The sequence below is a fragment of the Argiope bruennichi genome, chromosome X1 (assembly GCF_947563725.1).
Source record: "Argiope bruennichi chromosome X1, qqArgBrue1.1, whole genome shotgun sequence".
Taxonomy (NCBI): domain Eukaryota; kingdom Metazoa; phylum Arthropoda; class Arachnida; order Araneae; family Araneidae; genus Argiope; species Argiope bruennichi.
Genome location: NC_079162.1, coordinates 79,808,110 through 79,869,057, shown reverse-complemented (window position 1 = coordinate 79,869,057; position 60,948 = coordinate 79,808,110). Strand labels below are relative to the sequence as shown.

At 30.3% G+C, this 60,948-nt stretch overlaps 2 protein-coding genes and 1 long non-coding RNA gene across 7 annotated transcripts; 2 read left to right on the top strand and 1 right to left on the bottom strand.

Moving 5' to 3' along the window:
- Nucleotides 1–552: 552 nt before the first annotated feature.
- On the top strand, nucleotides 553–3,260 carry LOC129958894 (rRNA 2'-O-methyltransferase fibrillarin-like). Its single transcript, XM_056071618.1, has 2 exons — nucleotides 553–684; nucleotides 2,267–3,260. The coding sequence occupies exons 1-2, from the start codon at nucleotides 633–635 to the stop codon at nucleotides 3,226–3,228; spliced, it is 1,014 nt and encodes a 337-aa protein (XP_055927593.1). The 5' UTR covers nucleotides 553–632; the 3' UTR covers nucleotides 3,229–3,260.
- Nucleotides 3,261–11,591: 8,331 nt separating this feature from the next.
- On the bottom strand, nucleotides 11,592–40,020 carry LOC129958138 (uncharacterized). Of its 5 annotated transcripts, none has more exons than XR_008783161.1 (7): nucleotides 39,756–40,020; nucleotides 33,603–33,727; nucleotides 33,000–33,428; nucleotides 31,305–31,468; nucleotides 30,286–30,374; nucleotides 16,860–16,989; nucleotides 11,592–11,825 (listed from the first exon to the last, which is right to left on the bottom strand). It is a non-coding gene; the product is annotated as an uncharacterized LOC129958138 (long non-coding RNA). The 5 variants fall into 5 exon arrangements; XR_008783160.1 differs by lacking the exon at nucleotides 31,305–31,468 and adding an exon at nucleotides 25,123–25,291 and having other exon boundaries at nucleotides 39,756–40,018; XR_008783159.1 differs by lacking the exon at nucleotides 31,305–31,468 and having other exon boundaries at nucleotides 39,756–40,012.
- Nucleotides 40,021–46,010: 5,990 nt separating this feature from the next.
- LOC129959296 (uncharacterized) lies at nucleotides 46,011–47,804 on the top strand. The gene has a single exon (XM_056072115.1). The coding sequence runs from the start codon at nucleotides 46,011–46,013 to the stop codon at nucleotides 47,802–47,804; it is 1,794 nt and encodes a 597-aa protein (XP_055928090.1).
- Nucleotides 47,805–60,948: the final 13,144 nt, after the last annotated feature.

Below are 60,948 nucleotides of genomic sequence, written 5' to 3'. Positions count from 1 at the left end.
AAAGTCACAAATACCAGTGATCAATATTTTTCAAAGAGGGGTGTGATTCAAATCCTTGATACGATCTTACTGGTGATATTTCGATTACAGGTTTGCATATATTCCGTTTACTGCTGGCGCCATCTATTGGTAGAATATAGAACTAAAGTAAACAATTTAAGGAAATTGCATATATATTTAATTCAAATTTTTCAGAAAATGGTTTACACCAATAAAGAAATTAAATAAACAGTTTTGAAAAAAAATCAAATTCAAGAAGTAAGCTGAAATAGAGAAATTAATTCAATTACACGTTACTAAAATTAGTAAAATAAGTATTAATTACAATTAAAAAATTATATATTTAATATTAAGTAATAATTTTTAATTAATAATATGATTAAAATAACAGATATTTGGAACAAATATTTAAAAATAACAATAGCAAAATTATTTGTTATTCAAAAAATCGTGGATTATGCATAAGCTTTGTAATGTTAGACTTAAGACTTCTACCTTTTTTGGTGTACGATATTGGCAACGCTCTGATTTCCCGCGATTTTTCAGTTTGTTCTATTTTCACTTGGTTTTTACTGCATTTCATACAAGTGTGAAAATATTGAAATATACTATATATAAACCAGTTTTTATAAATGGGACCTCCTGGTTTTTTTCCGCGAGGGAGTAGAGGCGGTGGATTCCATCGTAAGAGATCGATTTTTGTATTGAATGCATTTGTGATTATTATTTTCTTGTACATTTGTTTGTTGCGCGCTTTTCGATAAAAATATATTTCTATTAAAATTCATTATATTAAAGTAAAAGCTGATGTTAAATTATTTACTGTGGAAAAATCTTTATAAAAATGAATTGAAGAAAATTTTACCCCTAAAATATTTCCAAAAGGATCCATATTACTTCGTACATTTGAGATTAAATTTATTAACTACTTTAATAAAGTAAAATGCTTTAGTTAAAATATACTTAGTTTGTTATCTTGGGTACTTAGTTAAATTTGTGTATTTTCGTTGTTGCTGTTATTTTAATGTGAGAATAGTGCATATTCTGTAATAATACCATCCTATGGGAAGATAATTTAAATATCCTCAATTAATGAAAGATTATAGTAATTTAATAGCTGTTACAAAAAGTAATTTTGGTCAATATAGTTGTGTCAAAATTCTTTGTAGCACATTTTATTAGTAACATAAAATTTCTTTAAAGTTTGATAACATAGTCAAGTAATGACAAATTCTATTTTTTTTTTTTTTAAGTTGGTACATTTAAAAGAAAAGTAATTTTTGGCAACTTTGATGCACTTAAGTTAGTCTAAACACAAATGTAAATAGACCAATTCAATTTTTATAACATAAAATAAAACCAAAAAAAAAAAAAACCCTTAGGGATAACTAAAATATCTTCTTCCCTGAGATGAATTTAGTTGGTCTTTTTTATATGGGTATGAAAACATTCTGTACTAAATATCTTAAGAGATGTAATGTCTATCCTGTCAAAAAACACAATTCTCAAGATTGAGCCTAAATTAAAAGTATTAATTCTAATTACATCATAAATTATCAAATGTAATTCTTTTATTTCCTTTATAAGAATCTAGATTTAGTAAAACTCAGAAATTCCAACTTCTATTGTATACATAGTTGGATTTGCATTTTATATTTTATTAAAAATATTGCAAAAGCATTTGTTTTAATACTTATATAATTGAGTGTTGAGTTATTTAGGGTTGCATGCAATTTATAAGCTGTAAGTTTAATATTCTTGTCTGAAATTTTGAGTGTTACATTATTTAGCTAATTTTGTGTTCTTATTATTTAAAATTTTACATTATTTTTGTCTTCTGATTACTTATAGTTTGTCAAAAAGTGATCCACATATGGGTGAATAGTTTTATCTATTTTCTGGACAAAATATCTAAAGAGATGTCATGCTAGTCGTCACTAAAATTTGATTATATTTGCCAATGATATCCAATTAATATGCAAGTATCAAAACAATAATTATATTACAGAATATATATTTAATAACAGCTGTCATATTGCATTACTTAAATTTTAATTAATTGTTTTCTATTTCTTTCAAGTTTTCTATTTCTTCACGGTTGAAAATGTTAATTTTTTCTCTGTGATGCTGAAGTATAGAAATTTATAGAGATGTTATGCAATTATGTTTAATTATCATGGAAATGTGGAGTAATCAATTTAATATTACATTTGCATAATTATCTTGGGTATTATTGTAAATATGTATAAAAATCAATGTTTTTTAGGCAGAGGTGGTGATCATGGGGGCTTCAGAAGCGGCCATGGAGGATTTGGTAGGGGAGGCAGAGGAGGAGGTAGTGACCATGGAAGATTCAGAGGAAGCTATGGAGGTGGAGGATTTGGCAGGGGAGGTAGAGGAGGAGATAGTGACCATGGAGGATTCAGAGGTAGATATGGAGGTGGAGGATTTGGCAGAGGAGGACGTGGTCGGGGTGGCGGAGGCAGAGGTGGTAAGAAAACTAATGTTGAACCTCATAGGCATGAAGGTGTCTTCATTGCTCGAGGAAGGCAAGATACTTTACTTACCCTGAATTTAGTTCCTGGTGATTCAGTATATAATGAGAAAAGAGTTAAAGTTGAAGAAAATGGAGAAAAAATTGAATATAGGGCTTGGAATCCTTTCCGTTCAAAATTGGCTGCTGCCATCATGGCAGGCATTGGGAATATTCACATGAAAAGAGGTTCTCAAGTTTTGTACCTTGGTGCAGCATCTGGTACCTCTGTATCTCATGTGTCTGATATTGTTGGGCCTGAGGGCATTGTTTATGCTGTAGAGTTCTCACATCGATCAGGAAGAGATCTTTTAACTGTTGCTCAGAAGAGGACCAACATTGTACCCATAATTGAAGATGCCAGATTGCCATATAAATACAGAATGATTGTTCGCATGGTTGATGTAATTTTCTCTGATGTTGCCCAACCTGATCAAGCAAGAATCCTTGCCCTAAATGCTCAATCATATCTGAAAAATGAAGGTCATTATATTATTTCCATAAAAGCCAATTGCATCGATTCCACAGCAAATCCTGAAGCTGTAGTTGCAAATGAAATCGAAAAACTTCGCAATGATAAGTTAAAACCATTGGAATCAATATCTTTAGAACCTTATGAAAGAGATCATACTGTTGTTATTGGTATTTTTATGCCACACAGCAAAGATGATAGTGCTATGGAAACAGTTAAATAATTCTGAATGCTATTTTAATGTTTGTCATTTTTTTAACAATGAAATTAAAATTATTTTAAAATGTTTATTTATTTCTTATGCATTAAGTATACTGTTAAAAAAAGTAAGTAAGCAGTTAATTAAAAACAATTATTAATTATTATTTAATTAAAAAATATTTTTCTTGCATTCTTCATTTGATTCAATGTTTGCACTTTTTAGGGTCCTTGGAAATTTTGATTTTCCCTTCAAACTAAGTATTAACAAAATAAAATTAAAACATTTTTTTAAAAATCTTATTTGGTATAAATTGAAGTTATTGGTATAAATTTGGTATAAGTAGAAAAGTCTTTGCGCATAAAACTAAATTCTCCAGTTTGAAAACTAAATTCTCCAATTTTTATTTTTTGTCATTACAAATGTTTTAAATGAAAATTTAAGAAAAATATTTGCTCTCTCACATCTTTTCCAGATATGAATAAAGGAAATTTTTTAACTAGAATATAATTTCCATGATGTCAAAAATATTTAACTGGGTCCAAACATTTGAGCTTACAGATTCTTATTTTAATATTATTTCATATTATTTAAAGGACTGCTTTGGTTTAGAAGTCATCAAATTTTTGAAAAATTGTCAAATAATTTTTCAGAAAATTAATTTAAAACATGTCATTATTTTCTCCAGACATGAGAGAGAATGCTCTGAGGTTTTTTCCATACCGATCAGAATTTTAAGCGATTATTGCTGAATAGATGAAATTATGCTTATTGTACATCATTAGGTATCATAACTTGAAGATTACTGAATATTGTATATTGATATTTTTATGTTTTTTCATTAATGTATACATGCTTTTATTTGACGAGGAAAAACCTTGCCTATAATATAGAAACCGTTGTTTTGATTTTATGATTAATTTTATATTTTCAAAACTTATATGCATCAGATATATTTGCTTAGCTTTTAGTAAAAAAAGGGGGGGGGGATAAGATTAACTCTTATTTAATTATTTTTATCACTAGTGATACTTAAAAACAGAATAGAATTTGTGAAGTTTGGAAAGGTAATCAATCTATAGTAATGCTTGTCTAAAGTTAAAAATAATAATAATAATAAACATTAAATGCTGAATAAGATTTTGTAATATGTTTTTGTTTGAAAGTTATCTAAGGATATTTTTTTGATTTTTTAAACTGGCTATAAACTTTTAAGGAATTTCATAATCAAAGTGGTCTGATTTTTAATTCTACTTGCTAATATGAATTTGGCATATTTTATAGAACTGAACTAAATATGAAATTGCATTGAACTAAGCATTATTAAATCATAGAAATATATTTTGTACAATCCTTTGATTAACTTTCCTGATTGGAATACTTGCCTGTGCTTTTTTTATCAGTAAAAAGTTGAACTATGGCATCCCCCCGTGCATGTAAGTTTTCAAACATCTGTAGCAAAGTTTTTGTTTTTGTGATGAATATTTTCCTCTTTAAATCTGCTGTTTTATTCTAAGTATATTTACTCTAACTTATTGGAGCTTTTTAAATATATTCTGTGAAGTAAATTAAACATTTGTTTTCATAAATTCCTCTAACCTATGTTGGTTAAATTAATTTGGATTCTATGATGTATGAGCTATTTTTTCATTATTGTGACATCAAACTAGTGAAAAAAAAGTTTCTTTATTATTGTGACTAATAAAATTTGAAACTGCTATAATGTTTTAAAATAATATGTTATGAATTATAATTAATTCTGAAATAATGTAATCAGAAAATATTAAGTAACAAAAGTACATAATCAATCTATGGAATAATATTTGAGAGAATAAAGATGCTGAAACATTTTGAGGCAAATAAATAAGCAACACATATAATCAGTCTCAAGTCCTAAATAAAAACAAATTAAAGTAATTTATTTATAAATGTTCGAAAAGATGTTTCAAAAATGCCATTATATATTTTCAGAAAAACTGAATTTATTGTGATCTGAAAACATTTTTATACAATGTTGATAATATTCACAAATTGATTCAAGACATGCTGCATTGCAAGACAATATGTTTATTAACTTAAAGAAACTGAATTTTTGTCCTCTACTTTTACTTAAGACCATGTTACAAAATTTATTTTGGAATAAATTATTTGAATTGTAATTAAATTTTGTTGCTGTTCTGAAAAAAAATATTAGCCTTACCAATTACTATCTCATATGAAGAAAGATTTTTCTCAAAACTTAAAGAATTGTTAAAAATCTAACATTTTTCTATAATGGCATACCTTTTTAAACATTTATTTATTGGATCCCAAGTCATTTAAAAATTAAAAGTCATGATGATAATATCAATACATTTTCTTTGAAACATCTAAGGGAATTAAATAAAAAAAATCTCTTATTGCAAAGTTATTTTAGTAATTTGCATAATAAAATGTATTTTTTGATTATTTGATTTATTAATGAATATTTGTATGATTAAAAAATGACTTTGATTTGACTGAAATTGATAAATAATTATTTATATATTCTTTTCTTTCTTTCTTTCTTTTTTTTTTTTTGTAACGTAAAATGTAGGCAGAATTTAATAAAGTAATATTTTGTACTAAGAAATTTGTTTTAAAAATTTGCTAGTCAACTTTGCAACTGACCCCACTTTTATTCAAGACAACCCATTTGAGATTATTAGATTTTCTTCAATTTATCAACTTAATTTTCTTCTATATAAAACCTACTATATATAATCACAAAGAATATGACTTTACATTTTTTAAAAACTGTCACCTTAAATAAGTACTTCAGAAAATCTTATTTACCTATCGCTCTCAGAAAAATATCTTAAAGTACAAGAGTCTTTTGATAATTTTACAATTTTTATAGTATTTTTTAACATTATGTATATATTACAATTAATGTATAAAAGCTGGCATTCTATAAAATATCTAGGTATTTTATAAAACGCTGAGAACTGGTCATCAATGTATGAAGTGATGAAACATTTCCTGGCATTCTATAAAATGTTAAATCAGTAAAATATGAAATACAGTTTCAATGCAAGAAAAAGAGCTTGTTTAAAAAAAAAAATCATGAATGAGATTACATTTACTAGTAGATTAAATTAACATGATGACATGCTTAATAAAAAGATTTACATTTCTGCTACCTGTTAAGAAATCAGTATTGCCCATGCTTATGTAAAATTTGTGAAAAATTTTATACTTTTTGTGTATATATATTTTGTGCTCTTTGCTTCAAAATTAAATAATAGTCTTATACATTTTTTTCATACTTTTCCTAAATAGCATTTTCTCTACTATAAAATGCCTAAGGAAGTCACATAATAATTTTCATATTAAAGACATCAAATTAAGGCATATAAACTTTGTCTAAAAATGCTTGGCATTCTATAAAATGTTAGTGTACCATACATTGCTGGTAATGTATAAAAGATTTTGAAGATTGTTGATCAGAAATCTAATATCATCCATGTTTGTGAATCTGATGAACCTGAAATCTGCCATATGGAGAGGAAGGATAAAATCATATTGGTGTAATGTTGAGATTTTGAAGAGCATGAGACACTTACTTATTACATAGTCACTTCTAATGTGTGAAGCATGTACAAAAATAGTCCTTGAGTAATTTTTAAAAAATTGCTCAAAATAATTGTGTATCTAGGATGTTGAAATCAATATTTTTTATATAAAAAATTTAATCTTTTTTTATTTTTTAATAATTTGCTCAACACATATTTAGTTTCTTATTTTAGATTGTACATGCAAAATATACTAAAATAATTGTACTTGAAAATTTTTCTTACACAATCTAACCCTTTGCATTTGGAAAAGTAATTCGATGCATAATTATTCACCTAATACAAAGACTTGTTTATTGCTCCGAAAAGTAAATATATAAATTGTTTTAGGCATAATTATTCACCTAATACAAAGACTTGTTTATTGCTCCGAAAAGTAAATATATAAAATTGTTTTAAGTTGAATTATCCCGTTTAATTAATTTGCATTTTCTTATTATTCTGCAGGTATTTTTAACAATCAAAATTAAATAAATAAAACAGCAAAATGATGCACCGTCTTGAATGGTGAGTGAGAGTCGCCATTCGAGTGCAGAAGGTTAAAATAATATGATACATTTTCTGAAGCACACAACTGTGATATAAAAGCGTTTTGTTAAGAGTATTTTATTCACTTCTGCTATCTAATTTAAATGAATTTTGAAAAAGTTAAGGAATTATAAAGTTTAAAGTACACAAAAACAATTCTAAATAATCCAGATCTTCAAAAGTCTGTAAATGTCAAAAATTTACGTGTATCTTTTGACATGTAAAAATTCCAGTATCAGACTGTAATATTCTTCCTAGAATTTTTTTTTCTTCAAAATTTAAATTTATTCCCACAATTATCACTTTTTATAAGCATTCGACAGCAACATCTTTCTGTTCTTAAAAGATTCCTCAATAAAAAGAAAATAATAATAATAAAAAAAATATTAAAAAAGCCTGTTGACATGTATTAGGATTTTATGTAGAGTAGAACCTCAATTATCTGAACTGATTTGAATCATAATCGAAAATTCGATTTTCCAAGTTTTCGATTAAGACTATTCGTTTCAATAAGAATTAACAAGATAGTTCGGATAAATTAAAAGAATAAGTTAGTGAATACTATCACATTAAGTGAGTAAATCTTTTTTAGAATATGAAAAGGGAAGATAATATACATGGCTCATTAGAAAGGTTATTGAAAGATCTATCCCTAACGAGAAATGCTAAAAGATTAAGGTGACCATTCGTACTGATTTTACCAGTACAGTACTGGTTTTCAGGGCATAAGTCCGGCGAAAGAAGGGCATAAGTCCTGGTTAGTCATTAAACAAAGCCAGTACACGAAAAGTACTGGTTTTAGATTAGAAAAAATTAAAACAAAAAAAGTAATAAAATAAAAATAATAAAATTAGAACTGGCAACCCTGATAATTCCATGTGATATCGTCAGGTGTCGCATGAGCAGGATCGCCACGACGTCATACAAGCCAGTGGTGGTCTGATGTACTAACTACTGTGATGTACCTACCTTATTATTATCATGGCGGCAAAACGACGAAAGTGCGTATTTAATGATGATTTAAAATTAAAATATACATTTATTAAAGAAAGTAATAATATTGATCCTAGTGAAGTATATTGTGAAAAATGTAGAAGTACGTTTTCTATTGCAAATGGTGGAAAAAGCGACTTGGAAAACCACATAAAAACAGTTAAACACAAACGAGCAGTGTCAGCAGCAATTACAAGTTCGAGTATGACATCATATTTTAAGAAAAAAGAATTTGAAACTGCCGAGAAGAAAATAGCTGCAGCTGAAGGTTTGTGGGCATATCATACAGTTATGCATAATCAATCTTTTCGATCAATGGACTGCACCTGTAAACTTATTAAGGCATATTTCGATGCTAAATTCACATGCTTTAGGACCAAATGCGAAGCTATAATCACCGATGTACTTGTCCCTTATGCAAATCAAATATTGGATGAAGATTTGAGAAACGTAAGTTTTATATCAGTGTATTCAGACGCTTCAAATCACAAAGAAATTAAACTTATTCCTTTACTTGTCAGATATTTTTCATACAAGAATGGAATACAGGTAAAAATTATTGAAGTAAAAGATTTGCCAGGAGAAACGTCTGACATAGTTACCGAATATATTGTATAGCTCTTAAAAAAACATAATTTAGAAAGAAAGATATTAGGGTTTTGTGCCGACAACACCAACACTAACTTTGGAGGCATGCGAAGAGCCGGGAAAAATATTTTTACCAAGCTAAAAGCTACTTTGGACGGACGGGAACTTGTGGGAATTGGTTGCTCAGCGCATATTTTAAACAATTCTATACAAACCGCGGCGGACTGCCTTCCAATTGATATACAAACTTTAATTACCAAGATTTACTCTTACTTTTACATTTATACTGTGCGCGTCAGTGAATTAAAAGAATTTTGTAGACATAGAATATAAAAAACTTTTGGGTTACAGTGCTACGCGGTGGTTACTGTTATGACCAGCTATTGAGCGCGTGTTGGAAATATTTCCTGCATTAAAATCGTATTTTGCGTCTAATGAAAAAACTCCGACAATTATTAAAAATTATTTTGAGAATCCTGAAACCGAATCTTGGCTTTTCTTTCTCCATAATGTGTCGTCAATGTTTCATAACACGGTTTTAAAGATAGAAGGACAGGATATTTCTATGATGGAAACAAATATCATTTATAAGGACCTTAAAACCAAAATTGCTAGCAAGTGTGTTTCTGCCCCTGCAAGTTCGACAAAATTTAAAAAGGCTATAAGAAGACGGCTTAGTTAAATCGAATATTTTCAAAGAAAAAGTGGTGGAATTTTACAGCACATGTTTTCAGTATCTGGAAGAATGGGAAGGCCATTTTGAGGGAATCGAGAAGTTTAATTGGATTACATTAAACATAAAACCTACGCATCAAATGGTTCAAGTATGCAGTGACTGTTTAATTCAACATTATCCTGAAATAAATTTAATTGAAGATGAGCTCTTTGATGAAATCTATTTCATTCAGCGCTACACCACAGATGAGAAACTTGGGCATTGGAATTAAAATTGTGTTTCGGTATCAGATAGGTAGATTGAAATTTTTAAAGCCTTTAAAGAAAATGATGTGTCCAATAATATTGGCAAATTGGTAGAGTATTGCCTCTGTATGCCAGGAACTAATGCACCGACCGAACGGGTTTTTTCTTTATTAAACAACATCTGGACTAGTGAGAAAACCCAATTGAAAGTGGAAACTTTGAAATCCTCGTTGATTGTCAAAAATAATTTAAATGCAACCTGTATGAAATTCTATGAAAATATACAGGAAAACAAAACTTTGTTAAAAGCAATTCACTCCTCAGAAAAATATAAAAAACAAACTAAATTAAATAACTATTTATGTTTTATTATGTTATTATATTAGGTATGGCTTATCATGTTATGTTATGTTTATTATGTTTTATTTTTATATTGTAAAATCTTATTTTAGTTTTCACATTTCTTGTGTTTAAATAAACGCAACATTTTTTGATATCTAAAAGTTTTTTATTTACTTAGGTATACAGGTTGGCCATTGGGTGAATTTTTGATAAAAATTTATCAAATTTGGGCATGGCTGGTCAAAATTCATGTTGTCCTGGTTTCAGGTTAAAAAAAATGGTCACCTTATAAAAGATCAATCATTGATAAGACGATCTAATTTTCATTCTTTCCTTTGGAGTTCTTCAATGATTAAGAATATTTGCAAAAGAATATTTTCCATACCTCAAAAATACAAAACTTTCTGACAGTGTCGTTTTCATGAAAATAAAAATATGCCCACATCATTGTTAAAATGTTTCAGAATAAAACTGTTTTCCCACCCCTGTAAATAAATTTTGAGATTATATAACGTCATCTCTTGATAACGACCTTTTGCAATCTCTTGGATCATGACTGATATCCCTTTCTGAAAAATTTGTTCGATTTAAGCTAAAAATCTAAAAAGATTTTCTAGTACTGGCTAAATTAACACAGATTTCCATGATAGAGACCCTGGTTATAACTGTAATACTATATAAAAAAAAGACAAAGATTGGAGGCTGTTGGATCAACAACTAACTTTTTTAAAGGAACCTTTAGGCTTACTTTGATGAAAATTAAGAATATTTTTTATCTGTAGTTTTCTGCTTGATTACATTAGAATACAACTTTTTGCATGGCCTAACTTACAAAAAAATCCACCCCCTCTTCAGTTTTATAATTTTTTCAGTACTTTGCTTTTCAACAGCCTGCCTTTAACTTCTAATTAAAATCAAGTCAATGGAATCAACTGAAAAATGTTATACTAATGGGAATGATGTAATAAAGAAAATTGACTGCATTTATATTTTAACTCCATGAAAATAACACCTTTTTGGATTTGAGGAAGAACGATAATCATTCCTGTCAAAATAACAAATGCTCACTAAAAAGTATATAAACAGAATTGTGAGATTTTAAGAAAAAAAATTCTAGTCAAAAACAAGTTTAATTGAATAATTAACTTGTAGGTACAGATATCACATTAGCATTTTTGCAAATTTCAATAACTAAATAAAGATAACATAATACAACTATGTTATCTTTATTTAGATCTTATTTAGATGTGATCTTTATTTAGAATTTTATATCTCTTATGTATCTTATGTTGAATAACAAATGAAACACATGAAAAAGTTCATAAACAGATTTATTTTAATTTTTTTTTTTACATAAAACATTAAACACAAAAAAGTATTTAAATTGTTTTAAATATAAAAACACATAGTGATACATTATCTGATACAATATTATTCTGAAACCTTATTAATACAAACAAACAAAATATTTGTAACCTTTTATGAAAATGGTTCAGGGAAAAAAAAGTATGTTTTATTTTCAGAAGCATTGGCATTTTATTCTACTAAAAATTTACATATATTTTTAATATTTTCAAGCCACTTTACAAAAGTCTTTGTTAAAGTAAAAATGAATAATTATCTGGCAAGTCATTGATTCAAACATTTCTCCAGTATCTGTAAAGGAAGGGGAAAAAAAAGGTTAAAAAATTTTAAAGATAAAATTATTGCAAGATATTGATAAATTGAAAATAAATAAGAAAAGGGGATGTCAGATCATTTTAAATTATATTCCTCCTACATAGCAACTGCAAGAAAGGTGTGAAATGTATTTCACTGAAACGCATAATATTACTTAATTTACTAGTGGTGCAAATTCTAACGTCACTGACACCTAATGTTTAAATGGATCGAAAAATAATTAAAAAAATTTCAGATTACATGAAGAATTATCAATTACAGTGCTTTTCTATACTGCTAACCATCTTTGGCAATCAGTTGGTTTTCCAAGATTAAAAGTTTAGTTTTCAATTAAATATTTTTATGTAACTTCTTTATATTTTATGTAATATTACCTCACACTTTATATATAGAATAAGTGAGAAAGTTCTTTAAAGCCTTTTAAATTCAAAACGGCGTTTCGTATAGGCAAGGAAATAACATGTATCTACAGTAAAGTGATTATGTTGAAACAGGTAATAGTACCCCTAGTAACAAAATAAGGAAGTTACAAAAAATATCTAAAAAATACCAGCCAAAACGTTCAGCTAGAAAAAAATACCCTATACAATAAGAAAAATGCAAAAAAAAAAGTTTTATAGAATTATCTGTAAAATTGGCAGAAATATTTGCGATTGAAATTATGATGTTTCTGCGACTTGAAAAAGGGTCAGTTCTCACATAGAAAAATTTATTCGCTGATATTTTCATGCAGTTCTCGAGTCTAGTAATTACAAAGTGGAATTTAACGAAGGAAGTAAGCAATAATAAAAATTAAAGAAATTTGATAAACGCCATTGAACAGGATGGGATTCTGAGGACCTGAACTCGAAACTTTCGTACGACTATCAAAATACCTGTCACATCGCAGATAATTAGGAATGTGCATGCCGGCCCACCACACTCCCCATGTTTTTGTTTAGCTATGTAATGTTCCCCCCCCCCCACCTTTTTTTAATATGTGCCGTTTCTTTTTGTCCCCTGTGCCACATTAAAGAAAGCACATTTGCTTTCGATGTTGTTGTTGTTTTATATTTCTATGCTAAGTTTATCAGGTAGGTATAGTAGGTGATTTTTTGACACAGTGCTCAATGTTAAGACATTCTGCATCAAACTTAAGGTTCACTGAATTGCAAAAGAAACTACTGCAAAAGGCAATTCCTACAAAGCAGAAAGACTTTTAAAAAAAAATCTGCCTCTGGAATATAAAAAAAAAATATCTTCAAATAAAATAAAGGTTGACGAAAGATCAAATTTCAATTGAGTGAACGAAGTCAATGAGAAATCTTGAGAAAATCAAAAAGTTTAGCATGATTCTTTTCACCCACACAGTCTTTAAGATTTGAAACAGACGAAAAGAAAAATGTTAAACGATGAGAATTAAAATTATGACCTTCAGTTAAAATATGGACGAAATAAATAATCACAAGATAATAATTACATATGGGAATTCGCTCTCCAAATAGCATATATCTATGCATGTAACGAGTATGACCGCTACGGAAATTGGTAAACTTCACGTCCAAATTACGGTGTTTTAAATTGACCAATAATTATGGTGCGTTTAATCGAGTACAGTTCCTTATTATGCATATTCCAAATTTCCTGCCATTTTTTTGTAACTATGTTGCTTAATGAACTTGAAAATATACGTTGAAGGAATGGCTGATGACCTTAAAGCACTTGCGGCTGACTCATTTCCATGGAACACAGGAATAGCTTTATATCAAACTTTTTCTATTCCAACGTCAGCAATTGTTTACTGATATTTGACAAAATGTGATTAGAGCTATCAAAATGTTTCAGTTGTCGTAAAACGCTCATATCATCTGTGTGTACGCAAAATATGTGACGAGGATTTAAAGAAATCCTTTGAAGAGCGTAATAGATCGTAGTCATTTCAACAATGTACATTTAACAAAGAGCTGGAAGAGTATGGCCGAGTTATTGATACTCCAAAGTCGATATGACTGGCTGCTTTCAAAACATCTGTGAATATCGTGTGACAGTTAGCATACTCATCTGTGGGGCAAAGCAGCTATTGAAGCCCTTTAGGATCAAAGTCATTTTTATTAAGACCAATTAAAAGGGGTTAATAAAATCCATAGAAACTGTTTTCCAAGCCGGATGTCGAAAAGGATTGATAGAAAAAGTTGTTAAATTATCTAGGTGCGAGTCAAAGAGAAGAGATTTTTTACGCTCAGAAAAGTGTTTAACTGAGGAGGATGAGCAACATAAAAACGAGTTAAAAACCGAGTTCTTGATATACTCGGAATAGTGAAGACTGATCGTTATTCCAAGAAGTGTTATCGAGGACGTTTATAATGTTAAATAATTTTTCACATTTTTTTCTCAAATGTAGTACATGAGAACGGGAAGTAAGAGCTCAGGAGCGACCTCAGAAGCAAGAGGTGTAAGCTGGTTGCGAATATAAATTTCATGACCATGATGAATAGCCCGTTTTCGACAAAAATGTATACAAAACCAATTGCTCGGTGAAATAGCAAAGCCATTCTGGTCACACTAAGTGACAAGTATGTTAACAGCGATTTGAAATTGTTTTTCGATCAAACTAATCTTTAACATGAAATTTGTAAGACATCGACATATAAAGTACCCTTAACTGAAGGTTGAGATTTAGAGAAAATGCCAGAAATGTAAACAATAAAAATGTTTACCAGGATAAAATGTTAAAATTATGTATCTTCTTTCATTGCTGTATAGCTACAAAGTTTTAATCAGGTATTTTGATAGTTGCATGAAGATTGCGAGTTCGGCTCCATAGATTCAGATTTATTTTATTATTATTTTTATTTATTTCTTCGTTGCTTAAATTCTACCTCACCGTTAATTGACTCGGGAAAACTTTATGAAAATACCGGAGAGTACATTTTTTACTTTTAGGGCGAACTCTATTTCAAGTCAAAGAAAGTTCATAATTTTAATCGCAAATATCTCTGCCAATTTTACAGATAACTCCATAAAACTTTTGCCTGTGTTTTCATTATGGCATAGCTTTAAGTTTCCTAACCGATTTTTTGGCTAACATCTTTAATTTTTTTAGTTACTTTTTGGAACTTCCTTATTTCATCGCTAAGGACATCGTAACCTGTCTTACTAAATTCAGCATAACCACTTTACTATAGGTACATGTTCCTATCTTGGCTATACGAAATGCCGTTTCGAATTTAAAAGGCTTAAATACTTTACTGATCACTCTGTATATCATGAATAATATTACGATAATAAATGAATCTACCATGTGTGAGATTTTTACAGTAAGCTAAAGAATGATAAGATACACAATTATATCAATAGAAACCATAAGTATAATTTTAAAAATTAAAATTAATTATTATGCTGTGGTATAATCAACTAAGTAAAGGCGACACAATAATTGGACGTACTTGACATAGGTGGGATATTAATCTTTTTTTTTTTAATAAATAATACAGCATTTCAAAAAGCTTACAAAACTGTAGAATTGAAAATAATGTAGAAGTAAACTTAATAAATCAAGTTAAGCCATATAATACAGTAATTTTCATGATCAATTAAAAATTTTAGATTAAATTTTATTGCTCTTGGCACTTTTTCTTAATGCCTGAAAGATATTACGCATATAAATAATTTTAAACATTATTAAGCTTGTACCAATTTAAAATTGTTTCAATATTTAAATTTATTTCAGTGCTATCATTTCTTTTTTTTTTCCTGTGTAATATCATGCATGGCTTTAAACTTATTCTTGTATTTGGTGCAGCAAAGTCATGTCTATCGTTAACACGTTAACACAGGCTCTAGAGACCTCCAGTCCTTTTGGTGGACTTGAAATGTAATAAATTACAAATTCTACTATTTATAAGATTAAATTATTGCAAAAAAAAAAAAAAAAAAAAAATTGAACTAGGAAAAGCAAACATCTTAAAATTGAAGTTTTTATGATGAAATAGGAATGTGTTCCCCTTCTCCCCCCCCCCGCGCAAGTAATTGGGAAATAAAGAGCCTGTGCAGTTACCACTTTTTCTTTTCCACACAGTAATTGAATAGGACAGGAAAGTAAAATGATTTGTCTAGTTATAAGAAAAGAGAAATTTTGTCAAAAGGGCGAGGAGAAAGAAATCTTTATCATCTAGTGCAGGAGGCGGTAAAATTTTCTCATAAAGAGCCATTTTTAAAAATATGTTTATTAAAGCATTACTCGCAAAACTGAAAGTCAGATTTTGAATTACAAGATATGCAATTTTAAAATTTCAGTCTAAATGCAGTTTTTTTTTTCTATTGCATTATCTAAAGGTACTGCAATAAATTCCCCTGAAATTTTATTATTTATTCTCCAAGTTATAAAATCATAATTACAATCATAAAGTATAGCTATTAAGGTAAAAAGTATATAATTTTAGAATGATTAAAATTAGATTTAAAATTGCAATACTTACTACATAAAGCATAAGAATTTTTTGAGAAAGTTATGTGAAAATGATGTTACTTTTATTTTCATATTAGACAGCAGAATTACACTGTTCATCCAATTTTTTAGATGATCGGTTTCAAAAGTACTTGTTCCTCAAACTATGCCAATCTAAAGATTGACAACAACTCAAATGCGTGAGTTTTTAATTTAGAAAATATAAACTATACATTAAATGAGCAAAGATGGTCAACTTCTCTAGCAGTCATACCTTACCAAAAAGCAAAGCTACAACAAATTTTAAATAAAATTCAGTTGCAACCTCTCCTCTTTCAATAAACCTCTCCTCTTAAATAATATTTGAATAAAAGAAAATGAGTTTTATATTTTACAAAAATCTGTTATAGCCATATAATGATGACAATCATTAAAAGAATGAACAAACCCACAAATTTCTGTTCAAAAATATTATAATTATACCTAGCAAAATGCTGTAAACATTAATCAATATCAAAAATTATGCTAGATTTTTTTTCGCATATACAAGAGTAAATTATATTCCAAGAATCAAATTTTCATACCAAAGTTTAAGAACATTAAACTTCCTATTTGGCATTTTTTCAACATTTTCTCTCTCTCACTGCAGTTTTTCAGCTTTTTGCATCAAAACATTCATGGATAAGAATATTAAATCCGACTGTTCAGCCTTACCTATAAAAGAGAAAGAAAACTGAAACACAAAAATAGAGAAAAAAATTTTTAAAAAAGAATTCATAAAATAAAATTTGAAGTTTTAAATAACTTTTAAATGAACCATGAAATTATTGATAAACTGTATTATTCAACACATGCTTAACTAATTTATTAATTATCTAATATATACATACACTAATAAGACCAAATTAAACTAATTTTAATTTGCTACTGCAAATAAAGATCTACCAATTGCCATATAATTCTTAAAATTCTCCCATTTTTATTCAGGACGTTGAAGATCATAAATATTATGCATAAGATGAATAGCTTATTTTTGAATTTCCTTTTTGGTAGAAATAAAAAAATAATTAAGATAAAAGAACAACTGAAAAATATTAGTAGTATTTTTATTATTCAAGTAACAATTTTCATACATTTAAAATTACATAATATAATATATATAATCAGAGCCGGCCTTTATAAAGGGGCTTGGAGGCAAAAAACCATTTGGGGTCCTAAATGTTTGGTAAAACAACCCCCCCCCCCCAAAAAAAAAAATACACACACGAACATATATTACTATTGTATGCTTATTTAATGCGTGATTTTGTTTTTGCTATTAATTACTTCAGAAAAATTACAATTTTTATTTCAGTACTTAACATAGTAAGTGCATTTAAGCGTTTTATATTTAGCTTAACCGAAGACATTTCTTTGTTGATTTTAATTTGCTGGAAGAGCGCTCAGCACTTGTTATAGTAATTGGTAACGTAAAGAGAAGTTTTAAAACAGTTAACACATTTAGAAATAATTTATTATAATTATTATTTAGTGAGTATTATAGTATGTCTTGTACATTATTTACATCTCTTTCATTCAAAATCTAATCCCTTAGCAAATCAATTTCTTGGGTTAGGTTTTCCTTTACATCGTTGTTATAAAACGTTACAAAGCATTTGGGACATTTTTCTAATTTCTGTTTCCCTCAAGTTTTTTTAAATCAGTGATTGATTTGAAATACTTTTAAATCTATTTTCTACCTGTACAATAACAGTATTAATAACAGTGTTAAAAAATAACATCCAAATTCCTTTATCGGAATTTCCATAACTTCATCTTCTGCTACTTCGGAATATAAACTTTTTCTTTTTCGAGTTCGTTTTTCAAGACAAGGTTCTGAAATATTCAAATTACGAATTATAAATTAAATAAATCTATGACAATTGGTTTTGCTTGAAATAGTTTATAGATAGTGTTATTTTGGACAATATTACATGTTTATTAAACATAAGATAAATGGCATTTCTTGTGTTGAATCCAATAGGTTTATAGCTTCCTATACCGCTGTATCATCATTATTTACATCAATAAATTCATTCAAAGCACTATAAATTTGTTCAAACTGTGTGTACACTGCTTTAATAGAATATATTTTGGCTCCCCAACGAATGTCGCACAATGGTTTAAGGGAAATTTTTAAATATTTTTGTAAAATTTCCCACAATTTTGTAGATACAGAAAATAAGAGATATAAACATTGCAATATAAAAAAAAGCAACATATTCTGCTAAAAGCGGCATCACAAATTAATCAACTAAAAGGATGTGATAGGCAAGGCATACAAATTGCTTGAGGGTTTAGAGCAATTTTTCTAGATTGTATACATTTATATTTCCCTTCCATGCTGCTACCATAGCCGTGTGCCTGTCCTAAAATTCATTTTTCTAAAATCAAATTATCTTCTTTTCAATACAGTCTTTGCTACTCTTAAATCGGTTATTTCAATAAACCCTATAAATAACTCATTTATAGTTCATCTTTTCTCGTCAAAATTTGCATACTTAATAATGGCTGAACATTGATTCTTATGGGAAATGTCTGGGTACTATAGTGCTATCATATCGTCTTTAATTTCGTTAATGACTTCATTTCCTAACGCAGAAATGATTTTTTCCAGTGATCTTTGTGCTAAATCATGTATAATTTTATTTTTCGAATTCTTTATTCTGTTTATATGATCTATTAGCACAGAGTCGTATTTACTCAAAATTCGATTAAACTTAAAAAAATTTCCATTATTAGATATTCCTATTATTTCATGAAATGGAAGATTATCACATGCTAAAAATAGAATTACATCAATAATTTTTTGAAATGGTAATTTAAGTCATTCCATTTCCTTATTTATAGTAACTTGATTAGTTTCATCAATAGTCGAACATAAATTTAGTCGCTTTAATAATTCTTTCCAAGCAATAAACGAATTAAAGTAACAAATAGAACTTTCATGATCACGAATTACAGTTAGCAACTTTTTCCACTTATTCTACCCGCCTATAAATCGTGTAGATTGTTCATTTCCTCTTCTTTGGGAAAATAGTATACAACAAAAACAAAATATGAAATCTTGCATTTTTGAATAAATTAACCAGTTGCGAAGTTGGGTTTTATCATTTGGCATTTTTTTAAAAGCAATATGTAGTGGAAAAGGTCTACCTTCACCTTTCTTAGCAAAAACTCCTTTGTGTTGTACAGGTCCGGTTTTAACATAAAAGATTCTAAACTTAGCGGCTATAATATTTGGTCATAAACCAGGATCACTTGTCTTCACTTGACAATATCTATTATTGTTATTTTCAATTTCTATCATATTTGTATAAACATACAGTTGTTCAACAAATTTTAGTTTACACATTTTTATTGTAAAATTGTGTAATTTGTTCAGTTGGAGCTTGAATTATAGTTTCTGAAGTCGAAGAAACTTCATTGCCAAAATTACTTCAGACAAGAAGACAGACCTACTCATAATTTCTTAAAATGTAGCCTTTTTTTTTGGGGGGGGGGTCATTTACGGGAATATTTCTTTCTAAGTGATTAGATCTAATAATATTAAGCATTTTATAGCATGGATTTTCAAAATACTACATGCAACTTAATTTATTCGGCGAAGTATGATCATACATCTACTTAACCTATGTTGCATACTTGTAATAAACTATAATATATATATTAACTTCATACATTTACAAAACCGTAGATTTTACCATTTAAATTTCTTTCCAACCCGCTATTATTGTTCAGAACATTATTTTACTTCTTGATCATGTTGGGGCCCCTTCAATGTCGGAGCCTCGGTGCATAGCATCCGCTGCACCTGCCAGAAGGCCGGCCCTGTATATAATACAGTGAGTGAACTCCAAAAAATATTCGCCATATAAAAAATAAAAATTACTTTATGGTCTTTTCTTATCTGAACATAAGGAAGAATAAGCAAGTATTATTGTTAAAAGATTACCGATATTAAATAAAATATGTCACAATATAATGTCTATTTACACTGAAGATATTAAAAAAGTCGTCTCTTCATTTTTCTTACATCCTTTTTTCAATGATTTAAATGGCTACAGAATTATTCATATTTCAATTAACCTTTTTCTTATACGCAGGTACAATTATTATATATGAAGATATCAATTCTTCACGAATAGGCATTATTTCAGTTTCTTGTCCTTGAAAAGAGGGAAGCACTTTTATAATTCCCAATCAAAATTTTCCTATTTTAAGAGTTACCTCTTATCTTCTTTTATTAATGTTTGCTTTTTATTTGAGATTTTATATATAATACATGCATCGATATATTTTCTTGATTTGAAAAGTCTTCATTACTGAAATTCTAATATAAAAATGACTTAAAACTTGCACTGAATTGTTTTCTTAAGATACAGAGGAACTTGGTTGATTTGAATTTCTTTTCCAGTTCCTTAATTTCCTATTTACATAAAGTTAAAATATGTACACTTTAAAATATTTTGGTTAGTTCAAAATCAAAACAAAATTGTGTGTGTGTGTGTGTGTGAAATGTTTTCACTGGATTCAAATGATTTTTGCATTTTTAAAAAGTTCTGAATTCAAAAGTTAGTTAGTATTGTTTATTTTAAGATTTTACTGAGGAATTATTGAATTTAAACTGTTGCTTACTCTTTATTTACTGTAGAAACTTATTTAATTTGTAAAAGTTTTTTTTTAAAATTATGATATTTTTAACATTATTATTTATGAAGTATCATTTATTAAATTCTAAAATATTAAAAATAAATCTTTACTGTCATTTTTAAATTTCTCTATGTTCATTTTTAAATAATTTTTTTAAAGCTTAGGGTTTTAAATAAATCGAATTTTTATTATGATCTCAACAGTTTCAAATCAATCAAGTTCTACTGCAAAAGTAAAATAATCTGCATGTTTATTTCCTTCTTCTCTTTGAGAATTGTTAATTAGAACAGAGAATTTCAGGAAACTTAAATCTAGCAAGGATTAATTTCTAATGAATCTATAATTTTATACTCACTGCTTCAACTATATACAGAATATTTTCTAATATGAACTGCGTGAGAAAATGATCTTTTGTTTGCTTTATACTGTCTAAACAATAAATTCATTCGTAATTCTAAAAAATCAACAAAGTTTTTAAATAACCCTTTTTATTTCTATGTTTTTAAAGTAGTCATATAATTATTATAGAAAAGATAATACAAAATTAATTTTCGCATGAAAAAGAAGCTAATGATTAACTTTGTTTAAGATTATTGTGGTTGAAGAATTGCGTAATTCTATTTTAAGGATGTTTAGGAGTTTATGAAGTAACTTTAAATGAAATAAAATTTGAAGAGAAAAAGACATCTTACTCAATATTTTGTATGCATGCAGAAAAATTGAATTATCTCTCAAATGTTCACTTTTCTTTGGAATTTGCTTTTCCATCTCTTTCATATTGACACTGATATAAAAAGCAACTTTATAATCAAACATCAAAACTACAAATCACACTAATATTATATATATAATTTTGCACAATAAGAAATTTAAAATGCAATGCAAAATGCTCTGAACAATAATTGAAGTTCTGATTATCATTGTATTCTCCTTGACTGCAAGGAAAAAGAAAAAAAATGCTGAAGTACTGGTGTATTTCAAGCTGATCAATGAATTTAAATCAAAACATAAATATTTTTGTATTTCATTCACGACAGTAAAATTTAAAGTAAACACTTGAAAAAATTCTTTGAAGCAAAAATCTTTTTTAAAAATGTGCACAATAAAATAAAACAACAGAATATTTCTGAATAACAATCTAATATTCTCAAAATTCTAACACTTTTCTGCAAAAGGTTAAACTAAATTAAATTTTGAGTTTAGATCCTTTACAAAAAAAAATTTCAATAGAAAATGGGTGACGTAGACAATTATTATAATAAAGGAAAACAAAATCAACAATAACGTGAATATTTTGCAGTAACTACAGTAAGAAACCTTCATTGTCAAATTAACAAAATCATATGATATTATTGTTAAATTCTTACCAGTAATTATTTCATACACCAAAGACACTGTGTTTAAACAATTTATTTCAATGATTAGCACATCTGGATTACTGATTTGTTGTTAAAGATTTGAAAAAAGACAGTGATCCTGTCCCAAGAATGTATAAAAATTATGCTTCTTCACTAAAACTAAAGTAATTAAGTTCTTCAACTAAAAGTAAAAATGGATTAAATGCAAATAGTTAATTTTTAACTCTGATTGTTTACTTCATTGGTTTCATTCATAGGCACCTTTCTTAGAATAGAATTGATCTAAACGAATTTTTTTATTAAATCAATCAAGCTGTTATTTGTATTCATTTTTTAGTTTCTAGGAAAATTTCAAATTAGATCTTGCCATATTGTGAATATGTAACACAAAAATTTGTACTTCAGAATAAAGAATTTGGAGTAAATGAATCATTCACTTTCCATATAATAATGCAGTTAGGAATTGCAATACCGGTATACTGGGATACCGAATACCGGTATTTTGAGCCATTTGTACAATTTTGTAATACCGGTATTCACAAGTTTAAGTACCGTGTTTTCGGTATTTACTAGAAATTTTTAAAATTGTCTCCATTACATATTCAGGGATCGCCAACATAGCAAAATAGTATACGTTTTTTGTCTCCCTAACGGACGAAATTTATTAGCTAATTAATGGCTTAAATCTTTATTTTTGAAACATGAATTATATATGAAAGAAGATATTGTATCCATCATGACTGACGAAGCAACAGTTATGAAAAAAGTTGGAAAGTTGATTGGTGCAAATCAGCAACTGTGCTATGCTCATGGAATTCAGTTAGGAGTAAAAGATGTATTATACCAAAAAAATAAAGAACAGAAGAATTCAAATACTGTGGATATAGAAACTTCGGATTCCGACTTTGAAGAGAGTAAGAGTGAAAGTGATATTGACAATGAAGATAATGACAATGTAATATTGTTGAAGAAGATATTGCTAATGAGGATGAAATATTAACCCATCAAGAATTGCTTCGTATAATTTATAAAGTTCGAAAAATTGTTAAGATATTTAAACGTTCCCCTATAAAAAATGACATATTACTAAAATATATACTAACTGAAAATAAAACAGATTCTAAAACACGTTGGAACAGTTTACTCCCAATGAGGGAACGATTTTTGAAACTAAGAAATCCAATCCCAAAAGCAACAATCGACTTAAACCTGCAAATTATTTTTTCAGATAACGAATTCGAATTAATATCCAGAATTGTATCAGCTCTACTTCCAATAAAACTGACCATTGAGGCATTATGTCGGAGAAATTCTAATTTATTAACAGCTAATGCAACAATAAATTAAATGTTGCAGTCACCGAAAGAACAGCACACATCACTATCTGAAGAATTATATATTACATTGAAAAATCGGCACAAAAGAAAGGCATACCGAAATAGAAAATGTCTTATGGTATTTACATATAATGATTTTAAAAAAGAAAATGAAAAAGAAAAAAAGAAAATAATCAATTCAAATCTGATTAAGTTTATAGTAAATTTTCTTAAAATTTTTTACCCACAAACCTATCCGCATTCAGAAGAATTCGATTCAGTTATCGAAGATTATGATGACACTAATGTCGATAGTGAAAAAGAATTTAGCGAGAGAAAATTTCAACGAACCAAAATACAATACAGAAATCAGCTATGTCCAAAACCATCTGATGAGAAATCGATTTATTTGAAGATGAGGGATTTAGAGGTAAATACTTGGAAAAAGTATATCACGCATTGCTAACAGTATCACCAACTAGCGTAGATGCCGAAAGAGAGTTTTCGACAGCTGGTAATTTTTGCACAAAATTACTTTTCAGACTTAATGACAGTACAATTGATGCATTATGTTTTTTATGATCACATTTCAAAAATTTGTAATAATACCAGAGACTGAATAGTGATATTTACACTTTTTTGCGATTTCAATAAATAAGATGTTCCTTTACTTTTTTGTGATTCTTTATATACTGTTATAATTCATAAGTTACAAATTATTTTTTGTGATATTTACACTCTCTAATAAAACTGGCAACTAAAACAAACAAACAAACAAAAAAAAAACACTTCCTTTTTTTTCTTCTCAGTCTTGGGAATTATTCTTTTTCCTGCATAGATCAGTGCAAGTAGAAAAGGTATCAGCTCCAGCGGTTTAACAGTTACAAACAATGTTATCTTGTTTTTAATGCTATGGCGACAATCTGTTTTTAAAGAAAATTTCAAAATGTCTTGTATTTTCTCTATTTTATAGATGATTTTTAAATTCCCTGTATTTTCCCCATTTCTCCGACGTTGTAGCAATCCTGTATTAGTTCTGCCAATGTATTAAACACAAAGCAAGTATACATATTGAAGCATGTCCTCTTTTAAATGCATCACAGAGAAATGGAAAGATTTTATTCCTTTATTTTTTCAGTTTACAAAGTAATTTAAATCATACATAGATTCTAATAATTTACAGTTGTTAAAAAATAACACAATTAAAATGAATTAGCTTACTGCACTAAATATATTTATCTATGTTAAGCTAAGCAATACTTCTGAATTAAAGTAAATTACAGTTTATATAAATAATTTTATATTTCAGCTATTATAATATTTTACTTTTAATATAATTTCAGATATAGCTAAAAGTTTTAAAAAATTAAGATCAAAAGAGATATAACTCTCTATATTATACATATTAAATTAAATAACATTATGTTTTGATTTTAAAAAATCAGAACAAATATTAACTTTCACCAAATTAGTTTTCTTACTTTTCTCATATGAAATGATGATTTCTCCTTTTCTATAGAAGTAGATGTGTTCTATATACTAAATTTTTAATATCTTTAGAGCTTTCTTTTGTAGGCATCAAAATAAAATTTAAAAAAAAAAACATCTCTAATCTTGATTTCTGATCTGACTGATTAAATGTTCCAAGGGCTAACCAGTGATGAAAAAGAAGAAAAAAAGGCAATTCATATTATAAAAATGCAAGTCATTAAAATAAAATAACATATAAAAAATAAACTGTATTAAAAAAAAATTGAAAATAAGAAAATATAAAAATGTAATAACAGTCACATTTAAAGATTTTCAGAAATTTTACGGAAATGTAAAAGTGTTGCTGTGTAGTTTAATAAATCCCTCAATATAACAAAATACCTGTACTCCAATGTAACAAGAATTAATATAAATCTAACAACAATTTTTATCTAATTTTTTTAAAGATTTTTGAAATTAATAATAAACCTTTTAGAATTAAGTGTTCAATTTTCATTAAAAAACATGAAACTTCATAATAATTTCATTTTAATATAAATAACAGATAACTGAATCCGTCAACTATGTTTAAATCTAATATTTATAATTAAAAACTATAATAAATAAAATCCAAGTTTGATACTAAGGATCTTTTGTTATTTTATTCAATATAAACAAAAAACAGCAAATAATTACTTATGGCTTTATTAGGTGCTTTCAACTTATATTTTATAAATTAATTTTTGTAATGATATTTTTTAATTTGATTGACAACAAAATTTTCTATATAGTTTCACCAATATTCAAGCATTCCAGATTATTTTTACGGTATAGATTTTACTGAATAAATTTCTTTTTCATATTAATCATGTATTTCTTCTAACCAGCAAAAGATGAATCTGTCATATTACATTTTTGTTTTTTAGTTCAATGTACGTTTTGGATATAAATGTGCAAAACATATTTTGCCACAAATATTCATATAAATTTCTCTATGGAAGAGAACTGGAGTGCCTGCAATCATATTTGCATTATTATTTATTTTGTTTTCTCAAATGCAGAAATTTGAAAAAAATAGACCAATTAATTTTTTCATAATTTTAGAATAAAGATCTTTATATGATATTTTTTTATTAAGTTTGGAAATGGAATTTGTTGGGTAAAATCAAGCAAGGTAGATTTTTTTAAAATTATTTTTGTGAACTTCTTTTAAATTTCTATTCTATTTCCCTCTATTTCTTTTAAAATTTCTTTCTAGGTGTTCATATAGTTCTGGAGTCAGAATAGAGGTTGGTTGAATTAAGGGAGGTCACTGTCAAAGGATACTTTGAAAAAGACAATACCACTCCCAGTAAGATTTTTTTTAATGTGGCTCACAGTGAGATAGGAGAATATGCCATTATGAAAGAAGAATGATGCGTACTGTGGATTGGAGTGACATGAAGCAGATATAAGGTGACCATTCGTACTGATTTTACCAGTACAGTACTGGTTTTCAGGGCATAAGTCCTGGTTAGTCATTAAACAAAGCCAGTACACGAAAAGTACTGGTTTTAGATTAGAAAACATTAAAACAAAAAAAGTAATAAAATAAAAATAATAAAATTAGAACTGGCAACCCTGATAATTCCAAGTGATATCGTCAGGTATCGCATGAGCAGGACCGCCATGACGTCATACAAGCCAGTGGTGGTCTGATGTACTAACTACTGTGATGTACCTACCTTATTATTATCATGGCGGCAAAACGACGAAAGTGCGTATTTAATGATGATTTAAAATTAAAATATACATTTATTAAAGAAAGTAATAATATTGATCCTAGTGAAGTATATTGTGAAAAATGTAGAAGTACGTTTTCTATTGCAAATGGTGGAAAAAGCGACATTGAAAACCACATAAAAACAGTTAAACACAAACGAGCAGTGTCAGCAGCAATTGCAAGTTCGAGTATGACATCATATTTTAAGAAAAAAGAATTTGAAACTGCCGAGAAGAAAATAGTTGCAGCTGAAGCTTTGTGGGCATATCATACAGTTATGCATAATCAATCTTTTCGATCAATGGACTGTACCTGTAAACTTATTAAGGCATATTTCGATGCTAAATTCACATGCTCTAGGACCAAATGCGAAGCTATAATCACCGATGTACTTGTCCCTTATGCAAATCAAATATTGGATGAAGATTTGAGAAACGTAATTTTTATATCAGTGTATTCAGACGCCTCAAATCACAAAGAAATTAAACTTATTCCTTTACTTGTCACATATTTTTATACAAGAATGGAATACAGGTAAAAATTATTGAAGTAAAGGATTTGCCAGGAGAAACGTCTGACATAGTTACCGAATATATTGTAGAGGTCTTAAAAAAAATAATTTAGAAAGCAAGATATTAGGATTTTGTGCCGACAACACCAACACTAACTTTGGAGGCATGCGAAGAGCCGGGAAAAATAATATTTTTACCAAGCTAAAAGCTACTTTGGACGGACGGGAGCTTGTGGGAATTGGTTGCTCAGCGCATATTTTAAACAATTCTATACAAACCGCTGCGGACTGCCTTTCAATTGATATACAAACTTTAATTACCAAGATTTACTTACTTTTACATTTATACTGTGCGCGTCAGTGAATTAAAAGAATTTTGTAGACATAGAATATAAAAAACTTTTGGGTTACAGTGCTACGCGGTGGTTAGCATTACGACCAGCTATTGAGCGCGTGTTGGAAATATTTCCTGCATTGAAATCGTATTTTGCGTCTAATGAAAAAACTCCGACAATTATTAAAAATTATTTTGAGAATCCTGAAACCGAATCTTGGCTTTTCTTTCTCCATAATGTGTCATCCATGTTTCATAACACGGTTTTAAAGATAGAAGGACAGGATATTTCTATGTTGGAAACAAATATCATTTATAATGACCTTAAAACCAAAGTTGCTAACAGGATAGCAAGTGTGTTTCTGCCCCTGCAAGTTCGACAAAATTTAAAAAGGCTATAAGAAGACGGCTTAGTTAAATCGAACATTTTCAAAGAAAAAGTGGTGGAATTTTACAGCACATGTTTTCAGTATCTGGAAGAATGGGAAGACCATTTTGAGGGAATCGAGAAGTTTAATTGGATTACATTAAACATGAAACCTACGCATCAAATGGTTCAAGTATGCATTGACTATTTAATTCAACATTATCCGGAAATAAATTTAATTTAAGATGAGCTCTTTGATGAAATCTGTTTCATTCAGCGCTACACCACAGATGAGAAACTTGGGCATTGGAAACAAAATTGTGTTTCTGTATCAGATAGGTAGATAGAAATTTTTAAAGCCTTTAAAGAAAATCATGTGTCCAATAATATTGGCAAATTGGTAGAGTATTGCCTCTGTATGCCAGGAACTAATGCACCGACCGAACGGGTTTTTTCTTTATTAAACAACATCTGGACTAGTGAGAAAACCCAATTGAAAGTGGAAACTTTGAAATCCTTGTTGATTGTCAAAAATAATTTAAATGCAACCTGTATGAAATTCTATGAAAATATACAGGAAAACAAAACTTTGTTAAAAGCAATTCACTCCTCAGAAAAATATAAAAAACAAACTAAATTAAATAACTATTTATGTTTTATTATGTTATTATATTAGGTATGGCTTATCATGTTATGTTATGTTTATTATGTTTTATTTTTATATTGTAAAATCATATTTTAGTTTTCACATTTCTTGTGTTCAAATAAACGCAACATTATTTGATATCTAAAAGTTTTTTATTTACTTAGGTATACAGGTTGGCCGTTGGGTGAATTTTTGATAAATATTTATAAAATTTGGGCGTGGCTGGTCAAAATTCATGTTGTCCTGGTTTCAGGTTTTAAAAAAAATGGTCACCTTAAGCAGATAAAAGATGTGGATGAAAAAAATTTTTAAAGAAAATTAATTTTTCTGCCTTATAATTGATCAAAAATTGCTACTATATGTTTTGTAAATATTAATTTAAATACTATTCAATAATTTTTTAACATCAAGAATGCACCACTGTGAAACAGGCCAACCAACTTACTGCTACCAAAATATAATATGCTATGAATTATCATGAAAGAATAAAAATACACAGGAAACATCTGAATCTCTACATATTTTTATCGAAGAAATGTGAGAATATTTAAGTGCCAAATGAATTAATATAAAAATTTGTACACACATAATATTTCAAAAGAGCAAATATTTTAATTTATGATCCACTAGTTATGAAACTAATATTCTATTAAGCCAAGAAACAAATAACACAGAATGATCTAGATAAAATGATACATTCAGTTAATAATAATATTTAATGTGTGTATATACAGTATATATAGTTAGGAATTTGTAATGTTTCCCAACACAGTACATTTAATGATAAGGAAGATAGTTTTGCAAGTAGCTCTGATGGATCAATAACCCAGCCCTGATGATAAATAATTCTAGAGACAAGAATCTTGGTGTTCCATTAGGACTAGAGTTACGTTGGGTTTTCTAGAACATTCTTTCACTTAACATGGAACCATAAGAAGCCAGGAAAAGTCAGTCAGCATTAAATCAGCTTTTGAGTTCAGCTTAAATGAGTAGTCAGTGGAGAGTAGCAGAAGATTGAGAGGCATGAATAGTCATGAGAAATCTCTCTCCAGTAGAGATCTCCAGGAATGCTTTGTGATATTACTGTTGTTTACTACCAATTTGATACCTGTGTGCTGCTGTTTACTGTAAGTGCTTTTCTTAAGTATACTTTGGCTGTGTTTTGTTGCCTGTGTGTTTTCTTGAATCAAAGTGATTTTATTTGTTATTGAGCTTGTCTGAATTTTTAACTACAGCACTGCATTAATATATAAAAACTACGGCAAATTGCATTAATATATAAAAATGAAGACAGTTCAACTTTCTTAGAATATGTAGCTAGCATAACAGAAATTTTTATACCATTATATAATTATCAATATTTCTGAAAAATCTTGATAACATTAAAAGTAACTCTATGTGCATGTTCATTTATGAAAAAGCTTTATTTAAATTGGAAAAAATAGATGTCTTTATGAAACATAATTTATAAAAATGTAGTGAGCACATTTGTGTATTTTTTAAATGATTAATATCACCTTAAAATAATAAATAAATAGAAATCTGTTAACTCACACTTTACGCAAGAAACAAACTTCTCTTTGCACACCTTTTTGTGATAATTCAGGCAATTTTACTGTAAACTGAGCTGGATCCTCTGTTAACTATAACAAAGTGTTTCAGTTACAAATTGCACTTGAAATAATAATTCAACTTTTCTTTTTTTAATTCTAAAATAATTTTTCAGGTAGATTACAGGAAAATGTAATGATATATATTTTAAAAATAGTTCATAATAAATATATATATATATATATAGTCAAAGAAAAATAGTTAATAAATACAGATATGCATTTTATTATAATGGTATAGCAGGGGGGGGGGGGCTGAGCAGGTAAACTAAGTTTTTACACGGAAAATTAATCAATAATTTTAATTTTAAAAATGTCTATGCAAAGTTGACCACATAACCCTGAAGTTAAGTTCCTGATATAAAGCAGAATATTCACATTCGGAATTTCAACTCCCATAATCTTACTGATTTTAAAACTAATTATTAAAATTAAAAGACAGCGCTTATTTTTACGTAGATAAAAAGGTAATTCTCGCAATTTATTGTAGAACATGCGTTTGATATGATTGGTTTAGAATATCTTATTATATTAATAATTTGTTTTTAAAATCAAATACTTGAAGTTTCCTTTCTTATTTTAAAAAATCAAACTTTCTCTGCTTTGCAAAAGTGCTAACAATAATGAGATAAATATGATTTTTTTTAATTAAAAAAAATATTTTTTTAGTGGGTGCCTGTAAAAACTATTGCAATCATTTTTGATTGTAGCATATTTTTAACCTCATGTACATGATAAATCATAAAAAGAATAGAGAATTTAGCAACACAACATTAATTTTTCTTACGTAGGCTGGATTATTCAATAATAAGAAAGAGTTTCATACGAAAATATATACACATGATTACAATTTTCAAAGTTAAAACATACTAAGAAATCCAAAGGGTCCTCACAATAAATAATATGCATTAAAAAAAATAACTTCGGATAGAAACTTTCAATTTTATAATTAAGACTAGAAACCTTAATTGAAATACAATCATATTTCCAGGTCTTTATGCAGAAAATCCTCAGCACATTTCAAAAATTGCTTTTCTTCTTGAAAATAATTTTCAATGCCTTGAAAATCTGATGATGGAATAAATTTACTGCTGCAATCAGATTCGCTTACAACAGATAGATGTTCCCTGATAAGATTAGAAATTGAAAGCATAGCTAAAACAAACTGATAGGGAGCAAATATTACAGAAAATACAAATAGAAAAAACATTCATTAAATAAATAATACATTAAAAAGTATAAAAATGCATATAATACTTTTGTTTATCCAATTTGCTATTTTTTTTATCATTACATTTTTAATAAAACATGACAAAAATAATTTTTCTATATAAATTTATAAATATATGAGAAAAGAAATGTAAAAATTTAAAGAAATATAAAGTTGATTTTTAAAGGATGGCAATATCAGAAGGCAACATTTTTTTTTTAAGTATCTTGGTACTAGTTAACTTAGTTTTACATAATTTATTAAAGATTTCAACAGTAAGAGTTACGATATTCTGAAAGTTTAATTGACATTAAATGAGATTCTACTCTTTATTTGCAAATCAACTCATGTAAACGAAATCTAGGATCATACACATTTGATTTATTCATACTTTAGATTCACAATCTCTTGGTAAATTGATGGCAATTTACGTTTACCTGTTTTAATTTATCTTTTATGCTTAATAAATTGTAATTTTCTTTCAAATGCAATTTCCATATGCTGTAAAGTTATTAAAATTCTATGTAAATTATCACTTAATACATAGAGGCAAGTACTTAGCTAAAGGTGTGCATTAAGTTTTGCAGGCCCAATGAATATTTTTCTTAACAAAATACAGATAAAATTAAATTTAAACCAGAAAATATGTTAGTGGTATGAAAAAAATACCATACATAAAATGCAAAAGAGTAGTTTTAAGATAAATATCGATTTTAAAATTTCATCTTTAAAAGTATTTTATGCCTGAAATCTTTAATAGAATTTTAAGGCATATTTCATTAAAAAAATTGAAAGATATAAAGGCTTAAATTGGCATTATCTTTTATGGATAACAAATGAAATTTTTTGTTGCTAAATTCAAAATAAAACTCTTTTTCAACTTTCTTCTAAGTAATTCAATATTAAAATAGAAATGTGCGCATTAGCTTCACAAGCCCTGACATCCATTTTTTCAGATAGGAACATAAGGTAAATTCTCAGTGTCTGCACTCAACTTCCAAAAGATAGCCTCAAATGAAATTGGAGTTTCCACTGAAAACTGATTTTCAATAATATATTTTTTAAACTCTTGGGCTTTGAGAGCCTGATGCATGTTTGTCCACATCAAATTAGAGAATCTACACACCAAATATTAATCAAAGTTGCACTAAAAAGGAAGTCAATTATGATAGTTATTAATATTGTTACAGAGATTAATTCGCCTAAAATCGAAAGGTATCATTGTAGTGGGTATACGTTGACAGAGTCAACAGGTCTCGATAATAAATAACGTCGTTTATTATCTTGAAGACACAGACGAGACATACACAAACAACACATCAAATAGTAATTGATAGTAAAGCTCACACAAGCACTAACAAATAGTAATTGATAGTAAAGAACCACAACAGCACACAAAGCAATCAGAGAGAACTCAACAGGAAGACAGAATCCATGTAGCTACTCACAAAGGTCTCTCCAAACATCTGCTATTCTCCACTGTCTCCTCGCTTTAGTTGTACCCAATTGCCGACTCACTTCTCCATAGACAACTCGATGCTGCTTCAATATTTGTCTCCAAGTCTTGGTGCATGGCTCAATCCACCAATCACTTGAGCTACACTCTGGCACTTGCGCTTCGCTGAACTGATCCAACTAATTCGTTGCTGACTAACTTACAACTAACTTCCGCTTGGAGTGCCGCCCTTTTATAGCTTCCAGAACAGGGCACAAAAGTTAACGAACAATCCAGTGTAGCTCGCCTCTTAGTGATCCTATCGCCAAAATTCCTGAATATTCCAGTATCATCCATTTTGCCGCCAAGCCCGGGGATCACTGATCCAGCATCCAATAGAGCTGACTGTAAAACTGTCTTTTCTCTGATGGAAGTAATCATGCTGAGAAGCAACAATATATATTCGTAAAATATCAATTACTTATATATATTTTAAAATCATTACTTATTATCATTCACACATTTTTTCTTAATATTTTTTTCCTTCTTTTCTTTTAATAATGATTTATGAATTGCTTTTATTAGAAGCAAAGGGAAGTTTTCACTAACATATTACCTCAGTTTCAGCTTGAGAGACATTCTGCACATTGTATCATACAACTTTTTTTTTTTTTTTTTTGCATCAATCAATGTTTTTTTTCACAATCTCCCTTTTCTGTCAAAAGATGAGTGTGATGAAATCTAAGGGGTAAGGATATATTAATTAACTATATTATTAAAATTGAAAAACAATGCAAATTTAGTAGGTCATTTATACAGGTTGTTGAAAAATAGCTTGAAATTCCTTTTCAGGCAGATATTATTTAAAATAATGTATAAAACAGAGTTTATTTAAGGAATAAAAAAACTCAGATTTTTTTAAATAAAAACTAGACACATTAGAAAGATTTAAAAATTCGAACTAGATTTAGAAAGAAAATAATCCATTTTTAGAATGGACAAATGCTATATATTTGGGATTCTGGAACAAACTTTACATACTGAACAACAAAGGGAAAAGTATAGTAATTCAGTCAAGATTTAAAAAGGAAAATGCAATTTTAGTCATAATTTTAAAGATAGAAAATATCGAAACTGATTTCATGCAATAGTTCAAAATGTAATAGTTTACATTGTATGTAGCATACAAACATTTGTCTCATCATTCTGAAAATACTGAAAAAAGAACACTTTTAAAATTTTAATACAAGTCAGTTTTATCAAATGACAAAGTGAAGGGAGGGGGAGGCACAATATTCCATTGATTCTCCAAAGCATAAAATAAAAATATTTATATCTCTGAATGAGTTACCGAAAAAAAATAGTTTCTTTAACTTCGAACTCATGCAAAATTTTTTTTCGATGATAAATATATTCTATATATTTCACCAACTATTTAGTTAGAAGAACTCAAATACAGATATCTGGTTAGCATTACAAGCAGTCTCAAGAATGTATAGTACGAAAATAATTGAGAGGAGTATTTTGAATGGCAGGAAACGTTAGATAGACCATATAGGCCTTTATCTACTTATACCAAGAACAGTTATGTTTTTAATTTTCAACAAAATGTATTAAAATACTGATGAAAAATTCAATCAGATCTTTGACATAGTTTTGAAAGTTACCAAAATTAAGAAATATTTCACCTGATGAATAAAAATATTGAGCTGAACTTTCTGTAAAATGCCTCGAAAGATAGTCAGTAATCAGACATAAGAATAAGTACATTTGACATTAAAAAATTCTTTCTTTAGATGATGAGTTTGCTTTTCTTATTCATGAAAGTATCACAGATATCGTCACCTTCATTTAGGCTTCATAACTGTCTCTGTATTTCCCTGTCTCCTCCCCCCCACTTTTCCTAAAGATATGTGCTATTTCTTTACATTGCCAATCATGAAAAAGAAATTTTGATTCAGTTCAAAATACTTTTTGGTAGGTTGATTAATTTATTTATAGGCTAAAGACATAAATGAATGAAATGAACAGAATGCTTTTGATTAAAATGTTAAGTACTATTCCCTTAATGCACCCCATTCATCAATAAGCTTAAAGATGTAAACTTTTTTGTGTTGTAAAAAATAAAAACATCACAAAAAAAGTTATATGCTGATGAAAAGATTTGGCACACTATCACTAAAATTTAGCAGGTTTTATATGGAATCTCCACTAACGAAACTGCACTAAAAGGTACATAAGTTTAAGATGACTTATTAGAATAAATCCCACTGAGGATTTAAATTTTGAAATAAATTATTAAATAATTTTGCATTATAAAATTCAAGTAACATATCACTTTTAAATCAGAAAATTAAAAAAAAAAGTTTTACAAAAAATAATGTGTTTTCAAATTTTATTTGCATGGTAGATATATGAAATAAATGAAAAAGTTAGAAATTGGATGTTAATGAAAAAAAAATTTCTCCATGTTCCAATGTATATTATGTTAATATATTATTTAGCATGAAATGCAATAAAATGTTAATTACAACAAAGAATAAAGGATACCATAATAATTATAAACTTGAGTCTTTCTGCCTTTCAAGATTTTCATTCATTATATGCTTGAATTAAAGAATGATGTTTCAGAAGGAATTTAAGCTCCTCTCAGAAACAAGAATATGAATAATAGATTAAAATTTAGACACGGTCATTTAAATAAAATACACTTAAAATAAAATTATAAGAAGAAATTCAAATCAACATTTAATGAGTTTTTTAAAAAAAAATTAAAAAATTCATTAATAATACAAATCATAATCCAACATTTTTAATGAGCTGAGTTATTTTAGATGATTTGAATTAAATCATTATCAGAGAGAAAATATTGAATAAAACAACAAAATGATAGCTTATGGAATAAAACAAACAAATTCATATCTAAAAAAGTATTTTTACAAATATACTGAATAAAAGTAAGGATTATTATAACAAACTATGCTCGTTACTTCTTTTTTCAAAAAATCTGAAAAAGAGATAATTACCTCTCTACTTCTTTGGAAGATTCTTCTAAAAATAAATCATCTGAATGTGCTAAGTTTTCTAAATGTACAAATTCATTAGTAGGTAAGGCTAAATATCCATAAGAGTATGTGCAATTAACTTACTGGTAAATTTTCAATACTGATATATTTTAGATTTAACCCTACAATGCAATGTGTACCAATTTGGCTGCACATTTTTATTTCCATTTATAAGCTTCACATGACTGTTTCAAGAAACAATGAGTGTTTGGAAATCCTTTTTTTAAATGTGTTTTGATAAACATTTACAGAAAACACCTATTTACGGCAAAAGTTTAACAGAATTAGATTTAAACTGGACACTTGGAAAAATATCTAGATGGCTGTAGTACGAATAATACTACCACTGAAAATGCTATCAAAATAATTTATTTCTATTGTAAAAAATATATTAGTGAAAAGGGACTTTTATTTTATTTGCAGACTTATCATAATATGATTTATGTCATTGGGATATAGTTTAATTCATAATGTAGCCAATTAGCACATTTTGTTTTATTAAAATTTCACCAGAAAAATAAACTAAATTTTAAAATAACATTTTACTAAAATTATATGCAGATATTCAGAACGCATGCATTTTTTTTCATAAAAAAATGAAAAGTCATGCATTCTAGAGTTAAATCTTGTGAGACTAACATTTTAATATAAGATAATTTGTTGCAATTTTAACAATATATCTTATATTAAAATACAATAATTTCTATTTTATTTTTCTCGTAAAATAGAAGGCCTAATAAATTTAACAGCAATATAATAATTATATGAATTAAGGAAATGATAGGGAGGGGAAAGAGTGAGAAAGAAACTAAAGTGCAAATTAACATTAAAATAGAACACAATTTTCAAAAACAACAAATAAATTTACTTAAAGGGGGGAAAAAACTCAGATTACATTTGCAAGCTCTTCAATCAACAAACATGGTTTAGCTAATAGAACTTGACCTAATAATAAAGAGGTAAATTAATATAAAAAGCAATATTACGAAAGAGAGATTAAAAATTAAATTAAAAAAAGAAAGATAGTTTCACAAATTCAACCAAAAAGGCATTAAGAAAGCTTAGTAATGCAATCATATAAAAGTGCAAAAAAAAGTTATTGTAAGTTTCCATGTTCTTTACAATGTAATAATCAGATATCAGAACAAAATATTAATATATTATACCAAATATAATGACAAAAATTATTACTTAGATTAGAAAATTACAGTTAAAAATGATTCCAGCTATTTTGTTCTAAATTAATCCTCTCTATCATGACAATCAAGCAAAAAAAATTAATTTTAAATTCTTTAAAATTCATATTAAAGTCTATTTGATACAGAAGAAATAATTTTTTCATAGAATACATGTTCTATTAATATATATATCTGTAATTCTAAAAATTGAGCCTTTTTTTGAAGAAATCATCCCTCTGCCATATATAAATACATAATTCCAAAATTAAAAATATAATAAATCTGACATTTTTAATTACCATACAAAATTATATTTATTAGTCTTGCAAATTCAGTTAGAATTCAGTTTCAATGAAATCTTGAAGATGCATTCAAGCTAAAAACTATGCATCCTAATAAACAGAGATAAATTCAGATTTGCAATGTTCAAATTTCTATAATATAATAATGTAAAAAGAAAGTACATATCAAATTGTTTTTAAAAAATACCATAAATATTCTCTGACAGCTTGTATTTAATGTCAAAAACTTTTGTCAATAAATCCCAAGATATTCTTACAAAAATAGAAACAAAAACAATTTGAATAGGAAACTGCACTAATGTCTGCAAGTAATATGGGGTAGAGGTAGAGGAAAAATACAACTATTTTAAAAATGAATAATCAAACTTTTTCTCAACTCCTGCCCCCTCCTAAATGATCTCTTCAAAGTAAAAATTGTTCAAATTAAAAAGTGAAATCATTTAAAGTACAGGATAAAGCTCATAAATACCTGGCTCCAAGCATTTATAACAAGTTAAATGCTGCTCCAAATAATGATAAATGCCATTTGTATATTAACTGCATGCCATTGATGAGATGTAGACTTAACCGTGTTATTGATGAACATAGTCAATTGACTAAGATATGTTGGGTGATTTGCTAGAATGCAATTTATATATACAAATAGCTGATAAAGTTTGATATTATTAATATTAATTAATAAAACTAGTTGAAATCTATATCCTCATACGAGACACTGTTAAGAAGCAAGATGGCAGTAAAATAAATTTATTAGGCTTGATTGTTTGGGTTGCTACATTGGAAAGAAACTCCACCATACATATCCGAAGTGATATATCAGAAGATAGTATTGAATATTTTTCTTTAAGTATGTACAAGGGCAGGTAAATCAAATTAGTAAACATCTTTTAAAAAATATATCATGCCATAAAATTTCTATCTTAAATTACACATATGTAGGCAACAGATAGTCAAATAAAAATATTGGGTATTTTAATTATTAGAAAGGGAAAAAAATGAATATCAGACAATAAAATTATTTTATTCACTGATCAAACATAAATAATCATTTCCGATCATTAGGAAAGAATTGCTGAAGATACCGTTCCAAACTTTGATGGGTAGCCTGTTTAAGCTCACTTCTTGGAAAAGATTGCATATCACAATCAAGTACAACTGCCAATGGCTCAAAAACAGTTTGTTGTTTTACATGTTCCTTAAAATCAATTGGACTTTCAGACCAAAATTCCTTTAGAAGTTGTATAAGAATAAAATCTGACCACTCCTGGTCCATTAATTTATGTAAAATGAGCCAAAGAATTTCACAAAAACCTTCCTTGGAGAGATATGTCCATAAGCATTTAGCCACATTTAAAAAAGTCGATTGATAAGGCCAAGCCAAGAAACATTGGAGAACTGTTACAGGAGAGTTTTTAATAACAATTTCTTTATAACATGTATGCAGTTGTGACAAACAAAAACGCATAACATTTGCATCAACATGATTTTTTAATGCAATCTTTAGCAAAAATGGAGGCTGCTTTTCTTCTGGCAACAAATGTAAAACATAATTTAGCATGAAAACATTGTTTTGCAAGACAAATGAATGAATCATTCTCATACTTTCAGGATTTTCTTCAAATATCTCAATCCAAATCTTAGCCACTATGTGACACTCAAGTTCTAATGGTGTAAAAGTCTTCTGCGTTGTTTTCATGCTATTCCACAAGCAATAAGCATCATCAATGAAACAATAACTGCATGCCAAAAGAAAACGTTCTTTAATACGCAAACTTTCATTTTCAATCAAAGATTTTGCTGATTTTCTTTGGTCTATTGTTCCATCAAATTTCCAAATAAATTTATGATTTTTATTGACATATGCGGCACAATCAGTCAAAATCAAGGAATAAGTGGCTTTACATTTTACAATTTGTGAGAACATAGCCATAATACAATTTTTCACTACTGTTTGCAACAGAGGTGCAACAATATGTTGTATTTTCGCTGTCACCAACTTTTCAATCGAGTTGCACACTTCAATATTTTCAGAAGAGTGAGAACATGGAGTACAACTGTCAATGAACTGTCTAATCTTTGGATTATTCAGTATAGGAATTGCTATCTGTACACTAGACATAATCTGAAGACTGGGTACAAAGTTGATATTCATGACAAAAAAAATCTATAAATAAATAACAGAATAAAATATTTATATTTATTAAGATGAGGATACTTCCCTTACTTGAACATAAACAGTGAGGGATATCGCGTAAAAGGCTGTTATCCTCTACATGCGAAAAATGGTAAAATCGTACTTCAATGCGTCTCCTTCTACGCCAAGAACAGTAGTGTTTGCGGGGAAAGATTTCAGCTATGCTCCTCGGCACTGTTCTGACGTCATTGTCAGCCATTTTCCCTCGCGTTGAACTCTGGGAATGCAAACATGGTATTGTTTATTTTTTTCTAAGTTTGACTTTTGAACCTTTGATATTTTGTTTGCACATAAACACAATAAAAAGTCTTTTAAACGGTTGTTTTGCGTTGGCTTCCTGCTGTGAGCTCTCAAAGTTTGGTTTTTATAATTAATTTTGTTTTCTCAGGCTTTTTATTTTTATCTTCCTGGCATTAAGTAAGCTCATCTGCTCTAATTTCTTGTATATATATATCATATTTATTTACTCTTTTTAAAAGCTGCAAAATCTGCACTCTGTTAAATTGAGTCACTCGACCTTTACTGTTTTGGACTTTTCCTTTGAAAATGTCATCTCAATAATGCAGGCTTCGACTAGCATTAACATGCACTTTACTTCCAACGAAAATTTCTTTAAGAGTGGAAAATCCACTAATGAACTCACTGTTCGAATTGCTCAAAGACTATAGGAAGAAATCAACATAATTGTGAACAACAGAGATGTTTCATGCAAGATCCCTCGTACAAACCCAATTCTTATCCAAGCCTATATTAGACAATACATCAGGCGGCACAGTAATATTTTGAACATGAAATTCACAAGACAAGGTAAGATTATTTTCACGACATCGGATCCCGTGAGCGTTGCACAAATCTTAAACTTGGATAAAATTCTTGATATTCCCGTTTCAACCACTGTCATTTGGGAAAAATTGACTGACAGATTTCTGATATTTGATATACCCACTCATACTTCTCTTGAAGAATTTGACGAGGAATTAACAGTAATAACGATATAGAGATCATTGAAATTAGAAGGTCTGTTAAATCTAACTCGACTCGAGACTCTTCCCCTGTTCTTTTTACAATACTCGGCACCCAGTTATCAGAATCCATTAAAATTTGGTCTACAAACCAAAAGAATCTAGAAGTTTATAGGTAAACCAAGACGATGGATGAAATGTCACAGTTTCTTGCATCCAACTAGAATTTGCACCAAACAAATCTGTCATATGTGGTGAAACACATGACGGCCAATGTCAAAGTCCCGAAAAGTGCATTAATTGCCAGGGTCCGCACTCAGCGACGTCGAAATCTTGTTCTCATTACATCGGAGAACGACTAATGCTAGAATTTAAATGTCGAAACCAACTAATTACTGGAGAGGCCAGACGCCACTTCCAGCAATTCTCAAAATAAAGTTATTCTAATGCAGTCAAAACAAATGTCTGTGAGTGATGTCGAGGAAACTGTAAACCAAAAAAATTGAAGCTAGAGTCAAAAATATCACAGAGAAATTAGAACAGCAGACAAATATGCTCATTAAATCTTTCAAAAAACTGTAGAAAAATTACTGCAAAATGTTGCTAGCTTGTTTATCAAGATGAATTAAGCAAATCCCCTGGGAGAAGAAAAACAGCAACAAAAGTTGTGACTCAAACTACGGGCATTCCGATGCAGGTGGTCCTTCAAGTTTAGCTTTAAAAAAAGGTTTTTTTTTTTTTCCTTCGTGTTTTTGCTTTTCATTTTCCTAAACGATGAAATTGCTTATCCTCCTTTTCAAAATTCGGGTTCGAATTTACGAGCCTCCTGGTTTTCGAATCCCTTTTGCTTTTTGTTCAAAGTTCAAAAGTCTCAAATTGAGGTCAATTTCTAATAATCATTTTAACTGTCTTTTTGTATGACCTTTCTGCAATGGAATTGCAGGGGAATTAAAGGGAAAAAGCTCTGACTCAATTCCTCCTTTTTCTACCTCTCCCTTTTGGGTTTTTCAAGAGACATTTCTTCCCGAAACAACTTTTTTCCTTTCCGAGCAAAATATTTTTCTGTAAACACAGACGAAATAGACTGAGATGTAGTCTTCTAATTGGCATTCCTTCTAACATGTCCGGAAGAATAATTCCCAACAATATTAGAGAAGACTTCAATCCTCCATTTGTGTATCCCGCTATTTCTGTAGGTCGGCAATCAGTCCATTTTCTCTTGCATCCTGCGTTTTTCGCAGTTTATTGTATTTATTATTGCGATTGCAGATTTTTATTGTATTATATTATTATCGTGTAACATATAGTATCAGTTCGCTGTTGTTGTTTTTTCTTTGAAAAATATTTGAATTTATTTGGAAACATCGCATTTAAATAATGATTTTAAAGAATTGCTCAGCCAGAGTGTTAACTTGGAACTTTTAACAATCGAAGTACAATTCCAGAATACCAAATTCAACATTATTAATTTATATGCTCCACAAGGTTTTGATATTGATCAAGCCAAACACTTCTTTGATTCTGTAACTTTACCTACTTTTACCGGCGATTTTAATTTGCACCACACTTTTTGCGGAGCATTCCGTTTATCGGCTCTGAGTAAGGATTTCGTTGATTGGCTAACTTATTCACATTTCATAATTCTTAATACAACTATTCCCACACACAACTCCTTAAAAACCCAGTCTATCTTAGATCTTACTCTCTGTTCATCTGATATTCATAATCAAACCTCTTGTTATATAATGGATTCAACTTTCGATAGCGATCATAACCCGATAGTTGTTAGCTGGTCAGTTATCAATCAAGTGTCAATCGCAACTGAAAAGGAATGAGGATCACACAACAAACACATGAAATTTTTAATATTGAAGGAATTACGATGAACGCAACTAAGATAATAACCCAAAATACTTCATCTATACTTATTGTCGTATAAGTCTTATCCTGCTTGGTGGAACATTTCTTGCCATAATTATAAAAATCTCAATAAGTACTTTCGAAAAAAAGCAACCGGAAACATTTCGGTGACAGATTGAATGAAACACAAAAAATTTGCAAGTCGGTTTCGTTTTCACATTAAAAAGGCGAAAAGAGAATATTGGGAAAAAATTTGCACAATATCTCTTAATCCAAAAATGTTTTTTAAAATACAAACTTTCAAATCACATAAATCCGAACTCTAAACATAACATTATTGTAAAAAACAATCACTATACTTGTGATCCCGCACATGAAAGTGAACTATCTGCAAAGAACTTTTCTAATGAAAATAAAAAATATTGAACCTATTCCCTTAGATTTCTCGGGAATAAATTCCTCCCTCAACAGCAAATTCGAAATTTGAGAACTTAAGAAAGCAATCTACAAAACTAAAAACTCTACTCCTGAGTTGAGATCATCCCAGCCATCTGGTTCAAAAATATCAACAACGATCAACTTCAAATTATTTTGAAATTGTTTCAACACCAATTTGATTAGGCTGACATCCCCAAACAATGGAAACACGCTGTAATCTTTCCGATTCCGAAACCAAACAAAGACAAAACCAAAGTTTCTTCCTATTGGCCCATCGCCCTAACCTCAGTTTTTTGCAAAGTCTTTGAATGTATACTTACTCAACGCATTACTTATTATTTAACTTGTAATAAAAAGCTCCACAATTGCTTACATGGTTTCATACCCTTCAGAGATAACCAAACTGCTATTTACAAAATTCAGGCAAAAATCACAGAAGCTCACGAAAAACAACAACACCAAAAATTAAATACTTCGTTGGTGTGAATCTTGGTATCAAAAGTGCATGTGATTCTGTCCATATTGACAGCCTTATTTTTAAATGCTTATAACTTGGTATAACATGCAATATAGCAAAGTAGTTGTTCAACTTTCTTCAACCCAGAACTTTCCAGATTCGCTGGAGGCAGTCTTTTTCTAGAATCAAAACACTGAACAGGAGCTTACCTCAGGACAGTGTTCTTTCACCTATTCTATTCGTCATCTTTATGCATGACTTCTATGAAACCATAGAATAGAAGGTGTTGTATGTATTCTCTTTGCTGATGATATCTTTGTTTTTTGTAACCACCATTCCTGGGAAATCGTTATCAAAAAATTGAAAACACATTGTAAAACATGTACAAGTGATGTAATTACTGGAAACTAGAAATAACTCCAGAGAAAAGTGCAATAGCTGAATTGTCCAAGAAAAAAATTGCAACGTATCCTCGTGTTTCTTACGCGGGGTACCTGTAAGACCCGCTCCTCCGCTCCCAAGGACGAAGGTTGCAAAACCAGACAGGAGGGGAAAGGTCACGTGGTACCCGAGGGGTTGAAAACCAGGAGAGACGGAATAGGAAGTGGACGAGACAGAGATAAGGACGAGGGACGACGAGCGAAGGTGGTGTGGTTCGCCATGAAAAAGATACTTGATTCACTTTTATGTTTTATATTTTAATCCGTTACTGTAAATATGTAAATAATATAATAATCTAGACTAGGAATGTTTCCTGTATTTATTTCTACAAAATGAACACTATTGAACCGGGCGATTATTAAGATTGAACTGGATATAAAACGACCACTCAGGCCTAGACGTAGAATAGGCACCTGCCGTTGTTGGAATATCCACAAGAAATACACGTTGGATGTGTAAGGAAACTTTACTGGCTTAGTCGGTAGGATCCTACCGAAGAAATGTTGGAATATCTACTGGAGTGTTGCCTACAAAAGGTTAGAGGTGAGAGCTTATTTTTATTATTGTAAATGCTTTTCCCATTGAATTGAAAATATTTATCGTTTGTCTCAGAAACGTGCACATCAGCGCCATTTTTTTTTTGTTGTGAACACATCAGTGTTGGTTTTCAGAGCACATCAGTGTTGGTTTTCAGAGCACATCAGTGTTAATTTTCAGAACACATCAGTGTTAAATTCGTGAACATATCAGTGTTAAATTCGTGAACATATCAGTGTTAATTTTGTGAACTCATCAGAGTTAAATTTTTGAACACATCAACGTTAAGTTTGTGAACGCTTCAGCGTTAATTTTTAAAACACGTCAGTGTTACATTTGTTCCAATATTTATCGCAACAGCTTCAAATATTGGTTAAGGAGCTTTTGTGGCAGTGCGTTTCGAGACAACGATAATATAATATTATAGAATTGTGTTTTATAATTGGAAAGACCTTGTAAAAAAAAACCATTACTTTTTGAATAAATTGAAGTTAGTTAAAAGATAGCACATAAAGTGTATTTGTAAACCTATTCTTATACCACGTGTATTTCTGATATACCTAGTATTATATTTGATATTATAATCATTATTGGATTATTATTATATTTAAGCAACAAGCTTAAAAAGTACAGCAGGAAATTCTGTGGAATCAAATATTGTTTTGAATGTTGAATATTAAATCTGGATTATTTTTTAATTCATTTTTATGTTATTGTGTTTATTTAATAAGGTAAACGAATGTTAATTATTTCTGTCTGTTTGATTGATGAATTATGCTGTGATTTTGGTACATAATTAATCTGAAGAAATACTCGTATGCATTAATATTTTCATTAAGTGCTAAAGTTAACTGAATGTTTTGTTAAATATTATTAATTTCATTATTAGTTAAATTTCCTTATTTAACCACTCTTTGTTGTAACCTAGTATTTTAATTTGAGTCTGATAGTAGCCATATATGTATTTAAGCTATACTTCTAAGGAAACGAAAAGGAGAATTCCCTTAATGAATCTAGAATTGCTGTTTGGTTTTCTGCTTTAACAGATAGACGAAATCATTTACCTTTTAACTTAATGTAAGCCAGTATTTTGATTTTTGTTATTTTATTTGTATACTATTCATTTTTGTGCAGAATTCTTTATTTTGTTGAATAAGAATAATGGCATTCATAGCTAAAGCTAGGAAGTGTGATCTTCAGGAACTAGCTAGTGAGTTAGGTGAAGAGATTAATGGGAATCTCACGATTGCTCTTAGAAAATTGATATTAAATTCCAACGAATACGAGGAAGAGTTTGTAAAGGGTGTTTTAGAAGGCATTGTGTAGAGGAGACAAGAAAAAGAAAACTTGGAAAGACAGGAAAAAGAGCGGCAATTTGAGTTAGAAAAAATTAAATTACAAACCTCGATCGAAACTCAATCCATAATATCAGAAAATAATGAAATGAGAAATAAACATGATTCCTTAGAGTTACAAAAGATACTTCAAAAGTTTAATTCAAAAAATGATGATATAAGTCTTTACTTAGTCATATTTGAGCGCCAAGCTAAGCGACTAAAGATTGATAAAACATATTGGGTCACCCAATCAATGCCACTTCTTCAGTCAGATGTTGTTCAGATAATAGCAAGGGAACCTGAAGAGAAATCAAACGTTTATGAGTATGTTAAGGAATTACTCTTACGACGATTTAAGTTCAGTGCAAAAACCTTTCGATTGCGGTTTTTACAACATCAAAAGAGAATGGAAAGTTCATGGAGGGATCTGGTCTTTGAGTTGAGAAGCTTCTTGGAGGAGTGGTTGGATGGTGTTAACGTAAAGGATTGCGAATCATTGAAGGATCTTATGGCTGTAGATCAAATGAAAAGAAGAGTTGGAAATGAAGTTCGGGAACATTTTGTTAACACATGGACAAAAATCTCGTCTTCATCTAAGCTAGCCGATCTCCTTGATGATTACGATGGTGTAAGGAGAAGCTCAAAAACTGGACATATCCCTAGTAATGACAGGAGACGAACAAATGGGAATTTTGAAAAGAAAAGTCCTATTGCCCATGACAAAAATGCAGTGAACATCGATTATAAGAGACCGAGTAGTCCTCGGAATTGGAAGCAAGAACGTTCCGATCGGCGTCAATGTTTTGAGTGCGGATCATCGCAGCATTTAAGAGCCCAATGCCCAAAGCTAGCTGAGAAAAAGAATTTCTCAAGGATTAACCGCGTGACAAGACGTTCGGTAGAAACGACAAGCGAGAAAAGTGGATCACAGAAATTTCCAGAGAATGTTACTGAAAATTGGACAGATGAAGGTACGATTCTCACAACACAGTTAAAGACACCAGAAAAAGAAATAACACGAATCAGCCCTCTACAGAAAATACCAGTGAAAATTGAAGACAATACATTTGAAGGTATCGTGGATACAGGTGCTGAAATCACCGTCATCAGACAGGATATAATTGATTCTTGCTCTAAACAAGGAGAGGGCAGCATAAAAATTATATCAGCCTCTGGGGAAGAAGAAATTACCCCATTAGTTACTATCAATGTAAAAATTAATGATGGGAAGCATGGCAATGTCCCTGTTACTTGTGCAGCATCGAAGAAACTAGTAAGCGACATGCTGATCTCCTCGACTACATACGAAGCATTATGTAAGAAAATCGAGGCACATACCTTATTACCCGTGATAAATGTAGAGCAATCGGAGCAACCTGTCCATGAAGAACCAAATCAAGAAGATAATGAAGTAAGTCCATTGGAGGAGAAAAATTGTTTCTCGAAGTTACAAAAAGAAGATGACTCTCTGAAGACGGTATGGACATTTGGCAATTCCCAACAGATTGGTTATTCAGTTGAAGATGGCATCTTATTGCACTCTGAATTGGTATGTGGAGAAAAGGTGCAACAGGTGGTGTTGCCAGAATGTAAACGGAAGTGTGTGCTTAAGGCAGCGCACAAATTACCATTGGCAGGCCATCTGGGGGAGAGAAAAACAAAGGAAAGAATAAAGTACTCATTCTACTGGCCAGGAATAAAGAAAGATGTCAAAGAATTTTGCCAGTCTTGCACACAGTGCCAAGTTAGGAGAGCAATTACATATAGAGATAGGATCCCGATACAACCTATCGTCAGACCAGAGAATCCGTTTGAAGTTTGGAGCATTGATTGCATAGGACCACTGGAGCCGCCATCCAGGAGAGGACGCAAGTTCATCATTTGCGCTATTGACATGTGTACACGTTGGGCAGAAGCTATCCCAGTAAGAAATATTACTACGAAGACTACGTGTGACGTGCTCATGAAAATTTATACAGATACAGGATTCCCTGAAGTCGTTTGCACTGACCAAGGTACTAACTTTACATCGACGTTAACTAAATAATTCCTGAAAGTGATTGACACCGCGCCGAGGTTGGCTTCTCCCGGGCATCCGGAAAGCATGGGTGCAGTTGAGCGATGGAATAAAACCTTAAAGGAAATACTCAGCAAGAATATCCAGGAAAATGGAAAAGATTGGGACATGCATCTGCCATATCTGTTATTCGCGTATAGGGAAGTACCACACAGTAGAACAGGACTGTCACCATTTCAAATTGTCCATGGAAGGTTACCCAGAGGGCCCTTGTCTCTGATGAAAGACTTCTGGACAGGAAAAAGAAGAATCCCCGTAGGTGTTTCCAGATCCATTAAGAGTTATTTAGAAAATTTGCAGGAAAATTTAGGAAAGGCTCATGGCATTGCCATGGAGAATGCCGAAAAGAACCAGGCAGAATATGCAAGAAGATATAACTTGCGAGCTCGTGAGAAGACCTTTCAAGTAGGAAAAAAGGTTCTGATTTTGGTTTCAGCTTCTTCTCATAAGCTGTTAAAGAAATGGATCGGGTCAGTGAGTATCATTGCTTTTACAAGACCCCATTCAGTACTCGTCAAGATGGAAGATGGTACGAATAAAGAAATTCATGTCAATAAGATTCCACCATACATAGCACGACTTGAGCAAGTCGGAGTGATATATGACCAAGACAATGAATTTGGAGAAATATTTCCTGCCCCAACCAATTGCAATCAGAAAAGCAAAATCAGTCGTGATATAAGAACGAAAATTTATAATCAAGGAGAGGAGTTATCGTTGCAACAAAAAGCTGAGCTGATTGATATCTTATCTAAGTACACAGGCACTTTCAGTAAGTTTCCAGGGAAAGCTGAGGTGCCAGGACATAATATTAAGGTAACTGACGACTGTGTCCCTAAGCGATTAGCTCCATATCGTGTCCCAATTGTCTTGCAAGGAGAAGTCGAACGCCAAGTTCAAGAACTTTTAGAGGCAGGACTCATTGAACATAGCGAGAGCGACTGGGCACATCCCGTAGTGTGCGTTGCTAAGAAAAACGGTAGTATCAGACTGTGCGTAAACTACTGTCAGCTGAATAAATATACGATTGCAGACACCTATCCAATGAAACTGGTTACTGAACTATTGTATGAAATCGGAAAAGCTAATTTTATATCCATATTAGATCTCACCAAAGGATATTGGCAAATTCCTATGAAGCCTGAAGCGAAGCATTATACCGCTTTTATCACTCATTCTGGGTTGTACCAATGGAATGTGATGCCCTTTGGTATGAAAAATGCAGGAAGCACATTCCAAAGAAGCATGGACAAGATCCTCTCAAAGCATCGAGAGTATTGTCGTGCATATATTGATGATGTCGCCATTTTCTCCAAAAGCTGGGAAGAACATAAAAAGCACATTATGGAAGTATTTCGTACGCTTCAAGAGTCCGACCGTACCATAAATCTAGAAAAGTGTGAGTTTGGCAAAAATTAAGTGAAGTTTCTTGGCCACATCGTCGGATCAGGAAGGCATTCCCCAGATCCTGAGAAAATTGAAGCCATAAAAAAAAACTATTGAGACCTACAAATAAGAAAGAAATACGTAGTTTGCTAGGACTTGCAAATTATTATAGGGACTATATCCCAAACTTTTCTTCATTAGTATTACCACTAACAAATCTCACCAAGAAAAACGTACTCAACAAAATTCCATGGGCCAAAGAACAAGAGCAAGCATTCCAAATCTTAAAAGAAGAATTAGTCAAGATGCCTTCATTATACACCCCACAATTGGATAAACCATTCCAGTTATACGCGGATGCCTCAGCAACAGCCGTTGGAGCCTGCTTAACTCAGATAGGTGATGATGGGAAGGAAAAACCCATTGCATTTTTCAGCAAGAAATTGACTGCAACTCAAACACGGTGGGCTACTATCGAGAGAGAAGCCTACGCCGTACTGGAGGCCTTGAAGAAATACGACACATGGATATTTGGTGTTCGTGTTCAAGTGATCTCCGACTACAACCCTTTGTCGTATCTCACTCAACAAACACCTCACAGCGCAAAACTTACACGATGGTCGTTAGCCTTACAGAGATACGATGTGACAATATCATATCCAAAGGGGAGTAAACATTGCAATGCAGACTCTCTATCTAGATTGCCAGTGCAGCAGTAAGAAAGGCTTTCAAGAAATGTACGAAAGCATTTGCGCATCTGTTCTGTTACTTTTATCCCCAATTTTGTGCATATTTGATATTTTTTATACATATTTGTTTGTCTTTATATTTTGAATTTGTGTATGTGTTATTTCTTTTCTTTGGGAATTGCATATCAGTTGCTCTCCCACCTCTTTCCTGCTCCTTCCCTAGTTGTAGCGACCAAATACTGCTTGGAACTATGTTTCATTTCAGGATCAACCTTTTACCGTGAGAGATGATCAGTGATAAGCAACCCGTCCAGTTCTCAAGACGCAACATTGTCTCTAAGGTGACAAGGTGACAATGTGCTTCTCCAAGGGGGGGGGGCGTGCAAGACCCGCTCCTCCGCTCCCGACGAAGGTTGCAAAACCAGTCAGGAGGGGAAAGGTCACGTGGTACCCGAGGGGTTGAAAACCAGGAGAGACGGAACAGGAAGTGGACGAGACAGAGATAAGGACGAGGGACGACGAGCGAAGGTGGTGTGGTTCGCCATGAAAAAGATACTTGATTCACTTTTATGTTTTATATTTTAATCCGTTACTGTAAATATGTAAATAATATAATAATCTAGACTAGGAATGTTTCCTGTATTTATTTCTACAAAATGAACACTATTGAACCGGGCGATTATTAAGATTGAACTGGATATAAAACGACCACTCAGGCCTAGACGTAGAATAGGCACCTGCCGTTGTTGGAATATCCACAAGAAATACACGTTGGATGTGTAAGGAAACTTTACTATACCTTTTAAAATGGAACGAAAGGATTAAATTTCTTCATATACACTTTTCTAAAAAGAATCAAAACTTGATAATCCTCAAAAACTTCAGAAATCATGCACTCAAAAAGATAAATGGTCTCAAAATAGTTGTATCAAAAAACCATATCCCCAGAACTAAAGATATTATATCACAAATAACAGCAATTTCAGTATATTTTACTATGGTTGCAACGCAATCAAAAGTTTTCTGAGATTCACTTCAAAGCACACAACAGTATTCGCACAATAGCTCAGAGAACTGCTCTATGTTTCCCAAAATGGATCCCGAATATTTGTCTTCTTGAAAATTGTTTCTTAGGAAATTCTTTCTGAAAAAAACCAAGCGACTGGCATCCCACTTTTTCCTTAAGCAAATAGCAAATGGTTTACATTCCCCACTTCTAAGTGAGCACCTCCATAATCATCGGGAAATTCAATTAAGTACAAGATAAAAAAATTCTATTTCATTTATTTTCAAGAATTTAAACGTATCTTCCAGTCAAATTATCACCTAGCCTGAAATCCCATCGACTAACTCTAATCACTTCAAATTTTTCCTTACGGATTTTAAATTTCAAAATAAAACTCTACCTTTGATTGAAATTAATAGATATTTTAATGAATGCATTCGGAACTTCTTTCTTGATCATTTTATTATTGCTACTGATGCATCCAAAACACTCGAACACACCTCAATTGCTGGTTTTTCGTGTATTCAAAAATTCATGTTTCGAATCCCTCCTGTCAATTCCATTTTTACTGCAAAAAGTTTAGCCATTGCTGAAGCACTAGAGGTCCTCGTCGTTCCTGATAAAGAATGCCTGATTCTTACAGATGGCTACTCTGTTCTTTCATTATTGAAAAATATATCCATCCAGTCGACAAGTTATTCAACGCATAGACTCAAAAGTTGAAATTTTAACCAAACGAAACCAAAAAATATCCTTCCTGTGGGTACCTGGTCACTCGAGCATAATCTGGACTGAACTTGCATATCGTGTATCCAAAGAAGTTACAGAAAATACACCTTGGATCTCTCCTGAAGATATTATTTCAAACCTCAAAAAAGCGACGCATCAGATCACAATCAATAATTATCGAAACAGCAAATATTTTATCTCCTTAGGGGACATTCCTAGCATTCAAGCACTCTCTTCCTTTCCAAAAATTGGAGGGAAGATGTTGTTTTGGCCAGACTAATCAGCAAAACAATTATAACACTAGAGCTTTTTAATCCTTTCAACCTCCAAAATGATCCTCGTTGTCATGAGTGTAATAGCATTAATGATATTGAACACATAATTCTTTCTGGCAAAAAATATACTTATTATAGAGACAAGCTGTGGACTTTTCTACAATTAAATAAACAAGCTATCTCCTTCAAAAATGTTGTGGGAAAAATAAATGCAAACAAAATCAATTTTCAAGTTTCTCTTCAAGCAATGAAACACTTCAATATTCATTAACTTCATTGATCATATTCTGTTGTGGCCTCTATGGGTCTTTTACATCACTCTGTGTTGCGTGAACTCTTCTCTTTGTTGCACTTCTTAAATTGAACTTTAGAAGCCTGAACATGGATTGAATCGCATCAGCGAAACTTCTCTGTATTGTTAACTGACCGAAACTTCAATTTGTACCGGCGTCCTGCCATAGGGGTAGCGCATCTTCCCCGTAATCTGGGCATCCTGGGTTCGAATCCCGGTTTAGGCATGGTTCTTCTTCTTCTGTGTTCTATCTGTGAGATGTGGGAATGTGCCCTCCTGTACAAAGGGGTTGTGCAAGCGAATTTAACTTATGAAGTACCTAAATCCTACTCTTGGCCCTAGTTGGCGCTACTGAAAAGCAAGAGAAGCTCACTCGGCTTAAATAGCTCACAGATAACTGTCAGCGGGCTTGTAAAGTGCCATAAGTAACAACAGCTTCAATTTGTTTGTGTGCGCGCTCTTGTAATTGTGGATGAAATTTCTTGCTTTCTACATTGGATATAGCAGCCTTTGTTGCTATAAATCCCTACTTCTTATTTCTTTCTTTCAAGTTCTGAACCTTTATCGCTCTTTTTGAAATAGTGCGATTTCACCGTTAGTAATATGACTTTAGTTAATGAAAAAATAATAATTTCTGCGAAATATGCGAAAAAATGTTTTCTCAATATTCAGTTTGAAAAGGCATGCGAAAAATTTACATTCTATACTAGAGACGGAATCAAAAGAAATCGAAGAGCCACCTGCACCAGAAGCTTCGGAGCCATATAAAAATAAATATTTTTGTAGGATTTGTGAAAAAACTTTTACCTCTAGATACAATTTGAAAAGGCATGAAAAGAATGTACATGATGTAGCAGAAATTGAAGAGCCATATGTTTCAGATATTGAAAAGCGTTTTGTATGTACTTATTCTGGATGTTTATCTAAATTTCTTAATGAAAGAACTCTACGAAACCATGAGCGAGAAAAATATAATATGCTAAATTATAAATACGAAAAGAAATGCCCGCTGTGCAAGGAAACACAAGTAAATATAACGCAGCACCTTGTTGATATTCACGGCATCACTTTAAGTATTTCAAAACATAATTTTGATTCTTTTTCAAATTTTGAAACATGGAAATTAGTTATGGAAAGAAGTACAAAATCATTTTTGCGAAAATACACAAACGACGTGATAAATTCATATGATAATGTTACATATGAATGTTATGTATGCGTTTGAAATGTTTATTGTATGAACGAGACGTTTTAACTTTCAATGTTTTGTTGAATGCAGCTGTGGAAAAATTAATTATTGATCCGGACACCGAAGAGCTTGGCATTTATTCAAAAAAAAAAGCTATTCAGATAATAAATTGGGCCTACTGCAAAAGATTACATTGTGGTCTTAAGACTAATATGCATTTAGTAAGGTTTCATAGGACCATAAAATGTACTTACTTGCATGGTAAAAATGTCAAGCGATTAGATAAGGCTATATATGGCCTAATGCATTTCCTCAGGGATAGAGTTTACGATAGACTTATAATTCTAAATAAAGGCAAAGTCACTCGTAAACTTGTTGACCTGAGAAACAGACACAAAAAGAGCCTGGCCTGAAATTTCACAATATCCCCGAGCAATGATGGGAAGTATATAGTTACGTCCTCTGATGAGAGAGAACTGTACGTTATATAAGAAAATGAAGAAAGCTGTGAATGTCTACTTAAACATAATGAATGTGAGAAATGCATTCACGCATATGTATGTTCAGACATGGATTCAGCAATAAGGTGGAATATGTGCAAACACATTCATTATATTTGTGCAAACAAAAATGAACTTAATGCTAGCATGGAGAAAAATAGCGATGTCTTTGATAAATTAGGTGTTGTCTTAGGTCAGAATTTGGTTATCGACAATGATCCAGAACAAGATACTCTGATTAAAGAAGTTAGATCTATGATGAAGATTTCACGTCCTAGTCGAAATTTATGATGTGAACAAAATAAAAAAATAAATTGAAGAATAACTACTGGAAACCTATAGACAACTGAACAATTTGAACAGCTAGGAAAAACTTATAGGTCACTACTACCTACGGTAGATGCTCTTATTTAAATAAATAAATCGATCTCATTTCCGGCAACATCATGCACTAATTTTCTATCCAATAAAAATATTGGGCCACAAAGAAAATTTACAGTAAAAAATTTCCATGGCCAGTTTAAAAAATGCAACGAAAGAGGAAATTGAAAAATTAACTCGACCTTCAATTCTCAGTTACAAAAGCAATGAATTGGATGGGGAAATAACTGTCTGAAATACGTTCGTACAGAAATAGCAATACTGAGCACCTATGAGAGAAATTTTACAAGCACATTTTATTTATTCAGAATTTAAAGACATTAATCTTCAAATGAATTTTTAATAGTTTTTTATTGTTTGAAATTTTAACACTTAAAAAACATATGATATGCATTCAAACATTATTTGACATGAAAAAGTTATATTAATAATCTGGAAACTGGTATATTTGTTCGATTGTATCAAAACTTTAATGTTGTGTTTTAAATGCTATTAAATTTTGTTTAGCTAATATGGCTAAAAAGAGAATAGATACTTTTGTTAATTTAAATTAATTAAGTAATTCTTGATTATTCAAATGATGCTACTATTTTTTCATCAATAAATTTATAATCGGTTTAATAACAAATAAAATGAATTTTTTGAATATCAAGTGTATATATCATTTGCTTTATTGCATGTTAAAAGCATCGTGCTTTTTTTTTAATAAAAAATTTTCTTTCAAGTTTCCACTAGCGAGTAACATGTCAAACAATATTTAAAGAGTTAACAAGGAACTGCTAATAGAAAATAGGCAATCATCAATTGTTTTCATTATTTACATTGCAATAAAATGAACTAGTGTGGTAAGCTATGAATTTTACTTGGAAGATGTCCATAAATATTAAACAAAATCATTGGTTTAAAATGAGAAACATACTCAAAAATGAAAAATGTCTGTCAATGAACTACAAAAAATATACATTTAAGCTGTTTTAATAATAATAAATCTAAACATTTTTTAATGTTTATATAAATGTTTGATACATTTCTGATGTACATTGCACGGACCTACTTAAAATAGATCTCGACACAATCAAGTAACCGTGGATGATACAGAAATTTTTGAACAAGAAATCTAATAATAACAATTTTGGTTTCAGCTTGATTAAATATTACCTTTCCGATTATGAATACGTAATAAATATTGTGAAATATATGATTTTACTTTATCATTAATGGAAATAAGAAACGCAATGCTCTAAATTCCTTACTAGCTTTGTGCCCAGATTTGAGATATTGTAAACAGGATAATGGCCTGGTTATACATGTACATCTTCTAATATCACTATTAATATACATCTACAACAACTAAACATTAAATTTTTTAATACCAAAACATTTCACATCTATGATTTTACTACATATAGTAAAATAATTGCAATAGTAGTTATTTATAAAACAATGAAATACTTGTACATTTTTTAACAATTGTTATAATTTATTGAAATACAAAATTAAAATTGGGCAAATAATGTTTAAAAAGCTCATTTAGATAATTTCATAATGGAAGAGCATGAATTTTGCATTATATTTTGCTTATTGCACTCTCCTTAAAATAATAGAACAACATAATAAAAATTTAAATACTTAAATCAATTAGGTATTCTTTTTTACATATGTTTATTCTGCATGGTATAAAGTATCTCATGAAGTAGTGCGAATGCATCCTGTATGTATGGCATGAAGTTCTGATAATGCACAGACATGACAACAGATGCCTTTAGTCTTTCGAAATTACTTTTTCAAGTGGTAGAGAAGGGATTCTGCATTTGATGTTTTATTTCTTCAGTGTTTATTTTTTACTTAATTTTCCCTTATTTTGAAAATTTAGTTTATGAATTACATAACATGGTTTATGAACATAATATTTATGTTTGAAAAAAATTAATTTAAAGTGAGAATTGTAAATAAAACACAAACAATACTGCAAAATCTATTGGAGTGCAATTTCCCCAGCCATTATTTCTTAAAACTGAGTCTGAGAGGTAGCGACTGCCCTACTCTGCATATTCTTAAATCTAACAATTAAAAAGTGATTATATTTTCTAGTTTTTAAGCAAATTCTCTCCTGCAGCTTAAGCTTGCTATCCTTCAAAGGGGTGTACTATCATTTAGATTTCAGTTATGTGTCTTATTGACTGATTATTTAAAGTATCGATACAGTTTTTGCTTATAGTATCTGTAAATGTAAAGAAATAATAATATGAATATTTGACTAATTTGGAAAGAAAATTAATGTTAAAAAAGAATTTAATCTTATCTATAAGTATAAAACAAAACCAAAAAATCATGAATATTTTCTAATATTAAGATTACAGAATAAAGTACTTATAGGAATTAGTCAAGTAATAATTTAAAAGAAATTTTAATTAACCAATTCTATAAAAATTACATTCTTTAAGTAAACATAGGTTCCTCACATGCAAGCAAAGGAACCGCACACAGACTGAAGAAAAACTCCGGAAATATTCTGTTTACGGTGTCAAGGGCTGCCAGAATGTTCGCTTAATGCAGAGATCTGTCATCCCATCCGGTGATGTATTACTGTTCTGGTGCTGCAGACTCCCCCTGTGGCGTCGCTGTCATCCCGACAAGGAGCCAGCAAGAGAAGTTTTAAAGTTCAGTTCTTTTTGGGGCGACCTCTTCTACGCAGAGGATGTATAGGTTGACTGTTGGCGTGAGACTCAAGGCATGGGCGCAAAGCTGAAGAATGTTATGTTCCAAGTGGGACATTTGGGTTGTTGGGGTCTGTAACTTCGTAACTAGTCAAGGAGCGTTGGGTCGTTACGATGTAAGACCCATCACGTCGTGGTGTAAACTTTGCAGATTTCTTATTTGCTTTGTTGCTCTTCTAATGAGTAGTTACCCATATTTGGTCTCCAGGTGCATAAGACACAGCATTTCTGTGCTTCTTGTCCGCATATTCTTTGCGTTGATCTTACTTCTTCAACACACGATCTTTTATCTCCTGGTGTAGATTGGCAAATTTTCGCAAGTATGGCGTTATTTCAGCAACGAAGTTATCTTTGTGTATAACAGAGCGCAGATCATGCTTGACGTAATCTGCTGTGCGCATCTTTCTTCCAAATTGAAGAAACGCAGCAGAATACCCTGTTGAGCTACATTTTGCAGAGTTCATAGAAAATCTTATCACTGGTAGTTTTTCTGTCCAGGCAGTATGAGGGCCGTTCCCAACTAGGTTTGAAATTCTGGGTTTTAAGTCACGGTTCTTTCTCCCGACCGGGTTTGCTTGAGGATAGTATACTGGAGTCAGACAGTAAATGTCCAGTAAATTACAGATTTTCTGCATGACAGCATAACTAACTGCGTTCCATTATCAGAGATGAGACGCCTTGGTAGCCCGTATCTCAAGATAACCTCATCTAGCAATGTTATTGCGCACTCTTGAGCTGTAGCATCCCTCAAGGCAAAGAGCTCTTTTTGACCGTGTCTTCGATGATGAATATCCACTTCTTCCCATCTGGTGTTTTTGCGAGAGGGCCGAAAAGGTCGATTGCTAAAGTTTCGAATCGTTGGGAATAAGCTGGGGTCCTTAATAATCCCGCGGATTTCTGATTTTCAGCTTTTTTTTTTTTTTTTCAAAATTATAAATTTTCTAAAAGCTAAAATCCTAAGCAAAATCCAGAAAATATCTAGACAATCACCTAAACTCAACCACTGGGAATTTTATTAGTTTAAAGTTTAAAATATTAATGGAGTATAATCCAATTCCCATTTTTTAAAAAAAATATTAAATTATTATTTAAAGAAATGTAACGAGCATACTATGCTGAAAATATGTGCATTCAAAACAAAATTAGCTTTTAAAAATTTAAGCCTGCAGTGATTTGTGCAAACATCAATGCTCTAAATCAGCGTTTCTCAACCTTTCAGTATTTGCGGCCCAGTTTTCAATCACAATTTTCATCGCGCCCCCCACTTACAATAAAATGTATACAACAATAATGTATATTGAGTATTTTGGATTCTGTTTTTAAATTATTTTTAACTAACTGCCAAAACAAGAGTAAAAGCAAGTAAATGTTGGCGAGAAACCAAATCTTGCATTTTGGACAAGCCGTCAGTAAACAGATGAAACGAATGAAAGAGGGGAAAATTTAAATATTATATTTGAAATGAAAGCGAAACAGGGAGATAAGGTTAAAAGAATATGAAAGTAGAAAAATTCGTTAATGAAAGTTAACCTAGACGGGGTGAGCTAGAAATTTAGAAAATGGGAATACATTTTTTCGAATAATAAAAGAAATAAAACAGAAGCATGACTAAATAAAAATGAAAAAAATAAGCAATGTTTGTGGAAGGGAATCCATACGACCTATGCCGTCTCGAGCATGCGCGGAGCAAATGTTTTCTCATAGGAAGAAGGAAAATGTTCGATAACGCAAGTTTCAATTCCAGCCAGTCTCATTCGAGTCGATCCTTTTATCGCTATCGAATCTATAGTGAATGTGTATGTTATATATGTTTTCGTGTTAATTGTAATTCACCATATTAAATATCCACGGCAGTAGATTTATGCAGATTCATGGATAAATTTTTAAGCGGAAGTAAGCAAACATTAGACGACAGTCAAGCACACAGACGATCGTGGTTCCAAAAATAAAATCAAGAAAATATTCTGAAGAATACTTAAATTTTAGGTTTACCAGTACTGTATTAAATGGAGAAGAAAGGTCCCTGTGTATCATTTGCTCAAAAATGTTGGCCGCAGGTAGCATGAAACCTAATAAAAAATGACATTTGGAAACTCTTCATAGTGTGTACGTCAACAAACCTAGAGAATTCTTCGAATTAAAATTAAAATCATATAAAAAGCAAAATTAAAAAAACTTTGTGAATTAAAAAGCTTTAATTGCATCTTACAAAGTTCATATAAAATAGCCAGATGTAAAAAACCTCACACCATTGGTGAAGAGCTTATTTTGCCAGCAGTAATTAAGATTGTAGAAACTATGTTTGGAGATAATTTTTCAAAACAATTTCAGTCCATACCTCTTTCAAATGGTACTGTTTCTCGTCGAATTGGCGATATAGCCGAAGATGTACAGTGTCACCTTTTCTCGAAGTTTGCGTGACACAGAGAAGCTTTGGCTTCGAAAGCAATGACTTCTGGTCTGAATATTGTGTTAACTACGGTTGTAACCGTAGTAAATTATATAAAAATGAGACCCCTGAAATCGATAATCTTTTCCGCACTTTGTAAAGACATGGGTTTCAATACATTCAGCATTACTATTTTATTGCGAGGCAAGATGGTCATCGATTTCACGTGGGATATTTTTGCAACGTGTTTATGAATAAAGAGAAGAAATCGCCAATTTCCCAGCAGAAGAAAACAGACTGGAGGCCGAGAATTTTCGAGATGGTTTATTTGTGATGAAATTGAGGTACTTGGTCGACATATTCGAGAAATTAAATAACTTGAATCGTCAAATCCAAGGAGCAAACATACATACAGTGGGTAAAAAAAGTTTCTGTACGGAAGACTAAAATAAAAATGAGCTAGCATAATTTCTAATCTTTGCTTTTTATCTTTATAAACTACTTATATATTGTTAATATGAGTCTTTAAAAGGGAGTTTCATAATGAATTTCTCTTTTAAACAAAGCAAATCAGTTTGCAATTTTTATGATAAATGACGAAGTATTATGCAAAAAAAGTTTCCGTACGCAACATGCAAATTCCTCCTGACGTGCTCTACAACTAATCCACAGTAAATATTCGAAGTTTGATGGTTTGTCAGAGTGAAGAATACGACATAACAACAGTTGTTTAATTCCAATGTTTCGCTGATCGTCTTAAAATGGAAATTCAAAAACCCATTCGAGAGTTAGTGATTTGGTTGCGAAAAAATAGATTATTTATGAAAAAAAAAAAAATCAGTGAAATGACTTACAAACCAAAGTCTACAGTGGAGTATATTATTAAAGATACCGTGATGTGTAAACATTTGAGAATAAAGATCGATCCGGAAGAACTCCAAAGTTAAATCGCTTGCATAAAAGAAATATCATGTGTAAGGTGCAAGATAATCCCACGGATTAGTGCACCTCAACTTGCAACTGATTTAACGGTTAATTACAACATTAAATTCGCATCTTAAATTGTAAGAAATATCATTTAAAAAAATGGTTATAATGGATGTGGGGCCCGTAAGAAGCCTGTTATAAGTATATGCTACAAAAAAAGCGTCTCGAGTTTACAAAGAAGCATATAAGCAAGCCTGTATCTTTTTGGGAATCGGTCCTTTTTAGTGATGAATCAAAATTTAATCTCCGTGGGTCAGATGGTCGAGTTATGATCTGGAGGGAATCGAAACAGCATATGTTACTTAAGAATTTTTGTGGAACTGTGAAGCACAGTGATGGTTGGAATATAGTATGGGGGTGCATATGTGCTGCTGGTGTCGGATATTTATGTTTTATAAATGGAAATATGTATAGGTACATACATCTTGGCATTCTGAAACAAAACGTTTTAACCAATGCAGATAAACTGTCCCTTGGAATAGACTTTATTTTTCAACAGGACAACGACGTTAAGCACACCTCCAAGATTTGTCAAGAGTAATATCTCTATAATGTTAAAAAACAGCTTCATAGC

Coding starts and splice junctions, on each gene's coding strand:
- LOC129959296 (XM_056072115.1), top strand. CDS start 46,011: ATGCCACTTCTTCAGTCAGATGTTGTTCAGATAATAGCAAGGGAACCT.
- LOC129958894 (XM_056071618.1), top strand. CDS start 633: ATGGGACCTCCTGGTTTTTTTCCGCGAGGGAGTAGAGGCGGTGGATTC. Junction 685..2,266: donor TAGAGGCGGTGGATTCCATC/GTAAGAGATCGA, acceptor AATGTTTTTTAG/GCAGAGGTGGTGATCATGGG.